The 66,269-nt window shown below is 43.9% G+C and overlaps 2 protein-coding genes, 1 long non-coding RNA gene and 1 pseudogene across 3 annotated transcripts; 2 read left to right on the top strand and 2 right to left on the bottom strand.

Moving 5' to 3' along the window:
- The first annotated feature begins 13,708 nt into the window (after positions 1 to 13,708).
- LOC111258124 lies at positions 13,709 to 15,691 on the top strand. Its single transcript, XR_002678689.1, has 3 exons — positions 13,709 to 13,880; positions 14,341 to 14,522; positions 14,996 to 15,691. It is a non-coding gene; the product is annotated as an uncharacterized LOC111258124 (long non-coding RNA).
- Positions 15,692 to 29,344: 13,653 nt separating this feature from the next.
- Positions 29,345 to 30,378, bottom strand: LOC101766193 (annotated as a pseudogene).
- Positions 30,379 to 47,024: 16,646 nt separating this feature from the next.
- LOC101765775 (BURP domain-containing protein 6) lies at positions 47,025 to 48,359 on the bottom strand. The gene is made up of 2 exons (XM_004979432.4): positions 48,205 to 48,359; positions 47,025 to 47,940 (listed from the first exon to the last, which is right to left on the bottom strand). Exons 1-2 carry the CDS (start codon positions 48,238 to 48,240, stop codon positions 47,236 to 47,238), a joined length of 741 nt encoding a protein of 246 aa, XP_004979489.1. The 5' UTR covers positions 48,241 to 48,359; the 3' UTR covers positions 47,025 to 47,235.
- An 11,153-nt stretch (positions 48,360 to 59,512) lies between these two features.
- Positions 59,513 to 64,461, top strand: LOC101765368 (E3 ubiquitin-protein ligase RNF25). The gene is made up of 7 exons (XM_012848010.2): positions 59,513 to 59,720; positions 60,700 to 60,738; positions 61,282 to 61,419; positions 61,979 to 62,118; positions 62,209 to 62,279; positions 63,422 to 63,558; positions 63,754 to 64,461. The coding sequence occupies exons 1-7, from the start codon at positions 59,568 to 59,570 to the stop codon at positions 64,168 to 64,170; spliced, it is 1,095 nt and encodes a 364-aa protein (XP_012703464.1). The 5' UTR covers positions 59,513 to 59,567; the 3' UTR covers positions 64,171 to 64,461.
- The last annotated feature ends 1,808 nt before the right edge of the window (positions 64,462 to 66,269 follow it).

Below are 66,269 nucleotides of genomic sequence, written 5' to 3'. Positions count from 1 at the left end.
GTTTTTTGGAAATGGATTTTATTTTATCTTTTCACTGCATTTCAGGATGAAAAACAAAACCTTCACAGATTTTGTACATGCAAAAATATATTTAATTAACGAGTAAATTGACAATAAGTATGAATTAATCATTAATTCTATACCAGTTCATTTAGCCTGTAAAATATTTATTTTACTGCATTGCTGTGATCAAGAAATTATTCAATTAAATTATTTCAATGCGCAGAAAAATCCATGTTAGTATGTGGTTAACAATGTTCATGTTTATCTAAAAAAATCTTCACCTAACAAATTTAATAACACATGAAATCATACATAGGGTAAATTACAAATTGTATCAATTAATACACAAAGGTCATGTACATTTAACGCATTACAATACAACGTTGTAAAATTTCTTCTTCACGAAAGTTCCTTGATCATGATCGCGGCGTAAGTACGAAGCCTCTTCTTTGGATAGCAGGATGCTTGGATCAACTTCAACGGCGAATGGAGGCATGCTATCAAACTGATCATAATCATCTGATTGGTCTGTTTTATCCTCGACTCCCACGATTTTTCTTTTACCTGGAAGAACTATGTGGCACTTTGGCTCCCATGGCTCTTCTGGATTCCTCTTGGGTTTGCTGCACATGTCCTTCACATAGAACACCTGATGCACATCATTGGCAAGTACGAATGGGTCATCACTGTATCCAGTCTTGCTCAGATCTACTATTGTCATTCCGTACTAATCTTTGGTGACGGCAGTTAGCTTCACCCAATTGCAAAGAAATAGAGGGATGTACAGCGGTCCGTATTCGAGTTCCCATATCTCCTGTATGAAACCATAATACGACTCCTTGCTATTATTTCTGTCCATGGCATCTATGCGGACACCACTATTCTGGTTCGTGCTTTTCTGGTCCTGGGCTCTCGTGTAAAATGTGTAACCATTTATCTCATAGCCTTGGAATTTGACGATTGTGGTAGCAGGTCCCCTGGCTAACCAGGCAAGCTGTGGGTGAATCTCAGAGTTACCCATAAGTTGTTGGCGCAACCAGGAGGGAAAAGTTTCCATGTGATGACGGGTAAGCCAAGCATCGGATTTGGTCGGGTTTTTTGAAGCTACCATCTGCCTGTGCTGCTCGATATACGGAGATACAAAGGATGACTGTTGTAGAACAGTGTAGTGTGCCTTGTCGAACAAATCAGTATCATTGCTCAAACTTGATTTCCTTCCAAGGATGCCCATTCCTCGGAGCCTCCCCTCGTGGCGTGAAGTTGGAACCCCAATCGAGTCAATTGAATCAATAAAATCAATACAAAACTCGATCACCTCCTCTGTTCCACATCCCTTGGCGATGCTTCCTTCTGGACGGGCACGATTAAGAACATAGTTTTTTAGGACTGCCATGAACCTCTCGAAAGGCCACATATTGTGCAGGTATACAGGTCCGAGAATACCAATCTCTTTTACTAGGTGAACCAGTAAGTGTGTCATAATATTGAAGAAGGATGGTGGAAATAACAACTCAAAACTGACAAGACATTGCACCACATCGTTCTGTAGCTTTGATAGCTTGGATGGATCGATTTCCTTCTGCGAAATCGCATTGAGAAACGCGCATAGCTTTACGAGCGGCAACCGGACATTTTCTGGTAGAACACCCCTCAATGCAACCGGAAGCAACTGGGTCATCAACATGTGGCAGTCATGAGCCTTGAGATTTGTTAACTTATTTTGTTTCATATTTATTATTCCATTTATATTCGAGGAGTACCCAGACGGGACCTTCATACTATTCAAGCATTCAAACATGCTATCCTTCTCTTCCTTGCTGAGAGTGTAACTGGCAGGACGTAAGTAGTGCTGTCCATTATCTCTCTTTTCCGGATTTAGGTCATCTTGTTGCCCCATGGCTTTCAGGTCCTGTCGTGCTTCCAATATATCTTTTGAGGTTACATAAACACCCATGAAGCCTAGCACGTTCACGCAAAGATTCTTCGTCAGGTGCATCACGTCTATTGCGTTGCGAACCTCTAGGATTTCCCAATAAGGTAGCTCCCAAAATATTGACTTTTTCTTCCACATGGGTGCATGTCCGTTATCGTCGTTCGGAACAGGTTGGCTACCAAGTCCCTTTCCGAAGACTACATATACATCCTTCATCATCTCGAACACACGCTTTCCATTACGGTGTGCAGGTTTTTTACGATGGTCTGGCGCCCCTTTGAAATGCATCCCGCTCTTTCTCAGCTGGTGGTGAGCAGGGAGAAATCGACGATGACCCATATAGACGACCTTCTTACAGTGCTTCAAGTACATGCTGTCTGTGTCGTCTAAACAGTGGGTGCATGCCCGATATCCCTTATTTGTCTGTCCTGAAAGGTTACTCAATGCAGGCCAATCGTTGATGGTTACGAACAACAGTGCTCGTAGATTAAAGATCTCTTGTCTATCCTCATCTCACACACGTACACCTTCTTCCTTCCAGAGCTGTAAAAGGTCATCAACCAACGGCCTTAGGTACACGTCAATGTCGTTGCCGGGTTGTTTTGGGCCTTGGATAAGCGCCGGCATCATAATGAACTTCCGCTTCATGCACAGCCAAGAAGGAAGGTTGAACATACAAAGGGTCACAGGCCAAGTACTATGGCCACTACTCAACTCACTGAATGGATTGAATCCATCAGTGCTTAAACCAAACCTTATGTTCCTTGCTTCACTTTCAAAGTCTGGGAATGTTCTATCAATTGATCTCCACTGTGCCCCATCTGAGGGGTGTCTCAGCATCTCATCTTCCTTACGGTCTTCTTTGTGCCATCGCATCAACTTAGCATTCGCCTTGTTCCTGAACAAGCGCTTCAAGCGTGGTATTATAGGGAAATACCACATCACCTTCGCGGGAACTCTCTTCTTGGGAGACTGCCCCTCGACATCACCAGGATCATCTCGCCTGATCTTATACCGCAGGGCTTCGCAGACGGGACAAGCATCCAATTTCTCGTATTCATCACCACGATAGAGGATACAGTCATTAGGGCATGCATCATTCTTCTGAACATCCAATCCGAGGGGGCAAATAATCTGTTTAGCTTCATATGTTGTGGACGGTAATTCATTATTCTCGGGGAGAATCTTCTTGACAATGTTCAACATCCCCTGAAATGCCTTATCGGACACACCAGTTTTTGCCTTCCATTGCACAAATTCTAGTGTCGTACCTAGTTTTTTATGGCCCTGCTGGCAACCTGGGTACAACAATTTTTGGTGATCATCTATCATGCGCTGCAACTTTGCTGCTTCCTTCTCAGTTTCGCAATCTCTGTATGCATCTCGTATCACCTGACCAAGGTCATCAGTAGGGTTATTTTCTGCAAACTCATCTTCATCAGCCTCGCCGATTGTAGTACCTGCAAAAGCTTGGCCTGCAACCCAGTCCGGAATGGTGTCATCTTCCTCCTCCTCCTCGCCATCTTCCATTACAACCCCTAGTTCACCGTGCTTGGTCCAAACCAAATAGTTAGGCATGAAACCGTATTTAAACAAGTGGTTGTCAATAGTCCCCCAGGAATCCTTTGAATACTCCTTCCTGTTATTGCATTGGAAGCATGGACAACATACGAACCCATTCTCTGGCTTGTTCGCTTTTGCCACTTCGAGAAAATAATGCAAGCCATCAATAAACGCCTTGCTCCGCCTGTCTGCATTATACATCCATTGCCGGTCCATCTGCATCGTATTACGCATGAAAATGGATTACACTTGACAATGGATTACGCGTGAAAATCGATTAAAGATCCAAACAACATGGTACAATACAACAACATGAAGATCCAAATACACATATTTAAATTAAAGTCCCAAACAACATGATACAATACAACAAGCCATCCACTGGTTATTATCAAGGAGGACTTTAAGCATCCTTGAACGGTGAAGACGAAGGTTCCGCTGACCCAACCTCATCCTTAGGTTTATTTGTGCCGCCTGAAACGGTAGTACTAAGTGGACGTGAAACACCGGGGACTGAGGGTGGAGCATAACGACCACCAAAAGGAGGTTCCTGACCCGCGGCAACAGCTTCTTCATGATGTTGCTGCAAATAACGAAGCATTGCTTTTTCCAGCGCGCTCTTTTTCTTCGGCTTATGCTGAGGGCCAACTATGATTGGAACCTTGCCATAATAGGAACCACGATCGCCCCCACCATCGCCACTTCCTCCAGTAGCAGAAGCCATCTATGTCCAAAAATTATTATCTTAACACTGCATAAGTTGTTCAACTTGAAGACCGTGATCATCTCGCGAGGATGTCCTCAACTGGGCGGCACCGCACTTCGTCATGAAAGAGGTTAGATGCTACGGAAAAGGGGACACGGTCACGATGTCCGTATCCACTCTTTCTCGTAGAATCGAACCTTCTTCTTGACATACGTTGCTGCTCGGCGGAAAACATCCTCGGAGAGATGAACACGGTATGCAAGTTCAACAAGTAGCAGAAGTCATCTATGTACAAAAATTCTTTCCTTACCACTACAGAAGTTGTTGAACTTGAAGACCGTGTTCATTTCGCGAGGATGTCCTCAGCTGGGCGGCACCGCACTTCGTCATGAAAGAGGTTAGATGCTACGGAAAAGGGGACACGGTCACGATGTCCGTATCCACTCTTTCTCGTAGAATCGAACCTCCTTCTTGACATACGTTGCTGCTCGGCGGAGAACATTCTCGCCGAAATGAACACGGTATGCAAGTTCAACAAGTATGGATTTAAAAAACCATATTGAATTTGATAAGATAAACCGTCTAGACAAGGTAGCATCATTTTTAAACCACTGCAATAATGCATACTATATATGACACATCAATCTCCCTTACATTCTAGCTCAAAATACCTCTCCATTTTTCTACTTCATCATCACATTGTAGCAAATAATCTTTCCATCTCCAAAGCATAAATCAAAGCATAACACGAGGATGAAGTAGCAAACCTTCGCAACACTTGTGTTGGCCGAGTGAAATTCCCATGAAAATGAGGGAAAAAACTTCGGGCAGCACCTTCCTTGCTTGCTTCGGCACCACTGGAGAGTAGGTGAAGCTCAGCTCTCTCTGTCAATGTGCTGGACTGGCTCGGGCTGGAGGAGGAAGAAAGTCCTCTGTCTTGGCCGTATATAATGGGGATGAGTTTTTATCCCGGTTAAAAACTCCAACCGAGACAAAAAGGAACACCTTTTGTCCTGGTTGGAAGTTTAGTCCCAGTTGGATGATCCAACCGGGATAAAAGGGTTCACCTTTTATCCCGGTTGGATCCTCCCACCGGGATAAAAGGGTCCCGCCACCGACGCCCCCCAGCTAGCCGTTGCAACCGGGACTAAAGGGGGGCCTATAGTCCCGGTTGCAATTACCAACTGGGAGTAAATCTCCCCTCCAATTTTGCCTACCGTGGCGCACCCCCTTTTGTCCCGGGCCAACTTTAAACCGGGACAAAAGGGGGCGGATCGAAAGCCAATTCTCTACTAGTGAGATCAAATTTTTGCAAAATTCGCGTAAAAACCTGCATAAATTTTAATCACTTGTGAGCGGGGGCAGGAGCACCTCGAGTAGCAGCAGGAACTGTAACACCCTAATGTTCAACTTTTGCAAATTAATAAAATTTGTTAGAATTTAGTAGAATTTAATTGCTTGTGTTTAAGGACATAAGGATTTCCTAAGGTTTTATTTAATTTCCTAGGCATTAAAGTTTCATTCTAAAATAATTAAGAATCATAGGAGTTCATTGTTGCATATGCTGGGAAATTGATTTTTGTTGTTTGAATTCAAATTTGCATTTGAATTTATGTGTATGAATCCCTTTTAAACAAAAGGAAAAACCTTTATTTTTTTCTTTCTTTTCTTCTCTCTTCTAACGGCCCGCTCCTTCTTTCGGCCCACCCAGCAGCAGCAGCAGCTAGCGCCACTCTTTAGCAATGGATCGTCAGCTCGGCTCGCTCGCCAGCCCAGCATGCCGGCCCAACAGCACCTCCTCCACTGGCCTGCTCCCGCGCCAGCCCCACATCGCGTTGGCCATGTTCGCCTCACTGGCCCACTCCCGCGTCATCTCCCTCCTGTTGCACGCCCGTTCCCGACTGGGACTCGAGCTCGATTTCGGCTCAGTCGCACCCTGCGTCCGCCTCCGACCTTGGGCCCACACACCAAGGACGGCACCCTGAGCCTATAAAAACCGCCACCGTCTCTGCAGCCCCACCAAACCCGAGCGCCCTCGCCACAAGCTGCAGCACCGCTACAGCCCGAGCTCTAGCACTAGTGCACACCCGCCGCATCGATCCCCATCGCCGCCGCCTTCCCGTCAACAGTATCACCGCCCGGAGCTTCGTGTCGTGGTAAGGAAGCCACCCGTGAAGATCACGTGCACTCCCGTGCCCTCTAACACGTCCCCGAGTTCACCAGAGTTGCCAGTCCGCCGTGAGCCGCCTCTCCGAGCTTCATCTCACCATCGCCACTCCAGCTGCCGCTCCGAAGACCTAGATCGGTTCGTCGTGCACCCACTTCATCCTAGGCCAAAATGAAGACCTAGATCAGTTCTCCGTCGCTCGCTCTCCACCCGTCCCCTTCCAACCGACTACAACCATCCGATCGCGAACCGATAGCCCAGATCGGAACTGACTAGGGTCAATACCGGTTAACACGAGGCACGTGTGACACTTTTGCAAGAAGGCCCCCATTTTTCTCACTCTATGCACCCGAGGTCCTGCGCAGTTCAAAAGTAATTAGATCTAGGTTCTTTTTCTCCTGTTTTAGCCCCAGTTTTTTTATAAAATCCTGCCTGCTATCCTGTTTGGTCTTTCGATGTGTTAGACTTCTGTTTATATATTTAAGTAAGTTTTAGCCCTCGACTTCTATAAGTTTAGCCCCTAAAAGTTTAGTTTTCTTGCAGTTAAGGACCTGAACCTTGTTTAGCTCATATCTTTAGCGTTTAAAATCCTTTTTAAGAGATTCTCATGCCTATAAGTTTGTGTTGACGCATAGATTAGTTTTATGCTCTTGTTTGCTCTGTTGCTACTGCTTGACGTAATGTTTTCTTATTTTAGTCCTTTGTTTGATTGTATGTACTTTTTTGTGGTGCGCTTAGAAGGATCGCAATCCGAAGGATTCGAAGAGCAAGGCTTTGAAGACATTGAGCAGCAAGAGCGAGTTCAGGAAGGCAAGTCATGCCCTTGATAACAAACTTTTTTTATTTATGCTATATCTTCCATTAATACAAGATCACCTTGCTTAATTGGAATATGGAGCGACCACCTACAAAAATAGTACACCATAAGAACTGCATGGCTCTAGTCTTGGCTAATTAATTAGAAACTCTAGTTCATGGTAGCTTTACATGAAAGGCGCAATAGGGTGAGATAGTAGGTGTATAGCTCACCCTCAGACTGATCTACTCTATGGTAGCTTCGCAGAGAGGCTTATGCATTGTGCTGATCATGAAACCTTAGCGAGCTATCCTAACTAGGCAATCTTTGTAAAGCCTCGTAGCATCCCTATGCAATCACACCTCGGAAGTGTGGTATTGGTCCTGGCCCGCACAACATGGTTGGGTCTAAAGTTCTTTTGAACTTTTACGTGACTTGTGGATAAAGATGTACAATCTCTACAATGTTTGAAACTGTTATAACAGCCGTGCTCATGGTTAAGAGTGGCCTGGACCGTCACATGATTATTTTATCAAAATTTGAATTAAATTGATGTTATTTATTGCTATTATCTTTATTTATGTTCATGCTTAATGTGGGTGGTATAAACTTATACTTAGTAATTGCTAATAAAATTTAACCAACCAATTAAAATTATGAAATGATATTAAACAATAGCCTATCCTTGCATAGGCTTACACTACACAGTCCTCACACTTGTTGAGTACCAACCATAAGTGCACACCCTTGCTAAAACTGCTGCTCAGACCAAGTCGACTTCGAGGAGTTCTAACCCAGTCAACTACATGTGGAGTCATTGTCATCGTTGGAGTTCTACTGCTAGAATAAAGACTCATTTTGCTATACGAATTAAAGATTTCCGGTCATGTAATAAATATAATACTCTCTTTAAGTTTTGGCACTATCTATGATATTTACTGAAGTTGTTGCATGTGTGAAACTTAATCCTGGTGCACATGTAATTCATTCATTCGGTTTTGCCTTTAAAAATGAGTGTGACATAAGTGGTACCATTATTCTATAATTCTAGTGCAATAGGGCCCCTTCTTAGAGCTTGGCACAGTGCCTATATTTTTCCGGCACGGCCCTGGCTGTGTTCGCTGCTTGTTGCACTGGGATAGAATGGAAGGCAATAATAGACTGGAGAGCTAGTAGAAGAGGTTACCATGGAACTATAACGATGGCCCTTTACACCTAACGAGGATATTGAATTCTGCGTAATCTCATTGCCCAGACACATGGTCAAGGTCCATGGTATGGCCATCGCTGTCGAATGTGGAAGGTGATTGACAAATAAATGCAATTTCTTAACTAATCCATTATATCAACCCCGTCCACTTATTCTTATGATCTTTTTATCGCTTGATGTTGTGTGTAACCATAGGCTATACATGTTTTTACTACGATAAAGTCTTGCCTGGCAATCAGTGAGAAAAGACCCAAAGTCATTGCTGGCTTTAGTAGGATCAAGATAGCGACATTTCTACTTTGACAATATGACTGCACCGTAATTTTTTCTCCATTTCTTTTCTCTCACTAGGTTTTTGGATGGAGCTTTCAGTGAGGCATGCGAGTAGATGGTCATGAGAGCGCTCCTCATGACCGAGGTTATAGGCTTGTCTAGTCCACTTCATATGTATTCAGCTACTTTGCTTCGTTGTACCAGCCAAACCACAATAGTGGAGGTGCTACTCTTGGGGGAATCCATGCCAATGTAGAAAATGGACCTTATGTAAAGGTTCAAGAAAGTATTGGTAGATGTTGTACCCACCAAGGGGTTTGGGAGCAAATTGCCACCCCCTTCCGCCTCTATACGAAGGACCCAAAGAGTCCTAAGCACAGGACTCACAAGAACACTTCTCACTTGTTCTCACACCATCCAAATTGCCCATTTGCCATTATTTAAAATAAAATAAAAATACCCCTATACATCCTTTGAAATTATCCACTTTTAATATTTCATAATTAAAATAAGCCAAAATTTATTATTTTATATGCACCACTACCATTAAATGTTTACCCAAAATTTTCTTATTCTTTCTTTGCATTTACACACAAACGAAGAGAACGAGATAAACATTCAATCCTGCATCATAAAAGTATGCGTTATATTTGTGAACAAAGTAGCGACAGTTTAAATGAAAAAACTGTTATAAATCAATCAATAACTGCCAATTTATGAATACATTAACAGGTAAATTAATCAAATATATTTGTAGCCCTCATAATCTGATAGGCCACTTCATGTAGTTGATCACATAAAAGTAAATGTGCAACTCGAATGACCAGTTGATCACATAAATTATGTAAATGTTCAGCCTGGTAAGGTTCTTTGTGGACCTGCCCACAACGATTCAAGTCTTCGGTTTAGCATTAGTGCTCGCACATTCCTAAATTTATTTTAGAATTTAACGGGTGCTATTTTTTCGGTGCTAGGTGACGTGCCTGTCGATAGTAAGGCGCTAGTGGTGACATCATCAATCTTGAGAATCTGCAAGCTCAACCTCTACGAGGTGCTCATAAGAATAGTGTTGAGTTTGCGTGCATTAATTTGAACGTCTATGTAGTGTTGTCTTGTGCTTTGTAAAAAAATAAAAGTAAATGTGCAACTTGGATAGCCTAATAGGTAGCCTAGCTTACATCTGTCATAATCAAGACAAGGCGCATGTTTTTTTGGGACGTACAGTTTTGTTGATTTTGTCCACGCAGCTAAATTTAAGAGGTATTACATAGATCATCACAATGAGAACGATAGCTGCCTTGGGACACGATGGAGAGCCCGAGGGGGGTGAAGGGGAAGGCAGTAATAGGTAGAAGAGGTCACCGTGGAACCCTGATTCATTCGTGGCCCTGTCCAGGACAGCCACAGCCATAACGGGAGCACAGCCTGGCAAACCAATTCAATTTATTTAGTCCCCGTCCACTTGGCTATTATTTTCTCTTTAGCTCACACCATATACAAGAGAATACTTGGGCTGGACCCGGGCTGCAACCCCCAGCCCGGGCCCTAGATCTGCCACTGAATCGAGTGTGATCTGTCCAAGACTCAGCGTAATGAGCCGAGGAAGAGAATTCTTTAGTTAAGGCAAGCATGCATCCTTTATAGCTTTTGGTCACTGATGTTATGTTGTGTGCCAACCGGCAACTAGAAGTGAAAAACCAGCTGCAGGGTAACTTATCAGACATGTTACTTCTTGCCGTTCCACTGAACCAGTACGGCGTTAAAGCAGCTTTGTGTAATTTCTCTGAATTGGTTACCAGACAGCACAGAGGTATTGTTCCTAGTATTTTTTTACTAGGAGCAATAAAAAATAGAATTCTTTAGTATTCCTAAGATTTGTACCTAGCTAATTGATCTTTCCCCCTAGAGGTTCCACGCGAGCTAATTGCTCTTTATCAGGTCAGTTCATACCAACTTTAGACTGTGTGAGGAAAAGGGCATGGTAATGGCGACAGCATGCCTGTCACACCCGATTTTAAGGACAAAACTGAGTGCATTGAATAAGGTGATCAAATATGATTTGGGAGCACGAGCTCCCGTCATCCCTACGGTGTACAATGGTGCTGGAGCGGGCGATATGGCTTGGGAGCATGAGCCCTGTCGTCTCTTCATGAGGAGATGGCGCGCCTGTCTCCTGGCTGAGTCCAGGAGTTTTTTACAAAAATAACGTCTCCCAGACGGTAAAAAGACGAGCTGCATGCCCTTATCTTATCTTGTAATTTAGGGATGGTGGCCAGGTTGTTGTACACTGTGTAAACCACGGCAGGGGTGATTTATTCCACCCTATATTATAACATGCAAAGCGCTGCTTCCCCAATTTCTACAGTCATATCTCTGCCTGTACAATTCAAAAGATGAGCAAGCCTTAGCATTTAAGCTAGCTACTAGCATAACTTTCGTCACATATAATTCCAAATGGGAGAGAACCCATGGTATCCTTCTTTTGTTATCAATATCAGCAGGAATCTTGGCCCCAAAAGAGAGGATGCCTTCATCATTATGTTTTTCTTTTGCCGCTTTCATTCTAGCATCCTATTCTTTAGCTAAAGCGAAGCAATATTTGAGATATATACATTGCTACAGTATAACAGTACCTATAATAATTGAAGTTCGATCCTTGATGTACACAATAATGTTAAATTCCTCTAACAACATTGATCGATGATATGCATAGGCAAGTATCTAAATTTTAGCTCCAAATAAGTTTTAACCAAAAGTTTATCTGAAGGGGTTCCACGACCCAAATCTATACTCCCCTAAAAATAAACTTCCAATGGTAGTCCGACGGACTAGGGCTACCTGATTAAACCTATATTTAACGACCAACATCTATCATTAACTCTCACTATTTCTCACGGACCTTGCTACGCTGCAGTGCACCACTAGATCCTTATTATGTAGTGTGTTGAGTTATGATCCAAATTCAGTTACACATACATAAAGGTTGACTTCGGACGGAGCGAAGCGAGGTCTGTCGCTGGAGGCTTGGGCCATCGTCGCCCATTAGGGTTTCACCTCATTATATATACTTCCTGTAAGTCGCCGTTCAGGATAAGTTGAAATAGTTGTAAATCCTCGGGGTTTGTAATCTCACCCGATATAGTGAAGATTTGTTGGCTGGCGCCCGTGGTTTTTTCTCTTCCTCCTTGGAAGAATTTTTCACGTTAAAATCTCATGTTCCCTGAGTTTTGATCTACTGTTCTTCGTCGATTATATTGCCTATCATCTCTAACATGGTGAACCACTTAGTGGAAACAATCTATAGAAGAAAAAAGTATTGGAAATTAATCTTGACATGTTTTTCATCCATTCATTAGTTGTGAACACGCATGAGAAAATTAATCAAGCTATATGCATGTGTGTGAAAGGGTTACATGCAAGAAGAGGGACATGGCAGTGCAGAGGAGGAGGCGGACACTACGGTTGCACTACTAGAGAACTGACCTTCCATCCTAATGCTTTTGTCCCGGTTAACTTTGGACTCGGGACTAAAGGCCTAGGTCAAAAATGAGGCACCAAAGTCTACCGACGGGAGCAGCTTTAGTCCTTGTTGTAAAGATCAAGTCCTAGTTGTAACGGCTAAAAAATCTAGCATCGACGCCCTCGCCCCCTGGTGCTATCTGAAAATTCCAACCGGGACTAAACCTTTTGTCCTAGTTGGAAATTCCAACTGGGATAAAATCTCATCGCCTCCCTCTCTCTCTCTGCTTATCTCCTCGCCTCCCTTTCTTATCTCTCACGTAGGGCCTCTCCACTTGTCTCTTCTTCCTCCTCCTCCTCTTCCTTTATTCCAGGCTCTGACGCGGGCACGGGCGGGCAGCGTGAGGCTAGCGCGGCTGTGGGAGGCGGGTGGCGCGGGCGAGCAGCGGGCAACTAGTGTGGGTGGCATTTTTTTTATTTTATTGGAAATATTTTAGTCCTGGTTGGTAGCAACAACTGAGACTAAAGGATCCCCTTTGCCTCGAATACGTAGTCCCAGTTATATTTTTAGGATCTATACCCCTTACCAACCGGGACTAAAGGTCAATTTTCTAGTAGTGTCGAGAATTGTGCTCACATCAGAGAAGCGGCTGAAGAGGTTGTGGTTGGCCTCATTTTTCTGGTCGGTGTAGGAGGAAGTCAGGTTTTAAACATAGGGGTAGACTTTGTTGTTGCAGAATGAGTCTAGGCCTTTCATTTCCAGTAGTTCAGCCACGCTATGATACTCCCTCGAATGGACTGCATTGGCACAACATATATAGAGGCACACATTGTGATCGCGAGGTGCTACCACAGAATGACATATCTAATCATATCAATTTTATAGACACAGTTAAAGCATCGACTGAGATCAAGCATGTGTGTGCCATATCTACGTTTCTTTCCATTCTTTTTAAGCCAGCACCCCACCCCCCGGCCCCAGCACATCTCTTAGGCCCCGTTTGGGTCCAAGGAATTGGAATCTATTTAATGGAGTAGGCTAATTTATGTTGGAATGTGGCATTCCACAACTTTCCAAAGTTTAGATATAAGCCTATCTTAAATTCATGGGGTGGGAGATGGAAATTGATTCTATAGATTATGGTTATTAGATGGAATTCAATTCTTATAGCACGCTCTTAGACTCGCTTCTCTATAGTAGAAGTGCAGCATACAAGTATCTCTCCCATATCACCAACTATAATATACAACTATATTCCACATACAATTATATTAGCTTAATTAATTTGTGTCTAAATTATGATTATTAGGATGGAATTCAATTCCAATGATCCAAACGGGGCCTTAAGGAATTACTGGCATCAACCCGTGCATTCACGAGGGATGGCTATATATCTATTTTTAATATTCCTTTCATCCACTCCATTAATACGGGTCACATGTTGATCTGGTACTAATATTAGCACCAGTACCGAATCTAAATTTGGAGCCTCACAGAGGCCTAGTACCGGAATGAAACACGTCAGACGAACCATCCCAAGCAAGCTGTCCTTGAAAAATCGGCACACACGGGAAGCCAATGCTCTATGGTTCAAACGCACGACGTGCTGCCTCCCACGGTGCGAGGGCCGGCCTAGTCATGCCAGTGTGCGTACACAACACCCAGAACACGGTGATGAACTCACCGCCGCGCGCCAGCGCCTCCTTATGGGCCTTCACGTGGAGGTCGCCGGCCGATGGCGCCACATACACCATGACCTCCATTCAAAGGTCAGTCAGCAGCTCCCACGCGCGCTCACGCGCCTCATTGTTCTCCTCTGCCTTCTCAATCAGTGCTGTCCCTATCACGTGAACACATAGCAGTTGGACAATTGTGAGCTCCGTGTTTAGTTTCTCTTTTAAATTGTGTTTGATTCAGTAGTTTGCTGTTTTCGGTCTCTGATGGCATATTTGATCTAAACAAAGATGAAAGACCACTATTTTACTAATCTATTATTTTGCCTTACATAAATTTGTTCCTATCAACCAAATTGCTGCTACATAAGTTTGTTTTATTTAATCATGACATATACTTGATAGTAAAATCATAGTGATGAAAAAAGAAGTGTGTTATCTCTTATTTCTTTGTCCCCTTGATGTTAGCATTGAGTTTCTTTTCAGCATCCCTAAATTAGAGCTCTTAGTGGATTGGAGTTCGTGGTGTACTGATCTATCTAATGCGCTCCCACAGGGAAGGCAGGTTATGGCGGGTGATGGAAGGAACGAACCAGATTCGTTACTGAACACGAGGGATGGGCCAAGAAGCCATGCTGAGATGGGGCCTTCGGACGGAAGCGCACGTGGCGGGGCTTTCTCCTGCATCGCCAGTACCGCTCACGAAACGTCTTGCTTTGTCGACATGGATGCCAACAGGTACAGCCACGAGCATCTCCGCTCGCTTAGTGTGCAATACATTATGCTTAGTGTGCAATATATACAACTGACTATGCTATGTCTCATTAATAATGCAATTTGTCATTTCTTCAAAAGAATTACAATCTGTTAATGCTTGTTCCTTCTTTCGGCCCCCCAAATTGTGGTGACCTAGCGTGGTCTGATGGAGATGCTAATAAATTTGATTTGTGGGTAAATAATATATGGAAGAAAATAAAATGAAATTTGTGTAATCAGTCTCTTTTTTGTACCTACCATGTGGAGCCTTGTTATGCATGACAGCAGGAGGCAGCTTGCTGTCACATAGTAACTTTCCATTTGTTCTTGTACTGCCATAACTCTCCTTTGCTGTCCTGCTTTGCCTGTTCTATTCTTTCCCAACGATGAATTGCGTGAGCTGCTAGTAATTTTAATTAATGTGGAAACCACTAATATTTTTTACATTCTTGCAGGATGCTAAACCAGATTCATGGGAGGAGAAATATTTCAAACCACATCCAACACCCGATTGCATCAATGTGTGGTACTAAGATACCGTACCATGACTGCTCCATCTTTTCTTGGTCGGCGACGCTGCCAAGGTCGAGGCGCAGTAGAACACGGTGGCGATGTTGGTGTACCTCTCCTGACGACCGACCCTGAGCCTGTGGTAGCCACCTGCTGCTGTTCTCCACTCTCGAAGTGTCGCGCTGCTCGGTGAGCCTCGTGGAGGAGGCGGTGATCGTGGCCAGCTTGGAGCCAAAGGGTCTAGCGTGTGCGGGCGGCCACTTCAGAAGCAGCAGGAGGTTTGGCAGCTCTATGCCAACAGTCACGGTGAGCAAGGTATGGTTAACAAGGTTTGCGGCAAGAAGATATACATTGCACATCGCTTGCTGCAGGTATCGCTTTTACTTGTCATCTTGTTTTTTTGTGTTGCTTTTGGACTAGTGTTCAGATTAATACTCTAATAAAAAATAAAGTTTGGAGCTAGGGGTTATTTTTAAAAATATCTTAAAAAGTTTAAAAATAAAAAAATCAAACGTATTACACGTTACAGTGAGGGGCGTGGAGTATCACCGGTCACTTGTATTTGTGAAGGGGTGTTTGGCAGCACTCCTGTGATGACCGACCCCTAATCTCCCAAGTTAATCTTAATCCTAGCCCTTGATCGTAGTCATCTGTCTTGCTTTACCGCGCCTGAGTGCTCAGCCTTCAGCCCGATCCCGACCCCTGAGACCCGACCCCTCCCCGCTTCGCTCCGATCCCGACCCCGGCGAGCTCAGCCCACCGTCGGATCCTTCTAAGCCTTCCTCAAACGTCCGTTCTATCCGCCCGGTGGACCGCGAGATCTTTTCCCCCAGATCCTCCGCGACAGGCGCACTCGAGTTGCATGCCCGCTTCAGAGTCTCCCTGCCGCGTGGCTCGTCTTCTCCGACGCCGCCGCTCAATTTTGTCTCTGTCTAGCGACCGAGTGGATTCTCGCGCCCCCTTCCCCAATGGCAGCGGAAGCCCCTCTGCAACCTTTCTGCAGAGCCTCGCCTCCCGCGCCCATCATCACGCCGCCAGATCCCGGCCCCAGAGCCCGATATCGCCCGTCTTTTCCGTCACTTCGACCACAGTCGCGCCGCCTGGTCTCCGCTACACGACGATTCTTCCATCGCCAACCCCGACCACGGCAGCGACAGCTCCTTTTCCCCGCCCTGTCAGAAGCCGCCCGACAATCTGTTGCTCCGCGCTCGCCCGCGCGCCCGCGGCTGCCTGTCTTCTCACCTGTGCGCCCTCGATTCTAGCGCCGTTAAACCGGTCGCTTCTATCAAATCTTCCGCACAGCGACGCCCGCCTTCCGCCAAATCTCAACCACCGGTATAACCGCTCCTGCGCCGCCTTGACGGCAGAGCCCAATGACCGCTGGCGTCACCCCCGGAGTCCTGCACCACCGCCCTCTTCGCTCAATTGCCGCCCCGGCAGAGCACTCCATTGCTTCTCCCCGGCCTTCGCGCCGCTCCCCTTCTCTCTCTCCCGCGCCGCTTCCTTTCTCCATTCCAGCTGCTATAAAAGGAATGCACCAGCCGCCGGAGTTCCCTCCGCCATTGTTGCCTTCAGCCTTTCTCTCGCTCCCTGCTCAAGCTCCTAGCGCCACACACCCAGTTCTGGAGGAGCTCTTCTCTCAGCTTCTCCCTCAGTTTTCTCCAAGTCACCCAGCCGCTTGCTCCTCCGTGCTGCGTAAAAGCTCTCTTGTGATCTGCAAGAAGCACCGCCGCCGCCGTAGCATTTCCAGTCTTAGCCGTTGTTCAAAGCTTTAGTCCCTTCGCCCAAGTCTGCCTCTTTCTGACCCCAAGCTTTCCTTTCAGGAAGAAGGTGAGTTGCCGACCCCAGTCCGCTTCGCCCGACCCCTCCTATCCGCCCGACCCCGGTTCCGTCTCGCCCGACCCTATCTGTTCCGCCGACCCTTATCCGCCTCGCCCGAGGGTTTGGCTGTGATCTTTTTCTTCAATCCGAGGGTGTAGGTGTAAAATCTAGGAACCCTTCAGCGCTTGCGTTTGAGGATTCCTAGTATACCACATCCTCTAGTTCAAGGATCAGATCCTAAGTTCCTTTCCGACCCTTGCCTCTTGATCATCACCAGCTCTCTTGAACCTCCCTACCCTCCTGCTCCTCATCGCGAGTTTCTGGGCTTAGGCGAGCCAGTGTTGCTGTTGAAATAACCGTCTATGCTAACTTTTGCATTGCATTCGTGTAGAGCTGCACCTCGCCGACGGCTTCTACGAGCTACACCCAGCGCCAGAAGACGAAGCTGTAGCTGAGCTCCTGCCCGCTGAAGCCGAAGTCGCCCCCGAAGTCGAGCAGTTTCCTTCCTCCTTGCTCGAAGGCAAGCCCCGGTTGCATAAAAACCCTGCGTGTTTTACCAAACTTGCGCATGCCTTCTGTAACATGCTTGTGCATTTACGTATAGGAGTTGTTTGAAGCCCTAGATGCATGAGTTAGTTATCCCCATGATCTGAGCACTAGCTGTTGGACCGAGTAGCTGCCTTGCTTAACTAGAAGACGGTAAAAGCCGAGTGATTTCCTGTCACTCGCGAGTTGTAGGAGTTGCATGTCTACCCTTTCTGTTATAACCATAAGGATGATGGACGGGGCAGGGTGTTGGTAACTCTTTGGTGGACGGATGGTTGCCCCGTCTGTCTATGAAAACTTGCTAAGGCCCGACAGTGGTGGTGTTCGTGATCAAGTGTTTGAAAGTACTAGCTTCATACTTAGTATGGCATGAGGAAGCCTAGTACCTGATTGAACCTAGACGTGAGCGGTCACCCCATTGTTCTTGGAACGGAGTTTCCCCTGCTGGATGTCGCACGTGGTGGCAAGCGTGGTCACAGAATGGCAGAGGTCGGGTCTGTGGAACCTTGCACCAAAGGAAATGGGCCCGACACAGGTTAGGGGATTGATGGGGAAGGCCGACACAGGAAGCGACCTCCGGGTGCGCGGATGTCGTGAGGTTAGGTTCACCATGCATGGTTAAAAGAACTCGAATCGATTCATCTGCCTCTCACAGTTTGAGATTGCTTGATCGCTATGTCACCCTGAGTAAATGAGGAATCTGATGATGACATGTTTGTTGCTATGCTTACACATCTTGTTTGGCTCTGTGATTGCTTCAAATAGGTTGCAAACCTAGACTGGTAAATGAACCTAGAACCGGAGCTAAAACTTGAAAATAGGGTTTTACTTAGTGCTTTTGGCAAACAAACCCCTCAGCCAAAAAGCCCTGCATGTCTAGAAGGAGGAGTAGTTTTACTCCTATCGGTTAAGTCTTGTTGAGCTTAGTAGCTCAGCCTTGTTGTGGCTCCTGTTTTTCAGGTGAAGTTGCTACTCCCGACTCTTCTCTGGCTGGCGCTTGGCCGCCCCAGCTCCCGCCGGGCTGGACGGTTGAGTGGGATCCCTCCTCGAATGGCGAGGAGAGGAATCAGTGATGTTCCGGCTGGCCTCACCTGGACATCCGACCCGACGATTGCTTCCGCTAGTGTTTACCTCTGTTGTTTCTTTGAACCCTGTAAAACTTCGATGTTGGTTTTTATGGCCGAACTAAATGGGTAAATTTGCCTAACTCAGTGGACTCGTTGTATTCTTTGGAACCACTCACCTTCGTGTGAGGTTGCTAACTCGATCCTGTTCAAGTGGTTAATCGGAGGAAATCCGACGGCACTTCGTGTTAACTTGGTTTAGGCAGGAGTGTCGCATGTTAGGCGGCTTAACCCTGTTTAATCAAGCTAATCCGAAGTGGATCCGCCACAACTCCACTCTAGAAAAAATAGATCCACTTCACCAACTCCACAAAATTGCCTACCAAATATGCCCAGCTCCACAAACTCCAGCTCCAGAAAAAACGTGGAGCTAGGGGTCAGATCCACGTTTTTCCTAAGTACCTCAGGGGTGCTTCATAAACATCAGTTTCAGACTTCCTCGTGGAGTTAGGGGTTATTTACCCACCTTTGCCACTCGTTACACAACGTACCGGTTTGTTTCTAATTTTTGTACTCCGCCCACACCTGCCATCGTCGTGCTGCCCGCACCGCCCTCGCCTGTCGGGCCTCGCCGCCCCCTGCCCGGCGGACCGCCCCTGCTCGCCGGAACGCGCCACCCCCACCCGGCCCCTGCCCAGCGTACCGCCCCTCCCTCAGCTCGTCATCCCACTCATCGGCATTTGGGCCACCACCCAGCTCGTCATCCCACTCATCAGCATTTGGGCCACCACCCAGCTGCTCCTCCCGACCGTCTACCGCTTCGAGGTCACCTCCCCGCGCCTCGCCTGCATCTCCATCCTCCTCCTCACCCTCTTCTGGTATGAGATCTTCCTCCCGCGCCTCTCCCTCTGGCGCGCTCACTGCTCCGCGCGCCTCCACGAGGAGCGCCGCGCGCCTCCACGAGGAGCGCCGCGCCCACGCCCTCGAGCTCCACAAGATCCGCAAGACCGCCAACCGCCGCTGCCGCAACTGCGGCAAGTTCATGTGTTCCTACTACGGCCATTCATGTCTCCAAGTGCCCCGTGCTCGATCTTAATTCAGCTGGGATGGCGCCCACCGGATGGCCATGCGCTCAGCATGTGGATACTGGCTAGACATGCGCTGCTCCTCTGGCAATAACAACTTTTTCTTGGCATTCTCATGGCGCTTGCTGTCGTCCTTTTGCTCGACAACAGCCAGCTGGTTCTTGAGGAAGATATTCAGATTTACATCGTCAGGGGATGATGAGGGCTTGGGCCCAGATGGTAAAAGGTTGTCAAAGAGAGGGGAGAACGGAGGAAAAGCAGAGGAGAGCAGGGTCGAGAAGGCGAGGAGGAAGGTAGAGGAGAAGAGACTGGCAAGACTGGAGAGGGAAATGCTGGAGGAGGAGGAACAGAAGCAGCGTGAGGAGAGCAGCGTCTACCCAGTTGGAAAGAGAAAGAGAAGAGACAGACATGTGGGCCCGTTCACAAAGGATAAAATAGACTATTCACAATAAGTACTCATGTTTTTTAGGCCAAAGCACTATCACCAGCCAAACACGTGTAGCAGCTTCATGTTTTTCTGGAGTTGGTAGAGTAGAGCTGGGAAAGTTTGGAGCTGATAGAGTAGAGCCGATTTTTGTGAGGTGGAGTGCTACCAAACACCTTCTAAGCATTTGCTAGTTACTTTTATGGTGCTAGTGGATGGGCTCCGCTATGGCATAGTTCGCTAAGTCTTCGTTGGCCTCAAGTGGATAACATTAACTTGGTTGATTTTGAAACTAAGGTGCTTCCCTACTAAGATAGGGAACAAGACAAATGTTACATGCTACAAACAAAGCATGTCACCGTTGTAGTGAGTCAAAAGTGATGGGTATTGTTCCCGCTCGTCACTTGTAGTAAAAGTGACAGATTTTAACAAAGCCCGTCACCATTAAAGGTTACAAATCTTGGTCTGGTTTAAGTTCTATGCCATATCAGCAATTTTGCTAACTTGGCACAATCATTATGAGGAGAGAGGAGGGTGAGTTTCATCAGATGAGAGAGGAGTTTCATTCCCATAAAACCCATCTGGCTCAGTTACCAAGTACCCAATCTGATAACAGTGCAATGAAACTGTGCACTGAGACTGGCCTTAATGGAGCACTACTTTTTTTATTAATCTCGCTGCATAACTCATGTATGTAAGCATAATGCATACTATTACCTCCATCCCAAAATATAGCTACTTTTAGTATTCAAATTTTGTCCTATAATATAGCCATCTTTGAGTTTGCAAGTGGGTTATTTGGTATGACAGGTCTAAAATGCCCTCCATGCGTGCGAAACAATTATGGCATGCATATCTGCATGCAAGCCTGCCTCCAATTAAATAGGAAAGGTATAATTATTCTCTTAATTAGCGTTTGAAAACTAATGAAGAGCATTATAGACTTTTAATCTATGTCCTTACTCTGTCTGAAAAACTCTAAAACTAGTTATATTCTGGAACGGAGGGAGTATTATTTTCAAAAGAACGATTCGATGTACTCTCATTTACTCATTGCCACACTTGGAATCATTGACGATCAAAATTGGAAAATTTGAAATTAACACTTATTAATCTCCAAGTTTTGCACGTTATAAGCATTATATTTAGACATTTTCGGCATGATTTCATTGATGACATAAATTGGCACATGGAACGACACCAAAATCAGGTAAAATCGTGTATTCAAATGTACCAAGAAAAAATACATAGCTGAAAAGATTATATGGTCATTTGGATGACCAATTTTGGAGTCCAGATAAAACAGTTATGGCAATTCCACTACAAGATTATGAGTATATGGTGAGAGTACGTATTGTTATAAAACAACCGGACTCTAAAATCCTAGAAGGAAAGGAAGACTAGAAGTCCTAGTCATGATCCGGTTGCTTGTTGGCTCTTACCAAAACTCATCGACATTCAAAAAATAATGAATAGTCCCTCTTGCACCTTATCTACTTTCTACTATTCGTGTGCTTGTTGTGAGAAGCGTGAGAAGGAGAAGATCCAACCGCTGACGATGTGTTTTACAACACGTTATCAGCACGTGTTTTAGATCTATGGAACCAAACTTCGTGTTGGGTGGTTTAATCCGCTAAAACGAACCTACCAAGTAGTAGATGAAAGCTAGGTTGATCTTGCACGATCAACGCCCTGGGTCACCGGCCTGCACGTCGAGTGATTGACAACCTTGAGCTTGGACTAAAAAAATAGAAACGGGGAGGTTTGTGCTTTTTTGTATGTGTTTCAATGGCTACGGATCGATCTGAATATCGATCCGACTTGCAGGTCGGTAGTCCTGCTCCTGCACAAATCAATCTGAATATTCGTTACCCAAACACGGACACATGGTGCCTGGAGCCCTGCAGCCGTGAGCCGCCACCTGAAGCTGTGCGCTCCCCAACATCCGAGCTGAACCTGTCGCCAGAACAGTCCGTCCACAAGCGCAAATCGACACCGCTGCATAACACACCGCCGCCCGCCTGCAGTCGAGCGCCACAGGAACCCCACCCGCAAATGAGGATGAATCCGTGTGACGTGTCCCGCCCGTAGCCGAGGATGAGTTCAAGTCCCACCCGCAGCCGAGACCGGATCCAAGCATCGCCCGTAGCAGAGGCCGCGCCGAACTCGTGGCCAGCATCGAGCGCCCCGCCGTCTTCGCGCCACCGCCCATAGCGGTGACCGCTGGCCCGCTGCAGCCAGCAGCTGTGAACCCGCATCGCCGCCTGCACGCGACTTATAGCGCAGCCGTATTCGCTACGATGCAGGCCAGGAGTGCCGGCCCTGAAGGGTGCCGGAGGTGCGATGCTAGGGGCCACGGGAGGGAGGGGTCCAGCTCAGGACCCGAGGTATACAGGCATACAGCAGTAGCGCATCCGCGTACAGCGTACAGGTACAGAAAGATCCCCGGCCGGCCCTTTAGATGTGCGACAGAGTCACAGAGAATATAGAATCAACACCCGGCCGGTCCTTTAAGCCTTTACTTTAGGCCCTTCACACCGTGAGTCAGAGACCCTTTAGGCTTTAGACCTACCTTCGGGGCGTCGGGACTTTGACGCGTGCGCCGCCGGCCGAATGGAATCACCACTTGTACGCAATCCGGACTCACCGCCTGCACGCGATCTGAACTAGTCATCCGCACATGGGCTCCGCCAGAAGACGAGCGCCGCGCCGCTACCCACGGTTGCGGAGCAACGCAGCCAGCACAGCCACCACGGCATCGCCTGAAGCCGAGCCGAGCCCCACCGCCTCCCGCAGCAGCACTACTGCCCTGATGCGGCATGAAGCCGTGCCGTCGCCTCGACGTGGCCCGCAGCCGCTCCGCTCCCACCCGCTGCCGCCCACAGCCGCCTGTCGCAAGCCGCCGTCGCACGCTCCACCTGAAGCTGTCGCGCCACCTTCACGCTGTGCCTAGTACAGTGGCGGAGCCAGGATTCGAAGGCTGGGTATTCCCAAGGTGGAAAGAGGTCTACTTTAGTACGACTTAGGCTAGTTCCAGTGCAAGGTTTCATTGCACTGTTTCCAAGGATGCCACATCATCCCATGAGGTATATTCTTATGAATGAAACAGGGAGTCCCAGTGCACAGTTTCATTTCACGATTTCATAGGATACCAATGACATTTAATTGTGAGGCATGTGATTGGATATGGTTAGATGAAATGAAACTCTATAGCCCCCAATGCAAGTTTCAATAGGTTTCATAGTCTTGGAAACAGTGTATACACAGTTTCATCCTGATGAAACTCCTTCCCTCTCTCACTTCATAACTACCATGCCATGTCATCACATATGCTGATGTGTCACCGTATTTAATGTGCATGAAACCTCTATGAAACTCCCACTGGGATTAGCCTTAAAGTACGTACGGTTGATACGGATATGTAAAAATTAAAGCCATCTGAGGTTCATTTATTGCTTGCTAACAAGCTGCAGGTGAATCTATGTTTCGTGTCTTCTTTCAGCTCTCTGACATACGGAGTACTACTTTTTGAATCAATCGACTGGCGCTTCTTCATTGGGCAAAGCTACGATCTACATAAAAATTGAACACACATACATGTATGCACCATGTATAGATTAACATTATACTAAATAACCACAAATTAATCGCAATTTTGTGCAATATGATGTGCGCAAAGTTTCTCAACGGGCAACACATTTCTGGCCTCCCGCTTGCTGGTCGCTGCTACCTGCTCCTAGGGTGCTAGACTGCTAGGTGCAGTCTTGGAGCTTGCTACAGTGCTACTCATGTGACGTGCTCTGCTCTCCGAGCTCCACCTTTAGTCGGATCCTCCGGCGTGCTGCTTACGGGCTCAAGTCTCTCCTGCTTGCCCGAGCCATTTCCTTGCTGACTTGGAAAGAGAGAACACGTAGGAGGCCAGACGGACCGTGCGCTACGGCCGGCGACTTGGAGTTGACAAACTGGAGATCAGTCGAGCATGTTGGGCATCAAGTGTGGACTGATTTGGCTGAAGCCTTGTAGGCCTAACGTTTTTGCAGCTGCTTGGTTGGCTGATAGATAAGCTTGTTACTCACTAAGAAGCAAAATAATTGGTCCAGCTAGAAGTATACACAGGTATGCATGACATATACTCCGTTTGTTTGCGCAAGTGTTGGGTATTCCTAGGAATACCAAGGCATCATGCTGGCTCCACCCCTGGGCTAGTAGCCACAGACCCCGCCGCCGGTGCCGCACGCCGAGCAGAGCGATACCGGCCGTGCCGGAGAGGAGAACAGGGGTGGAGAGAGAGGCGGAGGTATGGGCCCAAAAGCCGGCCTGGCGAGCACATGAAGGCCCCACGCGGATACAAATAAAAAAAGGATGTGAACGGTTGAATTTTGCAGAAAACCTCTGGACTTATTCAATATCTGAGAATTCGTTTTCTGCGCTAGATAAAGAAAGTTAATGTTATTTACAGATTGCACCTTCTGTAAATTGGTATTTATGAAATATATTTATTGTTTTATGGTATATTGTTATAATTGCGCATAAATGCAGTAAATAATACCTTTAATCATAGAAACATGGTTTTAGGTATATGAGTTCTCTAAATTTTGAAAACCCCCTTTTGAGGCTCATTTGAACTTTTTCTAGCATGTTTAATGTATATATAATTTTGAAAGATCAACCATTAATTCCTAAAGTGGCTAGAAAATTACCTTTAATCATAGAAAATGGTTTTAGGCTTATGACCTCTCTCAATCTTGAAGAACCTTAGACAAAATACCCTGAGAGTGTCATATTTATATATTTTTCCTAGCAATTGTGTGAATGGGGTAAATATTTTTGCTAGGAAAATTCTGGGAAATAATATAAATTGTCAATTGAATAGATTAACCAACATTAATTAATTTTGCAATTGTTTCATGCATTTAAACACATGAAGTGTGCCTATAGCAATTGCATGAATAATGTAGGATGTGACATGAAGTCCATTGTTTCTTGAAGAAACTTAATATTGGTTTCAAGCCTAGCACCATGAAATTTTTAGAAGAAATGCTATATATGTCTGCAAGTTATTTAGTTGATTGAAATCAACGCATTTACTTCCCAACATGGCATTATGATTTTACCACAGCAGTAAATTCTTAAGAAGCATGCCAACTATTTGAGTTTATACATGACATGAAGTTATGAAGAATCATATTGTGTTGCCACATTGGCATTTTTGCAATTCAAGAAGAATATGCATAAACTCAATATAGAAAATATTATGCAACCAGAAGTTGTATAAAACACATAAGTGGAAGGGAAATAATGTACATTCCCAAAGTAATGTTAGGCTCAGGGGGAGATGCATTGAAATAAATAAGTTTCATACTCACCCTATAACTTATAACTAGAATTTCCTACATAAGTTGCATTATTAAGTTATATTCCTGAAGAGTTTGTTTATACTCATGAAGTTTAAGCACTTACCTTTCGCTATAAGACCGGAAGTTTAGCATTAGTTTAAGAATCTTTCCCAGAATAGAAGGGCAAATTAAACAAATTGGTGTTTCTTACCTCTGTATAGGTTTTTCTCACCTTATCTTATGCCCACTTGCTTGTAGCAACTTTTACCTGTAGTAATCACTTTAATCTCATTGAATCTATAGAAGAATTACATACTGAATATTGTAAATAATTGCTTTCAATTACCTATTTGATAAATCATTTGAAATGATTTTTCCATTAAAGTCTCAAGTAACCATTTAGGTTGCAGTTACTGTGCATTGCTACCATGTAGGTAGAATGGAAATGGAATTTCCATGAAGCACACTAACCAGTAATATATATACCTTTTAATTGAATTTAGAAGATTCAATTTAGCCATGAAAATATATATTACTCAACTATGTACTGAATACAGAAGTCCCATAACTATATTGTACACTAAATAGTACAACTATATGGATTCCATACCATATCATGGATATACTAGCAGTATAATTTAATTATGTGGAATATTTAAAATAATTCATAGATCATGCTGGAAGCATAGCACCACCTGAAGTGCAATTATGGTATGAAAAAGGGGAGAAATTTGGGATATAGAGACATGTGTATATGAAGAATGTGGATAAATTTGAAAATAAAATATTTTAATAGGCATGTCCCTAATCCTGTTAGATTATTGGTTTAGAGCCTCATCAACACGCAAGTTGGCCCGTAGCCATAGTCATTGTAATGACTAAGCATGTAGCTCTTTGTAGCTTTGTAATCCTGATATCTCTATGTCACTTAGAATGACAAAGTTAGTAGTTATTCCACACTAATGTGAGGACCTAAATATCACCACATTAATCAGAAGTCTTTACATATGGACATCACATCAAAGTTCAATTCATGTTGGCTTGTAGCTATCATGCTATTCCTATCATTGACCTAGCTTACATGCTGTGCTCATTCAAAACTTCTCTTGTTGAGAAGTAGCTCCCACTCTGACAAGATGGCTAGCAAGCTATCATAACACTCTATCAACTAGCTAGCATGCTGACAAATCAATATATTATATATGTGTGCAAAATGACTAGTAGTTATTAATTAATCTTTAGTTAAGAAGGCTAAGATAAGGGGGAGCAAACTGGTCTAGAATTGACCTGATAGGAAATTTATCCAATTAGAAATTGGTTAGCCCAATTAGAATGGGTTTGTGGAAAAAAGAAAAAGAAAATGGACATTTTAGTCTGTTGTGTGGAAAACTATTTTATATTATGGATTCGAAAGCAACTGGGGAATTCTTGAATGAAAAGGCAATTAAATTTTCCAGAAGAAATTCCATGTAGATTATATTTTGCATAAATTTTAAACTTGAAGTTTAATTATCAAAATTACTTGAAGTATATGGTATGAGTATTCGGATGAATATTTTGGGCTAAATATGTAAAGAAGCTAGACAATAGAATAGTTCTGTAGACTCAAGATGTACAGATATTTGTATGCAGAACATACTAAACTGCCAAATATATTAATGAAGTCTAGCTCACTGCATAACAAAAACCCCTAAAGTTTATAATAAAGTGCATGAAATTTTATTTCACCATTTTAGCATACAAATGGGAATCAACTTGAAGTTGAAGAAATATGGATATGAATTTCCATTACATTAAGCTCATGGGGATATCATTGGAAGTATGCTATTTATGAAGATCTAATACCAGCATTAGAGGGAGAGAAAGCCCATATGAATGCCTTGTATTGAATGAAAGAATGATCTTCATAATATTCTTGGAAGCTTGAAGCGGGAATAGAAACACGCACTAAGTCATACTCGCATGAAGTGAAGTATAATGCTATAAAAAACAAAATGTGAAGATGCCCATGAAGGGCACCACTTAATGTGGAAACACACAGTGAAACTCCCTGAAGGACTTATCCCAGTGAGAATGTGCACATAATGAATACTCACAAATGGAAAATTAGAAATTAGAATTAGGAGAAACAACCTGAAGTTATTAATCAGAAGTTAAGTTTACTTGTAGTAAACATAATGCTATGAGTGGTATATCTTGGGTATTTAATAATATATTCACCCTGGCAATGACTTGATCATTTATTTAAAATCTACAGGGACGCCTGTTGGTTTTGGATTGAATGAACTTGTTGAACAATTTATTGAAATCTCCATTGAATTCTGGAAAGAAGACTGTTATGATCAAATACCTCGAGGTATGAATGCCTGACACTATACAGCCTGCCACCTCACAAACTAAGAAATAATCATCATGAAGATGATTGCCTGACACTATAAAGCCTGCCACCTTAAAGTCATCTGGATTTGAAGTGCAAGTCTACAACTATATTCAAGTTAAGGCAACAATTGTTAGCTAGTGTAGGAATTTTTTTTGGAAACATACTAAGGACTTATTGTTGTTGCGTTATTGCAAAGTTATGATCTCATTGTTTTCTTATCTATGAGCAAATTAAGAGATTATAGAGTTAGCTATTGTACAAGATAACTTTGTAGATATATAGGCTGTATATTAAGTCGTCTAAACATTAACATGTCAAAATGCATAAAATTAATTAATATACATAATCTAAACCTATATATGTGTTATCTTAGTGTATCCTCTGTTGAAGAACCCATCAACACTACCATTTGGAGTGGATTATAGAAGGGAGGTGGATGAAGTGAGAAGAAGAGGAGAACGCACTCCTACTCATGGCGGCCAGAGGCGCTGTGGTCCAGCGCTCGAAGCGGGAATGAGGCTAGGCACGGGGAGGACGAGCGCTTGCCTGGGCGATGGCGAGGACAGCAAGATGCGCAGCACCTAGGCGACGGCGAGGATGGTGTAAGATGCGGGTGGCGCTGATGGACGAAGAGGCAGCGACTGGCTGGATGACGATGAGTACGCGGGAAATCGAATGAATGGATAGAGCGGAGGTTAAGCGGTAAATTTTTTTATCTCCATGTGTGGGTCACACGTAATAAATATCAAACCACCCACAAATGTCTTCTACTACTGTACTTGCAAAGAGAGGACTACTAGGGACGAAACACCAATATATTGTGAAGCAAAGCTAACATATTAGAAACAAACGAATAATAATGTGAGAGTAAGTAAGAACCCGTAGCAACGCACGGATATTTCTGCTAGTTTTTTCTCATTCTCTGTCAAAGAAATTATCGCTACCCGCCGGCGTCGTTCCACGCTTGTGCCACTAGGGAGGTGCCCCCCTCCCCCCGCGGGCTCCAGAGTGAACGGCGCCTATCCTTTTTGTTTCAAAATTTGTGTGTCATAATTTTTTCTGTTCTCAAATTTGATTCCATTTTTGTCTTCTGTTCTCAAATTTGATTCCATTTTTGTCTCCAAATTTTTACCCAAGTTTTTCACTAAATTGTTGTTTCTTGAATTTTTTTTGTTTCCAAATTTTGTCTCAAAATTTTGTTCCATTTTCATCCTAATTTTGTTTTCGAATTTCTTGTGTTCCCAAATTTTTTTCCCGATGAGTTTGGGGAAATAGATGAGTTTAACTGAATTTTTAGTGTTCAGTTTGTATTTGATATACCGTTCCAGTTTACCAAATTCTAGCTGACACGTCCTGCTCGATTGTCCGCTGTTCGATTGGATGGACCAGTTGCTCATCGGTTAGATTTGCACTTTCATCACTAATTTTGAGCTTCAACTAACTCATCAGTTAACGAAGAAACAATTAAATGGTTTTCGCATGTTAGTTGCGATGAGAGGTACAGCTTGAGGTAGAAGAAAAGAAATTGACCATCAGATTGTGATCCTAATATGGCTCGTATTAGACGTACTCTTTTACGAGACATCCTAATATGAGCATACAAATAAACATACCTACTACACTAATTGCACACGTATAGACAGGCGATGAAATAAGTGACCAGCCACTTAATTTTCCATACAGTGCTTTGTGGCGAGCATGTAGATACTAGATACAACACGCATACAAAATATACGTATACAAATTACACACGTACACACACGCAGACGATACAGTACACTGAATATTGAATAAGTATCAGCGATCAAGTAGCCTGTTCACAGGCGATGAAATACGTGACCAGCCACACTTATTTTTCCATGCACTGCTTTCTTGATGCTGGCGCCACGCACGTACGTTCGAAGCCTTTCATTTGCGCATCCAGAGCTTGCCGTCCTGGGGCAGGAAGTGGCACACCGCCACGGTCCCCGGCGTGACCCCGAGCTTCTTGTACGTCGGCCAGAAGATGCCGGGCGTGGCGTCCTTGTGGCACGCCGTCAGAGGGCCACCGTGAACACGGCGGCGGTGGTGGTGTGGCACCCGAAGACGGCGTAGGGGTATGGCATGCAGTGGCAGGCCACCATGTCCCTGCCAATCACCGGCAGCGGCACGACGGACTCCACCACGTACGCCTGCCTCGGAGTCGCGCCTTCCCTGCTGAGCTTGGTCATCCCCGCGCGGATGCCTCGGGTGCCGAGGCTGGAAGCGGCGAAGTCGACCATGGACTCGAAGGAGGTGGCGCAGCGCTGCGCCGCCACGCCCGGGAACCGCGGGGCCTCGCACTCGGCCAGGGTGGAGCGCACCGCGGCGGCGGCGGGGGACCCGGCCGGGATGGAGAAGAGGGAGAGGATCTCCGGGATCTTGGCGGAGGTGAAGGGGATGGCGTCGGCGCGGGCGCGCGGGAGCGACGGGGCTCCCGGGGCGGCGCGGGTGAAGTGGAGCGTCATATTGGAGCCCGGGTACAGGTCGTGCTGGAGGAAGAACGTCCGCCCTACCGAGCCCTCCTCGTACTGGTATCCTGAAGCGACAGTGCCCACTAAGAGGAGCAGGAGGAGAGCTGCGAGGGACCTAGCCATTTTTGGGAGTTTGGAAGCTCTGCCGTGCTCTGCGGTATGAAGCTAGAAGACGACGACGGCCCGGTGTTTATAGAGGGCCGGGAAGGAATCGATCGAGTGGGACGCAAACGATACCCGCACTGGAGAAAAATTAAAGGAGAGGTTTGCGAGATAGAACTTGTGCAGGAATGTAACAGTCTCACTCCTCTGCATGGAGATGGATCAGATAATGTCGTGTGTGATCTCACATCGCAACCTGAACAATGATCGGGGGGCTGGAAGGTCCACCACCGCTGGTAGTGGCATGCATTTTCGATAACTGATAGGACAGATCGAAGAAGGATGGCCTAATGTCTGAGGAGGATATTTCTGCGGCCCGGCCCTAGTAATGTGTCATGGTGGAAGGTTTAGCCGTTACCATCGTGTGTTTCATGAAATCGCCACTAAGAAAACACATCCCGCACCATGTAAGTATACGAAACTAGCAATGTGGCATATTAGCGCGGGAAGTTAGATTTTTATTTGTATTTTTTCAAATAAATGTATGTAAATATTTTTATTTAGCCACGTAGTTTTTTTTTGTCTTAATGACATTATCCAAAGTATTGTGAATGCCTTTTTGATATCATATTCTGTTAAATATTTTTCTTATCATTAATTCTAGAAAAAAGAAATACCTTATATAGAAATATATTTTTGTTTTTCTTAAAAGTAATATATATATATATATATAATAGGTATATTATTTTTAATTTTTTGTTGGCGATGTACATTTTTGTTTAAGAGTTTTAGTTAGTGATACATCATCCTTACATTTTGAAATGGAGATCTACGTAAATGGTTCAATGTTTACCGTGAGTTTGAGTTTGAACCAAAACCTTAATGAGCATTGGCACTGGTGGATGCATCCTCTTTAGTTTTAATCATATCTAAATCTCCATTCTTTTCTTTGTTATGCAATCCTCGCTTGCTAGAGCCATGAATGCATGATCTCCTTGACTTACAGACGTTGCACATTTCCTCCGAAACGAACCGTTCGCAGAATCAACAAATTCAATGTTGCGCACCCCTTCTCTCCTACTTCTACTCCCAACAAGTTGTCTCCGCTACAATGCAGTCATCAAGGACACGTCCGAGATGGTGCTTGTGGTTCCATCTCTTCGAACACTACATGCAGGTTGATATTGACGTGCGAGCATGTCAAAACATCGTCTTCGAGTTGCTTTGTTTAGATCAGATCATCACTCCTTGACCACATCATCGTTCTTCTCTCCTAATTTTTTTTAGCTCTCAGGCATCCACTGATCAAAATGTTAAACAGCAAGACATCACCATCTCGCTGCTTGCCATCATCATCGGTGGTGATCGCCATGCCTTGACGCCAGCTATGCCTTGACGCCAGCTATGATATTAGGTCATTACCTGGCGATGAAGATGGGATCACATTGCAGCATTGGCATGGTTGTATAACCGAGTTGTCATTATCATGCCCCGAAACCCCATATGCTGGTTATCATTGCACTCTCCAAGTTGGCCATCCACCCATCGCTTTTCAAATTGAAATCCTAAGAAGTTCTTAGCACTACTGGCTACTACTCTTCTCTTTTACCTTCTGATTGTGCTGTTATTCTCCGTATTCTGCTATTGAGCTATGATTCTATATGGCCAGCTCACGGTTATTTACCATGGTTGTCAACTCGTCATCACCCTCTTAGAATCTAACCCCTTTTCTCCCCTGGCCATGCTAGGGATGTTTTTCTCTCATTCCTTTTGCTGTAATTGTTCCCGTTTTCTTATATTAAGTTTGCGCCTCTCCATGGCTGCCCCAACAAATCTTACCCCCACACACCGCATCAGGCTAAACTTTCCAAGAGTTGGCCCTTTCTATCCTGCTAATATGCTAATTTTTTTAGCATTACTTGTTTTTTCTGCATGTCGGTGTCCTTCCGTGGATTGATTAAAATGTTCTCTCTCCATCCTAATTACTATTGTTTTGACTTTTTAGGTACATAACTTTTAATATGCAGCTAGATATATACTATGTCTAGATACATAGTAAAATAAATAGTATTTTAGGATGGAGGCTGGAGGGAGTATTATATATTTTTAGATTGTGCTTCTTGCTTTGAAATGGCCTACCAGTGACCAGGAAGGCCTAAGCTTTTGTCGCTGCATTCTGCCTGGCAAAAAAAATTCTTGATTATTTATCGGAATTTCGTCACATTGGGTGGCCTCACCGCTTCGAACTTGTGTAGCTAGTCTTCCGTGTGCAGGACATGCATTGCACGATGTAATGATTGAATTTATTTATTTATTAATTAATCTAAAGATGCACAATTCTTTTATAAAAAAAAAATCTAAGTTGACATGTGATCTGACTTCGGACAAATCATCCTCGAGAAACATGCAAGCTAAGCTTGCGGTCTTAATTAATTAGAGCGTTGTATCCTCGCCGAGTGAGGAAACCAGGTGAGGGAGCGAGGCTTGATGTCCCTGTCCACCTGGATATTCTTGACGATGCTCTTCGTGAGGTGGCGACATGCAAGCCGTCCAGCCAAGAAGTTCAGAGTAGCTTCCACCCAATGTTTTTTTTTTGGCTCCGTGACAATAATGCGCATGAACTCAATCGATCACCACGGGCCGCTTGCATGTCTTTGGCTAAATGTTCATATCTGCAGATGCTTTTCTACGGAGCTCTTGCCGCACTCTATGCGGATGGCTGTTTTCATTGCCCACAAACCGCACAGATATTCATCATCCTATTCCTCTCCCATCTCTTCCTTCATTTTTCTGGTTCAATTTCCATCTTTGCACCATTTAATAGAGGCTCATCCAGCTCGTCCGCATCCTGTGCTCCTTGAAGTACAATCCCGTATACCATGTGCTCTCTGAACTCTTCGTTAGTACGTGTTAGCACTTTGTAATCGAGATTCATGGTCGATGAAACAGTCTGTTTATAGGACTCACTCACTAATTTGTTAGGCCCGTATTTTTAGGGCTGAGCGCGTGGCCTTACCCTTAGCGTGCAGGTTGACGTCAATGCAGTCCGGATACCCAGAAGAAGGTGCTGATTCAGCCGATCGAGGAGCTCCTGATGAAAATCGCTTAACCGAACAGTCCACCCAATCACGTCTTGCGCATACTCACAATGCTGAATTCCCCATCATGAACCTGGCCCTATGGATGATGGTGGGGCGGCTGTCATGATACATGACTGAAGGAGGTCTTTGCCGTGGAGCACCTTGAAGATATAGCCGATGGTAGGCTTGTCGTCTAAATAAGGCAACAACTGGCCATGTCTGTTGCTTGTAATACTACTTAAGAGGGTGTTTGGATCCTAGAGCTAAAGTTTAGTCCGTGTCACGTTAGATATTCGGATGCTAATTAGAAGGACTAAACATGAACTAATTACAAAACTAATTTCAGAACCCCTAGGCTAAATCGCGAGACGAATTTATTAAGCCTAATTAACCCATCATTAGTGAATGTTTACTGTAGCACCATATTGTCAAATCATAGACTAATTAGGCTTAATAGATTTGTCTCGCGATTTAGCCTAGGGGTTGTGAAATTGGTTTTGTAATTAGCATATGTTTAATACTCCTAATTAGTGTCCAAATATTCGATGTGACAGGGGCTAAAGTTTAGCTCGGGGATCCAAACACCCCCTTAAACTCTTGCTCTTTCAAAGCTGTTAGAGTTGTAGTCATGAATCTTGCAAGCACTGCTAGAGAACAGAGCAGAGGTGCAGAGGGTGATGAGTAGTGGGTGAATGGTTAACCCACCCCCTCTCCGTAGTAGCCGTCCATGGCGCAGCTGGTGATGGCGATGTTCTCGTCAGGGTAGATGGCCTGGTCCCACTCGGCCCCGTTGGTGAAGGAGAAGATCAGGCTCCTGGCTGCAGCAAACATATACAAACAACAACAGCAACATGTCTGCTCGTGCTTCCTAGGATAAGATGAAGGTGAGTTGAAACTTGAAAGAAAGAGAGGCCAACGGGCGCCGGCGACGCACCGTGCTGCGGGACGTGTATCCTGATGGAGTAGATGGGCGGGTCGACGCTGCCCCTGACCTGCAGCGTCATCTGCTTAGGCTCTTTGGGCTGGTTGAAACCGCCGTTGAACGCCACGCCGAACACGTCGTTCGGGGACAGCTTCGTCGCCGCCGGGTTGTAGAACAGGGTCGTCATTCGTCAAAGACTATTTTTTTAATTTAAATTTATCTATTTTTTAATCGTATTATTCAGGGACTCTATGGGCTAGTTTAGACCATTAGATCATCATAAAATCCAACTATTTAAATTCTTCTCTTTTTTCAGTTAACGTGGGAATTTCTAAATCCTCTTGACGAACCTGGTGGATTCTTTTAATACTATTATATTAAGATAATAGATAGCAGAGATGAAATCATAATTTATCTAAATGAAACCATGTGTATGCGGTTTCTAACTCTTTGATGAATCTTAGAATTAAATGCCATGTAAGTCTATGATTCATCCATGATTTTGTTTCTATTTTATTGATTGGTCCAACTCTTGAAAACAACAAAACGAAATTTTTTATTAGGGTTGGCCTAAGAAAACATATCCCGCGCCCCCCGCGTATCACTACCATTTTCTTAAAGCTAGTTATGGTAAGGCATTACTAATTGTTGGTTTATAATTAACATAAGCTGGTGGCAATCTCTACTCCTAAAAAAAGTAAAAGTAAGACTTTTATTCGTACGTCTTTTCCTCCGCCTCCCTCGTCGTCCCGCGGTAAATTGATTCTCCACCGTCCGCATCAGAAGCGCCAATCTAGGCCCTTCATCCTTGCTGGTCCTCTCCGCGTCCCCGGAGGCCTCCTGCCGCCTCCCATCCGCCGCCACCCCCGAGGCCCGAGTGCCATTCGGCCCCGCGTCGCCCTAGGTCTCCTGCCGCACTGCCGCCGCCGCACGCGCCTCCTTCGCCGCCCCTTCCGCGTCGCCCGAGGCCTCCTGCCGCACTGCCACCGCCGCCCGCGCCTCCTATGCCGCCCCTCTGGTCCACGCCTCCTCGCCCTGCGCCGCCTCCATCTGCCACGCGGCGCCGCGTCCTGCGCACCGCCGCCTCACCACCGCTTGCTCCGCCGGCCGCGCCACCGCCTGCCCGCGGTGGAGGACCACCTCCGGATCCACTGGGCGCCGTCAGCGGGGAAGGACCACCTCGAGATCCACCGGGCGCCGTCCGCAGGTGAGACACTGCCACCCGCCTACCAGGCACACCGCGCTGCCGCCGCGTCTTGCTGAGTCTCCTCTTCTCACCGCCGCCGCCGCCGACTGCCAGGTAATCCCTCCACGCAGCCGGCAACAAGAACCTCCGTGCGTGAGCCGCCGGGGATGGGATCCTCCGCGCAGGAGGACCCAGGGAAGGGGACATACTCGCGCACGGCGTCCCGGCGGAGTTGGGGTTGTGCACCCGGAGTTGCTGGAGCGAGGGGGCCTCCTATTGATGCTGCTCCTCGCGACCTCCTCCAGCGATGGTCAGGAATCTCTCTCCCTCCCTCTCTTCCTCTCTCCCTCTCTGATTTCCCAAAATGATTTCAGTTCTGATCAAGGGTTTGGGCCATGGAGGCTGCTGCTGGTCCGTGGGGGAGGACTCCCTCGATCTGCTCCCGTCGCCACCTACGCATCGGCTAAAGTTTTAACCAAACTTGTGAAAGAATTTGCTCGTGATATTTCTGGTAATGGTGGTGTGCTTGTAGCTCCTACTACTCACAAATCAGAGGAGACAGAAGGTGCTATCTGAACAATACTGAATATTTCTCTTTCCTTGATGCTAATCATTGCTGCAGTAGATTAGTAGTATTTGATTTGCGGATGAAGACATCACTAGACCTGGTTATTTTAGCTGTTAGATTTTTTTTTTTGTGCAGGAGTCCTCACCCACATGCTTTTTTTTTTGAAATTCAGACAGGATAGTTACCATGGATGAGGAGCATGCAGGGGAGCCTTTGCAGTCATCAGAGCACTGAATGTTAGTGGAGAGGCATGTGAGAATGTTTTCATGTTTCGGTGTCTTGCATACTGCAGTGCCCTATGTTTTTGAAATGGACGAAAGTACAAGTTAAGAAATATTGGTTGTCTTGGCAAACCTGAGCATTGGCGAATGCCAAGTCATACCCTTTTTGTGCGTGTGTGATCTCTTTGCACATTTTTAGCTGATCATGATAGATTGAGTGAGCATGTGGCTTCCCTCCAATTTTATGTTCATGGTCATAGGAGTTGCGGGATTTTATATTTACATATGTCTCTGGCTACCAAATGTTTGGTGGTGTTTTGCTATTGATGATTGGGGTAGTTCTCTCTTCATGATCCTTTGATCTATCTTTATGCCTCAGGAGATTTTATTTTTTATTTTTTGCAGTAATCATCACATGAACGAAGTCTGAAAGAAGGATGGTTACTTTGGTTTCTTGTGGCCTGCAGAATTTAGTTCTTGTTATGTGCGTTATTGTCATAATGATCTAAACCATATGCTTTCTTTGTCAAGGTAATGCTCTAGATTCTGCTGGTGGTGGCACTGGGTCCATGATAAGGTAGATGAAACTTTTCATTACTACATTGGTGTCAAAAGTCTGAAATACACCACCAGGTCCTCATACTGACTATTTATGTGAACAAACTGTCTAAGATCTTGGAGTGAGTCAATGATTACACTGCATTGATCATTGAACAATTCTTAAAATACATCTACAATAGAGGCAATACTTTCAACAGGTTGGAGAGCATACCAGTGTATGTTGGTGCCGAGAATGGAATCAAATTTGCTGGTGATTTAGGAAGATGTTGTCGTCTGTTGTCAGAGGAAGCACGTTGTAGCGGAGCTGATCCTATTAGCACAACGAAACTATGGTGGAATTATGGGGAGCAAACTTTAGTTTTACTCAATCAGAACTATGGAGATTGGAGAATAGGATAAGTGTGATACATTTGTCTCATGTGCAAGCTAACTTTCCTAATGATGCAACCGAAAGTGATGCTGGAGCTTAAGCCATTTGCTCCAGCCAGAGATGTTTTTTTATTACTTATTTACCTTTCTATTTTACAATTATTGGTGTAGGGAATCAAAAGGTTTCAAATATATATGCTTGACCTTTCTATTTTGGCGCACATTTTTTTCCTGTAGCTAGGCACAATGACATCATTTGATCTCTTATAGATCAGCACGATGTTCATCACTGAACAGCAAGGGTAAAAAATTATATGTTTTCTTGTGCATAGGGATGAATATGAGATGTCATATATGCTTCATCTATAAAATAAGATGTGTTGGTGTGTGATGTATGTTTTGGACCGCCATACGTCAGTAACATAATGAAGTGTAATTAAAATTATATACTGAATTTGTTTCTTCCAGTAAGATAGAATATAAATTGCCCATAGCAACGCACGGGCACGATCCTAGTAGATTAACTAATTAAATGGGAGGGCAATATGTTATCCCTACTACCAGTTAGTAGTATGAACCGGTGAGAGGATACGTTAATTCACGCCGGATGACAATAAAGAACAAACGCCGAAATGTTAAATCAGTTTATTCTAAATGTTGACTTAGGTCTCACAAATTGTTAAACCAAGTTTATAAGAATGTTGAAGCATGTATAAATGTAAAAAGTTAGAATCTAATAAACATGATTACTTAAACATATTAGAATAAAGAAACACATAAAAACAAACATAAAAATAATTAGTTGCACTTATTTTTTCAAGAACGGGTTGGATTAAGATAAAGTGCTTTTACATCCAACCCCTACAAGGCCACCCCTAAAGAATAAATGTATAGATCCTTTGAGGTGCTTCTTGTGGCCTCTGCTGTCATCCCATTCCCACCGCAGCCTCGAAGTTCACCTCCCATAGTAAAAAACATACCAAGGATGTACATCGCCTGCCTCCTCGAGAAGGATCCTGAGAAACGCATCGGCGCGCATGGCGTCAAGGCGCACCCGTTCTTCCGAGGCGTCGACTGGGATCGCATCCTCCAAATCACGCGCCCGCCGTTCATCCCGACCCTGCCGCAGGACGACGACGGTGACGAGGCGCTCGACGTCGAGAAGGTTGTGCGCGAGCCTGATTGGTTGGTGACCAAAATTTGCCATACTAAATTTGGGCAGGTCAAAATATGGGCATACCATACCAAAACTTGGATTTGGTTAAGAATTCTAGAATAGGATTTGGTTGGGTGCCAATCAAATAAGTGCAAAAGTTTAACTAATTAGTTTTGACAGGGCAGAACTAATCATGCTCGAAGTTCGTGGCCCAGATCGACAAAGACCCTTCAATTTTTAGAAAATCCAAAGACCCTTCAATTTTTAAAAAATCCATATGTGGCACGTCGAATGTTTGCTATTGATCCATTGAACGCATTGGCAAACAGCAAACTACACTATCCATTGAATGCCTCCTCCTCGTCATCATCGGGATCTATCACCGGTCACCTCACCGGCAAACCTCAATCGATGAACATCAGACCCACAAAGGGGATCGTTGAACACCAAGCCGCACACATGAGAAGGTGGAAAACAAACCTCGCAAGGAGATCGCTGACACCCACAACTCTGTGGAGGGACCAAATTAAACACCGATCAAAATCTTGTTAGTTTGATCTCCACCAGTTGGCCCAACGACCAATTGGAACCTTGGTCCGCGCCCCGATCGGACGCGCTCAGCCGATTCTTCTGGTTGACGGGCCCCTATCATGCAGCACCATAAAAGGATGGTGGGGGCTGGGGCACAAGACACGAGGTTGATCTGAGCCGCCAACCCACCACCGAAGTTCCTAACCCTAGACCGATCGAGAGGGGCACTGTGAGCGACGGGAAGCGCCATCACCTTCACCGCCGCACCGGACATTGCCGCCCCGCACTGCGTACTCGCTGCCATGGTAGCTTCTTCCTCGTCTACCTCCTCTGCCTACTTAGAAGGTATGGACCTCTCCCTCTATCTCTACTCTCTCTCTCTCTCTGCCTACTTCTCCTAAGTCCGCTGTTACTTGATTTGAACAAAACTGAGTAAGCAATTCACCCACTGATCTACCCTAGATGATCCTAAACTTCTAACAATGGTATCAGAGCTAGTACTATGGTGTAGATCTACTCAGGGAAGATTAGTAACCGAAAGAATTTAGAAGGATAGGAGTTTTGATTTCGAGTTAATAAATTTTCAGAAACATTTTTAGATGAGCGGCGGCCGCTGATTTCATCGACGACCACCGGCGGCACCACGCCGCAAGAACGAGACGTTGGCCGCTGGATCTTGAACCGACGACCGCCGGTAGACCAAGAGGAAACAAGAAGGGTTAAGGAGGCGGCTTTCCTCGCCGGCCTCTACTCACCGGAGTACTCCGGGAAGGGCCTCCGCACTGGACAGAGACGACCGCCTAAGGCGCCGCCGCTAAGCCACTCGACGGCGGTGTGCTCACCTGAAGGCGAGCGCGCGCGCCGACGAAGGGGTCGACGATGGCGGCAACGACGACGCTCCGGGGCCGCGCTCTGCTGTGCCACCGGACTTTCCTCTCACTTGCCGGCGCTCGACCTCCCGCTCGGGTCCGCCACGGGCCAGCATCGGTCGGCTCTCATGCGGCGGCGCTGGAGAAAGGAGGAAGGAAAGAAGAAATGGTGCTAGGGTTTACCAGGAGGCGTCTGCCGGGGGGTTTTGATCCTCCGAGAATAGCGTACAGCCGACTGATCAAATCCAATGGCTCAGAGATAATGGACCGGATGCAGCCCAGGCGGGTGAGAGCTTTCCCGGACCAGGCCCAGGTTGTGGCCTGCTAAGCCGTGGAGGCGAGATTGACTGCCAGGCTGAGCCGTATTCTTACGCGGGCTGCCGGCATAGTAGGTTTTAGCCGGAGCGCGTCCAAGTGAAAGAAAAGGGCTAGCTAGGCAGCTTTTGCTGGGCCATTTTCGTGGCTGAGACGAGCGCTCCTACGCGAGCTGGGCTGGGCCGTTTCTGCGGTTAGGTTGAAAGAAAGGAAAAGTTTGAGCCTTTTTTTTTTCTTTTTCTTTTTCCAGCAATTTTTATTATTTTTGTAAATTGATTAGTGGCTCAAATATAATAAGTTTTGAGGAGAATTTTCTTTTGGGTAAAATTCACAAATTATGTTTAAGTTTCCACTGCAAAGATTATGTTTATCCTTTGATTAATTTTGGTGAATTTTAATTGGAGGAGTAGCCATATTTTTTTAAGTGAAATTATCCTATTATTATTTTCTGACCAACGTTGATGATAACAATATTATAACTTTGTTCATAAGATTATTCATAAGTTTTAATGAGTTTTATGCATTAATTCTATTTCTACCCAACGCTGTATAGAATTAATGTGGAAGAATGTCAGTGATATAGAATTAATGAAGAAGAATTAATAAGTTTTATGCATTAATTTTATTTCTGCCCAACGGTGATGTAGAATTAATGTAAAAGAATCAATGAATTTTATGCATTGGTTCCATTTCTGCCCAACGGTGATATGGAATTAATGTGGAAGAATGTTTGTATGTTTCAGTTTTGACCAAAGAGGAAAAAACTAACAACCGTTGATTTTAATCAACGCTTGAGGTTACTCGGCTGCATGCCAATGGAATGCAATGCTAGGCTATGTGAACGAAAAGGCATGAGTTAAGCCTGTTTTGGGCTAAATTGAATTAAATTTTTCTCTCACCAAGAGCTTCTGTTATTGTTAGTTCATCAATTTTCTGATTAAATTGGAACCAACAGGAAGATTTATTTGGAAAATAAAGTATAAGTGAATGTTCTTGGTCACCATGTCTAAGTTTTCGTTATTGAAAATAGAATATGGATTTTCTATCATTATGATGAGAGTTGCAATAAGTAAGATGCATGTCTAATTTGACCAACGTCGAATTAAACATGTGTGTTACAGAGTATTCGGATTTATTTCTGAATTTGATGTATTGAATGTTCAAAGCACTTCCCATGTTCTGAGAGCTAACTCTGGTTCTTATGTCCCTTATAGGGAATTATCCCGCATGGCGGGAGAAGTTTTGGCATAGTTCTTATGCTATTCAAATCCTGCATAGCGGAAGAAGTTTGTGATGACTCATGTGGTTTTAGTGTATCCCACACAGCGTGAGAGGTTTGGGGTAGCTCTTATGCTATCCTAGTATTGACCGTGCATTTCTACTATGTCATGGTCATTAAACACTCGATGAGTCAAAGGCCATAAGGGGTGCAATCCCAAAATCACACCAATGCTAAAAGAAGGTGGAGAGTCAGGTAACTGACTCTCTACAAACCTATGTGGGCACTCTAATTGAGTAACTCATTGCGGAGTAATCTAGTAATGGTGGAATGTACATTTTGAATGTATAATATGGCCATTAAGATGGAGTCATTAGACGTAGATCGAAAGGAAAGGGAGAAGTTTAAGCCTTTCTTGTAGTATCATTTTGTCATGAAATGAGTTTAAGGATAAAAGGAAGTTGAAAACGAACCAAAGATAAGAAAGATATACAAGCATGACTTGCAGAAGTACTGCTAATAAAGGACTTTGTTGAGTTCTTGAAGTGGAATGAGAAAAGTGTACTCCTCATACGAATTAAGAAATAACTTTGTCTGCATGACATAATCATGTGAATGAAGTACCTCATTAATGCCTTCTCATTCACAATAGTTCTAAATAGTTTTTGAAATTATGGCAGTAAAGTTCATGCCATATTTTGAGGGGGAGAATGAATTGTAAGATCAACTAAGAAAGATACTCTCCCCATAATGCGATGCATAGTATGCATTGAGAGCAAAAGTTATCTATAAAAGATGAATGTGACCGTCAGCAGAGTACAACGATCATAATACTGATACCCCGTAGCTAAATTCCTGGACTTTTCATAATTCTGATAGAAGATAGCGTAGTCAGCCAGTATTCATACTGGACGAGCCTCAAAGATATTAAGGCGTTTCTTAAAGCGCCATATGAGGCTCTAATAGATTAAACCTAAATAAGGAATTTGAAGATACACCATCTTTTCAGAAGATGGGATGATCTGGGGGAGCATGGTATGTAGAGACCTAAGACTTGAAGAGAAATGGGACTGCTGTCCACTTTGATGATTCAAGAGCAACAAGTTTTCTCAATACCTGTTGATGCTGTATAACTTATACAACACCTGTTGTTAGCCATTCAAGGAAGATAAATAATATAAACAAGGATCTTGTTATATAGGAGACTGTAGAGTCAATTGTCTCCTGACAATGAAGAACAACACCAGTCCCATATGAAAGACATGCGAGTAGCTAAGACTCCAGACTATGAAGTCTATGTTAGTGAAGAAATTTAAATGGAGGGTAATCCCACCTCATTTGAAGAAGTCATGAGAAGCACTCACTCATCTGAATGGCAAGAGGCTACAAAATATGAGATGAAATCGATGAGTACCAATGAGGTTTGGGACTTAAAAGAAATTCCTAATGGAGTCAAAATAGTAGGCTGTAAAAGGGTCTACAATACAATATGTGACTCCAAAGGGAATAGAGAAAGATATAAGGTGCCACTTGTGGCGAAAGGCTTTACGCAAAGAGAAGGAATAAGTTATAATGAGAGTTCTTCTCCAGTCTCATGCAAGGATTCCTTTAGAATCATAATGGCGTTCATGGCACATTACGATTTAGAGTTACATCAGATGAATGTAAAGATAGCATTCCCCGATAGGGATTTGTATGAAAAATGTTAACATGACACAACCCGAAGGTTTTGTTGTGGAAGGAAAAGAACGTATGGGATGCCGCCTGAAGAAATCCATTTATGGATTAAAGAAAGCCTCTAGGCTATAGCAATTAAAGTTAATAAAGCAATAAGAATGTTTGGGTTTAAAAGAGAATGTAGAGGACAATTGCATTTATGCAAAGTTGAAGAATGGAAAATTCATTTTCCGCATCCTATGTATAGATGACATCCTAGTCATTGGTAGTGATGTTAATCTGCTATGGAAGAAGAAGAAGTTGTTGTCCTCAAGTTACAATATGAATGATCTCGGTGAAGCGTCGTTCGTTCTAGGAATTGAAATTCACCGAGATAGAAGAAAAGGGGTATTAGTTCTATCGCAAAGGCATACTTGGAAAAGATCCTAAAGAAATAAAGTATGCATGCGAGTAAGCCTATGCCTGCTCCTATAGTCAAGGGTAATATGTATGGCAACTTTCAGTGTTTCATGAACCAATATGAGATCGATCAAATGTACATGGTTCCATATGTTTCAGCTGTTGGAAGCTTAATAAGTGCATAAGGAAGAACTTACCCTGACATAGCTCACGTATCCGGGATATTTTGGCAGAAGCCCAGTCCAGATATATATCACTGGAATGGAGTTAAGAATGTCTTGCAATTTTGCAAAGTATCATAGGCCTCATGATGAGTAAGAAAGAACAAGTACTCTCAAATAGTTGTGGGTACAAATGTTAAGTTTTGGCGAGATGTGTAGTGAAATCCACAGTAGTTGCTAACACTCGCAGTTGGAGTTTTATTGTGGAAAAGCTCCAAAGAAACAGGTGTGGTACCATCAATGATGCATACCTATAGTATAACTTGTTATGAGGCTTAAGGGACAGGCAAAAGTGGTTAAGAAAACTTGTACCTGGAATGAACAATGGTTGTCAGCAACAATAACCATTTAAAGTAATTCACTCCTATGACAACAGATCAAGTGTGCTGCCAAACACATTGAAATTAAGTTATATGTTGTAAAGGAGAAAATCCAGAATCATTCAGAAAGCATTAAGCGTATAACTACCAAGCAAGTACTTGCGAATCCGCTTACCAAAGGCTTACCACCCAGTGTGTTCAGAGAACACACAGTCGACATGGGTTTACAGGAAAGCCTATGATTTCTAGATACTAAGGGCCTAGTTGAGTATCTGTTTTGAAACAGAGAGGTGCATTGTAGCTGTTAAATCTAATGGCAACTGACCATGATGATGAGGCATGCTCTATGCACTGATCTGTGATGGAATGGGAACAAGATAAAGTAAGTTAAGTTTAAGTCATAAGGTGAGATCAAGGGGGAGAAGTTTAATTTGATCTCCACCAGTTGGCCCAACGGCCAATTGGGCCCTTGGTCCACGCCCTGATCAGAGGCGCTCAGCTAGTTCTTCTAGCTGATGGGCCCCCATCGTGCAGCGCCATAAAAGGATGGTGGGGGCTGGGGCACAAGACACGAGGTTGATCTGAGCTGCCAGCCCACCATCAAAGTTCCTAACCCTAGACCGATCGAGAGGGGCGCTGTGAGCAACGGGAAGCACCATCGCCTTCACCGCCGCACCGGACTTCGCCGCCCCACACCGCGTACCCGTTGCCATGGCAGCTTCTTCGTCCTGTACCTCCTCTGCCTACCCAGAAGGTATGGACCTCTCCCTCTATCTCTACTCTCTTTCTGCCTACTTCTCCTAAATCCGCTGTTACTTGATTTGAACCAAACTGAGTAAGCAATTCACCCACTGATCTACCCTAGATGATCCTAAACTTCTAACAAATCTAACCATCATTGCCGGTATATGCCTGTTGAGACTCCTCTGAACACCGACCGCCATGTCATTTGTAATGAAGTCGACGCCATCGTTGACGTCGCAAAGAAGGTTAGGACACCAATGCAAAGGATGCAGTGAGCATAGGAAATATTGTCGATGCCAAAACCCCCCACAGATAACACCCTCACTATGCACCACGCATACACCAGCCACCAGGAGGACCAAGCCACTGGCCCACCGCCAAAAAAAATGACAACAAAGGAGGTGTAGAGTAAGCAAAAGGTCTCACCATGAACACCACTCCGGGAAGCAATTTGCCTCTGAGTCACCTTTTTCAACTGTATTGAAGGGTAGAGAAGGTGAAAGAGATTAGTTGCACACCATGCACCTATGTGCTGAGCCCACAGGAGCCCATGCGTGAGCCGTAAGCAGGTATACACAACACGACAGGTATACATACATTTACGGAATACTCCCACCGTTTCAAATGGTACATCATTTTACCTTTTCTATGTACATAGTTTTCCTATGTGAGGATCAATAGTGGTCACCCTTGGATGATGAGTGATTGACAATGTTGTGTGGAATGATGTTGCTCTGGGCTTGTGATGTGCAGGTAGGATGTGACATGGTGGCTGATGGCATGCGGCGAAGGTCAAGAGAAAGGTTCATGCCAATGGACCAAGGGCGGTGAAGGGTGAACACGAGTAGGCTTGGACCGAGGGACCCGAGGAGTCCGGGTGGAGTCATGAGCGACCCACATGGTGCATGGAAGGGCGAGAGAACATGACAGGATGGAAATGGCGTCGATCGAGTCAAGTGGGAGGCTTGGTGGAGGCTGGACACACGTCAATATCGAGGAGGTTGCATGGTGGCCAAGCGGAGATGGACGGTTTGGGTGGTTTGGGCCTCAAAACCACCGTGTAGAAAGGTTTCCCGGTTTGGGCCTCAAAACCGGGGGCGAGCTTGGTGCGGCTAGAGCTTCGAGAAGGAGGGCACGTGGCATCATCGCGAAGCTTATGTCGAGGTGAAGTAAAGTTGTGAAGGTGGCGTGTCCGTCCGACGCGTCTACAAAAAACTAGACCAAAATGCCCCTGCATGTGCAGTTATCTTAGTTGTAGCTATATGGGTATTTTCATCATCAGCCATGGACTATATATATTAGAGTTGGCTGGTTTGGGGGTGTGCTTGGAACCCTAATTTCATTTGCTTAGAGGCTAGCCAAGTGCTTAGAGAGAGGAGAGGAGAGAGATCAGAGGGTGAGAGCTTCTTTTCTCTTGATTTCTCCATCCTACGGGGAGGATGAAGGGTGGAGGCTAGTCCTCATCTTTTAAATATGTTGTCTTTGTGATTTAGTTGAATTTGTGTCTCAAATCCGTGGCTAAATCTTGTTGTTTCTCCCTTTTTCTATTTTGGGATTTTCGGGGAATTTTCGTGCGAATTTTCATTTTTCAAGTTTGAGCCCAAATCTCGCGAGGTTTGTTAGGGTAAATTGTTGCTATGACCCTTGTGAGCATCATTGATGTGATCCTTCCTCAAACCCCCACAGATTCGGTTTGAATTTGAAGTTTCCCAAAACTCTCTCTTTTGTGTTATTGACCATATTCTGTGAAATCCATAGTGAAATATTGATATTTTTGAGGAGACCTTTTGGGCAAAGACTCATTAGGCTATTGCGGAGCTATGGTTAAAATTTCGTGAATTTTGAAGGTTATTTGATTGAATTTTGAAGCGTTGACTTAAACTTTCCGGGCTGTTTTTCTGAGCTGTAGAAAGTTCTAACACCGAACCGGAAGTTCTGATGATTTATTTTTGAAAGCCTAAGAGCCCTTTGTCGGCAGTTTCTCAATACATGCGATAGGTGCTAGAAGTATCTTCTGATACAGGGTTGGAAGTTCCGACAAAACCACGGAGGACCTCTTGTCGGAGTTTTCTAGACAGTTCCAATCGCACTTTCGGAAGTTCCGATAAGAGGTCGGAAGTTCCAGTACGTGGAAGGTGTTTTGAGCTTGGTTTGGCCTCAATCTTTTGTGTTTACTTCTGTGTTGTTTCCGAGCCTTTCTAGCATCGTTCCTAAGGTCAGTAGATCCGCTGTGACTACGTGATCTTGATAATAGCCAGAAGAGAGGGTTGAAGCTTACTTTGGGACTTAGGCCGAGTTTCTTAGAGAGTTTTTTAAATTGGCTCCCATTCACCCCCTCTGGTCGCCCTTTTCTATCCTTCACTATGTATTTAGGAACAACCTACAATTTAGAACAGAGGGAGTACATAGATAGGATTAAGTATAGAGATTATTACACACCCACACGATATACTGTATTACATTTCAGTGATCCGGTAGCCGATAGAACAGGCGATCAAGTACGTGATCAGCCACTTTTTTTTTTATACACACGTAGCACTTGCTCGTGCCGCGCAACTTTGAAGCCAAGCTTTATTTTCAGTTGCGCATCCAGAGCATGCTGTCCTGGGGCAGGAAGTGGCACACGGGCACGCTCCCCGGCTCCACGCCGAGCTTCTCGTACGCCGACTGCGAGATACCCGGGAACGCGTCCGCGTGGCACGCCGCCAGGGCCTCCCCCTTGGCCGTCGTCCCGTCGGCGCCGGCGAGGCTCACCGCGTACACGGCGGCGGTGGTTGCGTGGCACGCGAACACGGCGTACGGATAGGGCATACGGTGGCAGGCAACCATGTCGCCGCCGGCCACCGGCAGGGGCCTGACGGACACCATCGTGTACTCCTGCCTCGTCGTCGCGCCTTCCGTGCTGGTGAGCTTGGTCGCCGCCGCGCGGATGTTCCGGGTGCCGAGGATGGAGGCGGCGAGGTCGGCCATGGAGTCTGGGGAGGTGACGCAGCGCAGGGCCTCCACACCGGGGACCGGCGCGGCCTCGCATGCGGCGAGGGTGGAGCGCACGGCCGCGGCGGCGGGGGAGCCGGCCGGGACGGGGAGGCGGGAGAGGATCTCCTGGATCCTGGCGGAGGCGAACGGGATGGCGTCGGCGAGGGCGCGTGGGAGGGCGGCGCCGGCGGCGGCGAGGGTGAAGTGGAGCGTCATCTTGGAGCCCGGGTACAGGTCCTTGTCGAGGAAGAACGCCGTGCCCACCGAGTCGTCCTGGTACTGAGCTGAAGCTGCCACGGCGGCGACCTGTTAGTTCCCACATGCAGGCAGAAGCAAAGCAATCCTTGTTAATCTTGACATAATGGACAAGTAACAGATATCATCAAGTCTGCTACCGAACAGATGTATTATTGTTGAGAAATGAGAATCAAATTAAACGCATATACGACTTGAACAAGTGAATTTATCGTGATAATCTGTTGTACCCTTTCTAGCTAGGTTTTATACACGATCGAATTAGGTTTTGGGCCGGGGTTAATGATTCACTGGTTGCGCATAAGCTAAGCTCACCAGGAGGAGGAGGAGAGCTGAGAGGGACCTAGCCATTGCAATGCAAGCTGGAAATGGAATGGAACCAAGCAGTTGTGCTTTCTCTAAGGTAAAAAGGTAGTAGAGGACTGCATGTATATATTGGGCCGGATCGAATCGATCGAGTTGGGTATCACTATCACTGTATCAGTCTTATCTCGATTTTATGTTGGGAAACGAAAGGAGCGACCTGGATTGTATCCGTCTTCTGTGGAGCGACTAGATTCATTGACTCAAAACTGTCAGTTTCCTTTGTTACAAGACTCCATTTAATCAAGTTAGCAAATAGTTATGTGCCAGCAATCTTATTAAATTATAGTCCACTCGTTGCTAGAGATCACTACTCACTACTGGAAAATTGAGCATTTTTCCAACGCATTAGTACCGGTCGTCACGCACAGTACCACCGGAGCTCCTGTAGTACTGGTTTGGAGCCTCAGCCGGTACTAAATGGTGGCATGGGGACCGGATGGCCAATGGCTAGATTCCCCTGGAAGCCATTTAGTACTAGCTGGTAGCTTCACCCGGTACTAAATGGTGTTCACGCACGTGTGTACCGACTGTTAGTTTCAGCCGGTACTAAATATCACAATTTAGTACTGGCTAGAACTACCAACCAGTACTAATGTACAAACTATAGAATAAGATGCTTCTTTCTTCCCGAGCCTGAGCTCAACAGTTTGACCAAGAGCTCAAGCTTCTTCACTCCCATGGCAACCTAGGGGAGGTGCTGCCAATATTTCCCATGATTTGGGGGGATTTTTATTCTTCCAACTGTTCTAAAGGTTAGGAACTCCTCCCTCCTCTCATGATTAGTATTCTATGTTTTCTACTTAGTAGCTAGAGAAATTTGTACTTTTTTAGAGTGAGGATGAATGGAGAGTTTTTCAATTTATACATGCACGTAGAATGTAGAATTTTTATATGTTCGATACTGAGAAATTCGTATTGGATATTGACAAATATGTATTGTGTTAATTACTTTGGTTGCTTTACATAAATAACATAAGTACAATGTTGAAACAAAAATAATCAACTAATTTTGTTGCTTTACATAAATAACATAGTTGAACTCAAGCTAATGACGATTTGGGACAAAGGGAGTTGCTGCCGAAATTCCTCACAAAATTTGTAGGGATTTAATTTGCTCATCGAAAGTGGTCCATATATAAAAGGTCAGCAATATTTTTCAGAAAGTTTTTTTTAACATTTGTTGCTTTACAAATGGAGAAGTAAATTAAAAACCTTTTGCAGATGGACCGGCAATGGATGTACGGTGACCGATGCTCCATGCTGTTCATTAATGGCCTAAAGACTTTTCTCGAAGTGGTAGAGGCCAACAAGTCGTCGAAGGGTTTCATGTGCTGTCCATGCAGAATGTGAAAAAAAATAAGGATTACTCTAATAGAAAAACTCTACATGGCCACATATTTTGTTGGGGTTTCATGGATAACTATACTCTTTGGACCAAGTATGGTGAAAGAGAAGTTGTAATGGAAGACGGTGAAGATGATGATGATGATAACAACATTCTAGCTAACTGGGCTGAAGGTGGTGCCTTTGCAGATTTTGAAATGGGCGAGGCTGAAGAAGATTTTGTAGAAGATGAACCAGCTGACGAACTAGGTCAGGTGTTGCTAGATGCAAGGAAAGACTTTGAAAATATGAAGGAGACAAAGATGTTTGAGAAGATGTTGGAGGATCATAAAAAGTTGTTGTACCCCAATTGCAAACAGGGCCACAAAAAGTTAGGTAGCAGACTGGAATTGATGTAGTGGAAGTCAGCAAATGGTCTGACCGATAAGGGATTTGGAGAGCTATTGAGAATTGTAAAGACCATGCTTCCCGAGGGTAACAAATTTCCCTCAACCACATATGAAGCAAAAAGGTTGTTTGCCCTCTAGGATTGGATATACAGAAGATACACGCATGTCCTAATGATTGTATCCTTTATCGCGACGAGGAATATAAGAAATTGGATGATTGTCCTGTTTACGAGGCATTGCGGTATAAGATTAGGCAAGATGACCCTGGTGATGTTGAGGGGCAGCCTATCAAGAAGAGAGTTCTAGCAAAGGTGATGTGGTATTTCCCTGTAATACCATGTTTGAAGCACTTGTTTAGGAAAAAGGTGCACGCTAAGTTGATGCGATGGCACAAAGAAGAACGTAAGCAAGACAGGAAGCTGAGACACTCTGCAGATGGTTCCCAGTGGAGAAATGTTGATAGAGAATTTCCAGACTTTGAGATGGACGCAAGGAACATAAGGTTTGGTTTAAGTGCTAATGGAATGAATCCATTTGGTGAGTTCGATAGTGCTCATAGTACATGGCCCTGTGACCCTATGTATCTTCAACCTTCCTTCTTGGTTGTGCATTAAGTAGAAGTTCATCATGATGCCAGGCCTTATCCAAGGCCCAAAACAACCTAGCAACGACATTGACGTGTACCTAAGATCGTTAGTTGATGAACTTTTACTGCTATGGAAGGAAAAAGGTGTACCTATGTGGGATGAGGACAAATATAAAACTTTAATTCTCAGAGCATTGCGTTGTAACCATCAATGATTGGCCTGCAGTTAGTAACCTATCCGGATAGACGAACAAGGGATATCGGGCATGCAACCATTGTCTAGATGAAACCGATAGCATGTATTTGAAACACTGTCGGAAGGTGGTGTATATGGGCCACCGTCAAATTCTTTTTGCGAATCACCCTTTAAGAAAGAAAGGAAAACATTTTAAAGGGGAGCCCGACAGTCATGCTAAGCCTTTGCACCGTAACGGAAAACGTGTATTTCTATGATAAAGGATGTAAAGGTAGTCTTTGGTAAGGTTTCTGGTAGCCGACCTGTTCCAAACGATGATAACAGACGTGCAGCCATGTGGAAGAAGAAGTCTATATTCTGGGAGCTACCTTATTGGGAAGTTGTAGAGGTTCGTAACACAATTGACATGATGCACATGACGAAGAATCTTTGCATAAACTTGCTAGGCTTCCTCAGTGTTTATGGGGTGCCAAAGGATACATTGGAAGTAAGGCAGGAGTTCAAAGGTACAGAACAACGAGAGGACCTACATCTGGAAAAGAGAGAGAACGGACAACACTACTTATGTCCTGCCAGCTACACTCTCACTGAAGAGGAGAAAGAAAGCATGCTTGTTTGCTTGAATAGTATGAATGTCCCATCCGCTTACTCCTCTAATATATAGGGAATAATAAATGTGAAAGAGAAGAAATTCACAAATCTAAAGTCACATGACTGCCACGTCCTGATGACATAGTTGCTTCCGATTGCACTGAGGGGTATTCTACTAGAGATTGTGAGATTGGCAATCCTAAAGCTATGTGCGTTCCTCAATGAAATTTCGCAGAAGGCAATCAATCCAAACAATTTAATAAAGCTATAGAATGATGTGTCCAATGTCTTATGAATTTTGACATGGTCTTTCCACCTTCCTTCTTTAATATTATGACTCATCTCTTGGTTCACCTTGTTAAAGAGATAACCAATTTGGGTCCAGTATACCTGCACAATATGTGACCTTTTGAGAGGTTCATGTCAGTCCTAAAGAAGTACATTCGCAATCGTGCCCATCCAGAAGGAAGCATCACCAAGGGATATGGAACAGAGGAGGTCATTTTGTTGTTGAAAATTTTTCATTTAAAGTCATTTCGATGACCAAAATAAAACTTTAGCATGTGTTTTGTGTCCCTTATCATTTGAATTTAATGTTTATTCAAAAATTCGTAACTTTGTAATATGGATTGGTTCGAAGATGAACTTTATATGAAAGTTCTATTTTTTGACCTAATCTACAACTTTGAAAGTTGTTCATATGTCAAATGATGTATATAATTTCAGCTCTATTTCCGCTCTTTATTCCCGCCCTTGTAATTTGAACTTTATATTGTATTCAGAAGTTCGTAACTTTTGCATCCAGCCTCGGATGGTGACAAATTGTACACTTGTAACACGTTCTTGACTTCCTCCGCACTCTCCCAATTCACTCTAAGAACAGTAGGTTATCATCCGCAAAGAGTAAGTGACTCACCACCGGAGCCGATGGAGCCACCTTGATGCCATTAAGTTGCGCTGACTGAACTTGTGATATTAACAGGCACGAAAGGCCCTCTGTTGCCAATAAAAAGAGGTACGGCGAGATTGGATCCCCTTGACAAATACCCCTTGAGGGTTTAAAACCTTCCATCCGTTCACCATTGAAAAGCACCGAGAATGAAACCGTGGTCACCATTCTCATAATCGACTCCACCTAGATTTAGCGAAAACCAAGCCTTATCATGACTGACCGTAGATAACCCCACTCTACTCGGTCATAATCTTTCCTCATGTCTAGCTTTAGGGCACAACACCTACTATCTTGAGCTCGCTTCTTCTTCATAAAATGCATGCACTCATAAGTTGTAATAATGTTATCTGTGATCAGTCGCCCAGGGATGAAAGCAGATTGCTCTTCAGCTATAATTTCCAGCAATATTCTCCTCAATCTGTTTGCCAGCACCTTGGAACCGATCTTGTATATCACATTGCAGAGGCTGATTGGTCGAAACTGACCAAGCTCTTCTGGCTAACCCACCTTGGGAATTAATACAATGCAAGTATTATTTATGCTTGATGGGTCATCTTCTCCCCGCAGCACCCTTAAAACAAACTGATGTTATTTTCTCACCATATAGATCCCAATGACGCTGGAAAAAATGTGCTGGAAAACCATTCAGGCTCTGGTGCTTCGATTGGACACATTTGGAACAGAGCAACCTTAACTTCTTCCTCGCTGAAAGGTAGGAGTAACTGACTGTTCATCTCTACTGTGACCTTAACCGGACCGTGTCTGAAACACGTTCCATATCCTCCGTCCCTTCCGAAGTATACAGATCCTTTATTGAATTTTTTTTTGTCTTCCATATTGTGCTATTCATTATTGTATTTTGTGTGGACACTTTATTTAGGTATTTTCCTCCAATTTGTATCCAAACCAAACTTCTATTTTTTGTTTTTTAATTGTGAATTTAGCTAGTTATTGATTGTATTTGAGAATCACTGCTTTTTTCAATTTACTCCATGAGATGATTACAATAACAAACTGTATAAACCTTTTTTTTCCTGATTAGGTTGGTAATTCTAAATTTTGAGAGTGAATATGGTGGTTTCTTTCTTCTTTTTATCTCAAATATTAGGTAATAGACTTATGGTGAGGATTTATATAATATTTTTATTTACTATGTTGGTTCTTGTGCAGTTAACAAATAATTAGGCTGGCAATAAAGATATGATAAGATCCTGGTATCAACTTTGTGAAAGCAGCCAATCATTATTGGCAGCATCGACGGAGTCACATTGTGAAAGTAACCAAACAACCCTGACTGCATCAACAGGGACAGCGTGTGAAAGCAACTAATCAACCTTGGCTGCAATAGCGGGAAATTATTGCCCTATCGCCTTCTTAGCATTATCATCTTGTGCTATATACACAACAACAAATCGATCGCTTGTGTGTTTCTAAAGTCTTTAAAACTATAATTTAGGTTCATTATCTTCTTGTTAGCCTACTGTTCTGATGATGATATGTACGACCATTAAGTCCTCAATAGCTATACATACACGGCTTTGTCCATGTGTATGCACACACAATTGGAGATTTTTTTGCGAATCACACGGTTCAGATGCAGTCGCTATACTCGCACGCACACTCACCCCTACGAACACACGCACGCAACCCTACCTATATGAGCACCTCCGAAAGACCTCGAAATTGACAAAGTCACTACTAGCGTCTCACTGTCGACGGGCACGTCGCCTACCATTGAAAGATTAGCGCCGATTAAATCCTGAAATAAATCCAGAAAAATGCGAGCACCAATGCTGGGTTGAGGACTCGAACCCTATTGGGCAGAACCTTACTGCGCTTAGTTCGCACACTATTGGTGATCTAATTGTCTCCATCATTTGGTTTTTGATTTTGACCCTGCTTGGCCTGTCACATGCTTCACAGCTTACTGATACACCCCTATATCTAGCCTACTAATCCATAGATTTTTATTTAATATTTCACTTTTCATCCATTCAAAAACAAAAAAAATATGAGTTTAGTATTTCAAATTTTTTAGATATTAATAACTAATGTATTTTACGTAGTCCTTATTTGACATTTTGCTCACAATCAGAATGAAAACAAAATAGTTTTTTTACTACTTTATGACAAATTTTGCTTTTTATTGATTATAATTCACATAGATTATTGTGAGCTACATTTTGCATGTCCTTTTATTTATTACTCCCTCCCTCCGTTTGAAACTATATGGTACGCTTTTGTTTGATTTTTTCAGAAACAAGGTGAAGTTATACTTAGCTTTTAGCTGCCTTTTTCAAACTTCATATAGCTCTTGCGTAATTCTTTTTGAGCCTCTCCACCTTTATTTATTCAAAGTTATGGGAGTATGAATTACAAACACCATCCGTGGTGTTAGAAACCATAAATGTGTACTGACCTAACTATAAATCGAGCTCCTGGCCAGCACAAGTGCGTCAATGTTGGATCTTCTGCTTTCGTGCACAACCTCAACAGCTTCGAATCTTCCTCTCCCTGCATTGATCTCCCGGATGATCTGTCCATAGGTGCCCATGCCAGCCCCTTGGAGATTCTTGACGACACTAGCACAATCACTCGCCAGCCTGAATTCCTGAATGAGTAGGTCGCTTGCTAGTGCTAGGGCTTCCTTGCATGCCAGCGCTTCTTTTGTCTTGGCGTCTGTGACCCCCTTCAATACCACAGCTAATGCTCCAACAAAAGCGCCAATAGCACTTCGCGCCACTGCTGCCACCGCTACCCCCTTCAATACCACAGCTAATGCTCCAACAAAAGCGCCAATAGCACTTTGCGCCACTGCTGCCACCGCTACCGTGTCGAGTTTTCGGATATGGCCGCATCAACATTGATTTTAGCAAAACCATGCGGAGGGGGTATCCACTTCGGAATCTGAATCTGTCCCAGTTGTTGTTGTGACTTTGGGCTTGATTTCAACATCTCCAATTCTATTGTAAACCGTTCCACAAAACAATGTATCAATAGCGGACTTTGGAACATATTCTCATGAATGGCCTTGCGCCGTGCATGCCACACTGCCCACAATCTCATGACCACCCGTATAAGTTTATCATGTGGCAGTACCTCCATCACCTCCTTCAGCCAACCTCGGGCATCTTGATTCTGAGCCTGACCCAAAACTTCTATAATGGCATTGTGTTCCAATGCCCAGACACACCAAAACATGTTGCACTCTAGCAATGAATATCTCTATGAGTCCAAGGCTCCACGAAACCACAGCAGCTGTTCGGAGCCATGTTCCTGTGGTGGCGCATGTCACTTGTTGGGATAGAATGGTGAGCAAGCCTCCATAAGAACATATGAATCTTTGATGGCACCTTGACCTTCCACAGGTCAGTCCATTCCTTCTTTACTGTGTGTGTATCCGACATCCCATCTGTGCTATCCAACCAAGCTCTTGTAGCTCCTTTGTTGCGTACCAACATTCTATAGGAAGATCTGACAGAGAAAATGCCAGTCCGCTCGTAATGTCATGCCCATAAATCATCCCTTCCATCTAAGCTAAGAGGGATATTTGTGATAACTTTTATGTCCAACGGAGTGAAGAAAAGATTTAGCTTGTGGCAGTTCCAAGTCCCTGATGTCTGATCAATGAGATCACTGACTAGCTGCAGAGGATTGTTTCCAATGCAACACACAGGACGTAACATGCAGTCCCTTGGCAGCCAATTCATGCTCCAGATATATGTTTCCTCTCCATTGCAAATCCTACGAATGATCCCTTGCTTGAGTACCTCTTTGACATCAATAATTGCTCGCCGCACCCTTGATGGTGACTCACGTACTTCAACATCCAAGAAATCTCCATTAGGAAAGTAGACTGCTTTAAGGATTCGTGCACTAAGTGAATTTGGCTCTTGCATAATTTTCCAAGCTTGCCTCGCTAGCAACGCTAGATTAAACATTTCAATGTCCCTAAACCCTAGGCCACCTGCGCATTTAGGTTTAGTGATGTCATCTCATGCTACCCAGCATGTCCTATGTTTTCCTTCCTTACTCCCCCACCAAAAGCTTCGAAGCAGCCCATCAAAATGTTTGCACAGTCCTCTTGGGAGCTTGAAGCAAGACATGGAGTAGGTTGGTATATCTTGGGCTACTGCTTTGATCAACACTTCTTTCCCTCTTGATGATAACGTCTTCTCAATCCAACCCTACCCTCGCTTCCACACTCGATCCTTCAAGTACTTAAATGCACCATTTGTTGAACTGCCTACATCGGTAGGCATCCCTAGATATTTCTCACTTAGAGCTTCATTATTAACCTCCAGAATATTCTTTATTTACACTCTTAAGCTTCCTAAGCACCCTCTAGCAAAGTGTATAGACGACTCATCCATATTCACTTGTTGCCCTGACGCCTTGCAGTACAATTGTAACATGTTCTTAACTTCCTTCGCACTCTCCCTATTCACTTTGAAGAACAGCAGGTTGTTAGCCACAAATAGTAAGTGACTCACCACCGGAGCCGATGGAGCCACCTTGATGCCATTAAGTTGCGCTGACTGAACTCGTGATTTTAATAGGCACGAAAGGCCCTCTGCTGCAAACAAAAAAGAGGTAGTGAGAGATTGGATCCCCTTGACAAAAACCCCTTGAGGGTTTAAAACCTTCCATCCGTTTACCATTGAAAAGCACCGAGAATGAAACCGTGGTCACCATTCTCATAATCGACTCCACCTAGATTCGGTGAAAACCAAGCCTTATCATGACTGACCGTAGATAACCCCACTCTACTCAGCCATAATCTTTCCTCATGTCTAGCTTTAGGGCACAACACCTACTATCTTGAGCTCGCTTCTTCTTCATAAAATGCATGCACTCATAAGTTGTAATGATGTTATCTGTGGTCAGTCGCCTAGGGACGAAAGCAGATTGCTCTTCAGCTATAATTTCCAGCAATATTCTCCTCAATCTGTTTGCCAGCACCTTGGAACCGATCTTGTATATCACATTGCAGAGGCTGATTGGTCGAAACTGACCAAGCTCTTCTGGCTAACCCACCTTGGGAATTAATACAATGCAAGTATTGTTTATGCTTGATGGGTCATCTTCTCCCCGCAACACCCTTAAAACAAACTGACGTTACTTTCTCACCACATAGATCCCAATGACGCTGGAAAAAATGTGCTGGAAAACCATTCAGGCTCTGGTGCTTCGATTGGAAACATTTGGAACAGAGCAACCTTAACTTCTTCCTCGCTGAAAGGTAGGAGTAACTGACTGTTCATCTCTACTGTGACCTTAACCGGGACCGTGTCTGAAACACATTCCATATCCTCCGTCCCTTCCGACATATACAGATCCTTTATTGAATTTTTTTTTGTTCTTCCATATTGCGCTATTCATTATTGTATTTTGTGTGGACACTTTATTTAGGTATTTTCCTCCAATTTGTATCCAAACCAAACTTCTATTTTTTGTTTTTTAATTGTGAATTTAGCTAGTTATTGATTGTATTTGAGAATCACTGCTTTTTTCAATTTAGGCCATGAGATGATTACAATAACAAACTGTATAAACCTTTTTTTTTCCTGATTAGGTTGGTAATTTCTAAATTTTGAGAGTGAATATGGTGGTTTCTTTCTTCTTTTTATCTCAAATATTAGGTAATAGACTTATGGTGAGGATTTATATAATATTTTTATTTACTATGTTGGTTCTTGTGCAGTTAACAAATAATTAGGCTGGCAATAAAGATATGATAAGATCCTGGTATCAACTTTGTGAAAGCAGCCAATCATTATTGGCAGCATCGACGGAGTCACATTGTGAAAGTAACCAAACAACCCTGACTGCATCAACAGGGACAGCGTGTGAAAGCAACTAATCAACCTTGGCTGCAATAGCGGGAAATTATTGCCCTATCGCCTTCTTAGCATTATCATCTTGTGCTATATACACAACAACAAATCGATCGCTTGTGTGTTTCTAAAGTCTTTAAAACTATAATTTGGGTTCATTATCTTCTTGTTAGCCTACTGTTCTGATGATGATATGTACGACCATTAAGCCCTCGGTAGCTATACATACACGGCTTTGTCCATGTGTATGCACACACAATAGGAGATTTGTGATTTTTTTGCGAATCACACGGTTCAGATGCTGTCACTCACATACATGCACGTACACTCGTCCCTACGAACACATACGCAACTCTACCCATATAAGCACCTCCAAAAGATTGAGACGGCAGATCCTCGAAATTGACGAAGTCACTACTGGTGTCTCAATGTCGACTGGCACGTCACCTACCATTGAAAGAATAGCACTGATTAAATCTTGAAATAAATCTAGAAAAATGTGAGCACCAATACCGAGTTGAGGACTCAAACCCAAACCTTACTACGCTCAGTTCGCACACTATTGGCGATCTAATTGTCTCCATCATTTGGTTTTTTATTTTGACCCTGCTTGGCCTGTCACATGCTTCACAGCTTACTGATACACCCCAATATCTAGCCTACTAATCCATAGATTTTTATTTAATATTTCACTTTTCATCCATTCAAAAACAAAAAAAATATGTGTTCAGTATTTTAAATTTTTTAGATATTAATAAGTAATGTATTTTACGTGGTCCTTATTTGACATTTTGCTCACAATCAGAATGAAAACAAAATAATTTTTACTACTTTATTGCAAATTTTTCTTTTTATTGATTATAATTCACATAGATTATTATGAGCTAAATTTTGCATGTACTTTTATTTATTACTCCCTCCCTCCGTTTGAAACTATATGGTACCCTTTTGTTTGATTTTTTCAGAAACAAGGTGAAGTTATACTTAGCTTTTGGCTGCCTGCTTCAAACTTCATATAGCTCTGGCGTAATGGCATGTGCTGTTGTTTTACTTGCATGGGCCACGAGGTCATCAACGTCCAATAACAAACAGGGTCACCATTCAATGGCCCATTATAAACGTGGTCCAACCCGACCAAGTCCGAATAGAAAAATTTGTTAGCATTCAAAAGCCCGAAGAGCTGCGCGGCACAGCCTATGCTCTCTCTCATAGGGGCCAAGGCCCAATCGAGCCCACTCCTCCTCGACACAACCCAATCCATCCCGTTCCTCCGCAGCCTGGGCCCAATTCTCCCTCTCCTCTCCAACGCGGCCACGCCAAACTATCTCAACTAACGTTTTCTCGTTCACCTCTCTCAAAAAAAAAAAAGTCTTTTCAGACAGGGAGGGGAAAAAAAATTCGGCGGCGACTGGAGGCGATGGCAGCGCAGGCGGAGGCGGAGGAGGAGGTGCGGCTGGAGCTGGAGGCTGTGGCGGCGGTGTACGGCGACGACGTCCGCGTGCTCCGCGACCTCCCGCCCCACCTCGTCGTCCACGTGCGGCCCCGCACCGCCGACGACTCCTCGCAGCAGGTCCGCCTCGCCCCTCCCCTCCCCTCCCCTCGACACTAGCCCTCTTCCTCTCAGGCCCCCATTGTTTTCCCCGTCCCTCGCGATTACCGAGTGTGGTGGGTCGCGGATGGATGATTCGATCCACCGGCTGGCCAGCCATCTGGTGTGGTGTGCTGTGCTGTGACAGGTAGTGGGCGGTGCTAGAGTTGCCGCCTGTTCTGAGGTGAACCCTAGCTCTCGGAGAAGAGAAGGGGGATTAGTGAGTGGTTCAAGTTTAATCCTTTGGGGGTGACTAGTTGAGCTGTTGGAATATTGAAGATTTGTATGGTTAGCGCTTGTGGGCTTACAGGTTGATTAATTTTAGGGTGTATCTGTGGTGCCATGATCCTGATGCTTTGTTAGTTAACAGTTTAATTTGATCAATTGCTGTGGCAATGATTGCTATTATTGGCCTGATGCTGCAGTCTTGGCAGGCAAACAGGGGTATATACTTAGGAGCCGAGTAGTATGCACTTGTGCAAGCAGTCAAGTGCAATTTTAGTTTGATTACACTCAGATAGTTTCAATTAAGATTTATGGGCCCTCATGTAGGAAATTCATCCTGGAGGACTAGTCTAAACACAAGAGCCACAATCTTTAGGCGGATGTAGTCTTTACCTTTCTCCCCAAGGATTTGTTGTTTGCTCTCTTATCCTGCTATAATCATAATGGAAGTGGCAGTAAAGCTGCCAGCACCAAGCAATAACTTCTTGGTTTTTTGATAAAATCCCTTGGTTGCACTTTCCATGAGCTTTGAAGTCTATATAGTCGTGGCATTACTTTTGTTGCTTGAGATGAAGGCATAGAGATTTATCTACTGTTTTGTTTCTTAGACTTTGACATTGCTAGTGGCGTCTGATGCACGCTGGTAGTTCGATCAATATTGCCCTAAATTCCACTATTTTTATTAGGAGTTATACATTATGATCTGTGTGTTAATGCTGAATTGCTCTGCTTTCAGTTTGTGGAACTCTTTCTTGGAATTAAAGCATCCTCACAGGTATGAACCTCTACTACCATTCGAGATTTTCTGCTCATCTATCCCAACCTACGGATTATATGGTTAGGAATAATTTTTCCACTACTCGTTAATTGATCAACATAGCAATAGTCAAGACTCAACAATATGCATGTTAACATCAAGCATTAAAGTTTTCATGTACATGTAAACAGGTATGTTTCAATGATGCATTGAGATAAATTACTGTTTGAAAACCTTTGTTGTGGAATCATGCCAAGATCTAAAATCATTTCTTCTCCAAAATTTTTATGCCTTGGAATGAAATTTTACAGTGCTTATGGTATCATAGGTTTAGAACAAAACATGTCATATCAAGCAATCATTTCAAATTACAAAACTCATATTATAGCTTGATATTGATATCTAGCATGCTTGTGACATTTTACTACAGTATCATGATATGCTGCTGCCCTTCTGACAGAAACAACTTTGTTCATAATACTTCAGACATGGTTAAACTTTTGCTCAGTCTTGATTGTTAATGCACTTTGGATTTATGGCATTGCCATATTGTACTTGCAGTATCCAAATGAACCACCTCACATTTATGCTGTGGAAAGTAAGGGCCTTGATGAGGATCGACAGTCATATCTTATTAGAAGCATCCAGAACAAGGCAAAAGAGCTTTCCAACTATCCAATGCTTGTGACATTATGTGAGGTATTCAGTCTGTTTTGCTTTCTGTACAGCACAGACCATGATTTTTTTAATATCACAAGGTTCAAAAGATTTTTCACAATCGCAATGTGTTAGTTGAAACAATTCTTGCCTTAGGTACCGTGGGTGCTAGCATTAGACTCAATTCCTTTACCTTCACTTCTTACTCACTATTTGTATACAAACAGAGTTAATAAGATTTACTGCCTTGATGCTTTCAAATTGTATACTATGCCAGGCTCCTTAAACTATGGTATCTTTAGGCAACTATCAGATGGCATTTTTACATGTTATTGTTAGTAAATGATCTATATGTTAGGTTTAATAGTAATATGTGATGAATGAGCGAGAAATGGCGCCAAGCTTGTGCTTGTAGCAGAGTTTGTTGTTATAATTCACCAAAACACACCATCTGAATGTTTCACATGGCCCCATATCCGCATGTCAGTGAATATCAAAGGAATCCTGTAGCAGGAATCTGTTAATATCCATCGTAACAAGTGTTGTCTAAGAGGGTGGATGGTTCCATTTCTTTCACATGACTTAATAACTTTACATGCAGGAAGCTGGAGAGATCCTCTCGAATATGAATCATCCAGCAGGGGATTGTCCACTGTGTCTATATCCTTTAATGAGAGAGGATAAGGATGGCTCTGAGTTGCCTTTCATGAAGTTGATGTCATGCTACCACTGCTTCCACAGGTTGATGTCTTAACTCATGCATTGACATAACTGTACTGTAGTGCAAATAATTTATTCTCACTAGTGGTAGCCTATATTCTTGCATTGCAGTGACTGCATTATGAGATGGTGGGAATGGCTCCAACATGGTGATGCTAACCTTAAGGAGCGTAATACTAGAGGTGCGGATATTATTTCTTGTTTGTCCACTTTCCCTTCTATTTGAATTTTTTAGCATAATTCGTAGAAATGTTTCATGCACTCCTGAATCAAAGCTGCTTACAAACATTAGTAAGTTGATGACTGATACTTGAACCAAAGTTGCTTACAAGGATTAGTGGGTTGATGCTGATATCTGAACCAAAGCTTCTTAGAAAGAGTTGTTAGGTTGATAGTTGATACTGAAACAAAAGCTGCTCGCAGAGATTATTGTTCCCATGGAAATTTTTTGTTAAAAGTTTGCATGTCATGAAGTCCATAGTATGCTGCCTCTTGTGAACTGCACTTGAATTCTAGGCTTTTAGTCCATTCTGAAACAATGACGACTCTGTGTGAGGTGCAATGTTCGTCGGGGGCAGCCAGCGTAGATTGTAGCCGAATGAGGTGCGAGGGTGAGGGGAGAAGAGCCGCCGTTGACCTGTGGTCGCCGGCAACTTAGCTGCTGGCCAATCTGCAGGGAGGAGTTGGGGGTGTGCGGGTTACTGTTCACGTGAACAGTACTCGAGGGGGAGGGGGTGGAGGCGCAGGGAGAGGTGGAGAGGCAGGGGGCAGGGTAGGGTTTAAGCTTTTCCTTGCTGATCCAAAATAGATTGCACCCTTTTAGTTTTATAGTGACTCCTAACTTAACTCCCAAGCAATCTAAGGATGGAATCCTTCCATCTTACAACTCAATCTCTAATTATTACCTAACTTAAACAAAAGGACTTCCTAATACTTGAATAGACTAAAGATAGAAGGGAGGGGGCTGCTGGGCGCCTGGACCCCCTAGGGTGGTGCGGCGAGGGCTGTAGGTGCCCCTGCACGCCTGCCTGCTGCTGTTGGGCCTGCCTGGCCCATGGCGCCAGGGCCCTGGCTGCCCATGCACGTGACACTCTGGTGTCAGCAGTTTACTGAATTACTATCGTAAAGAAGCACATTAAATTGTCAACATATGGGATTATTTATTTCTCGCTTACAATGTCATTTGGTATTCTATCAAGGGCGCAGGGCTTTAGATACATCCGTAAATTCTTGCATACATGTAACTGACATTTTTGTTCATTGATTCGATATGCTAAATGTCATTAATCTTGACTTGTCCTGCTAATTATTAATGCTTCTAAAGGATTCGATTTGTCCAGCTCAGGCAAGCATTATAATGTGAATCAGAACAAAGGATTTTGTCCAGTTTGCCGCAAAGTGTTCGATGAGAAGGATATTGAGCATGTTCGTGATCTGTTGGGTGAAAGTACTTCCCGGCTGGTATGTCTCAGATATGGTTTACATACAAGTGAAAACCCTTTCTACATTTTGAGGCTTTGCCAGTTTAAGTTTACTGCATTGAAGCCTTGATCATATTACTCCATATCACTATTGCCCACTATATCATATAATCCTTATCTTGAATAAATGAGACCCGCCATAACTCTTTTCCTGTTTTTACTTGTTCACCTCTAGGAATCATTGACACTTGACCTGGGTGAAGATGAGAAGGAATTGTTCCATTCTGAGGCAGAGCAAATCAGGAGAAAAAGAATCGAATCACTTGTTAATCTGCAGCAAGAATGCAACGGGCTGATTGAACCGAAGAAAGACCTTGCCATACAACCGGGAATGTATGTTACTCTTCCTCCCAGCACACCAGACACAGCTGCAGAAGAGAACGCTGATCCCAGCGAGGACACCCCTACTTCAACCTCAGGAACAGAGCAACGCAGCCAGGTAAACAACACCAGCAGCAATAAGCCGAAGAATTCTGGATATCGAAGGCGAAACCGAGCTAACACTTCAAGAAGACAGCCTCACGGCCAACCTCATAGGCAGCCTGGTATGCAACAGTGGCAGAGGAAAGAAGCAGACACTTCACAGCAATAACATTGAAGCAATGAGGGTGTGAGGTGTTCTATCGGTTATGTATATTGTTGGTGCGCCCTGTGTTTTTTTTTCCATGGCACACATCATAATTTTTGCACTGTTGACCAAGAGAGTTAAAGAGTATATTGTCACACCTGGTTTTAAAACGAAATCAAGTGCTATCTATATGTATGCCAGGATCAAGTGCTATCTATATGTATGCTAGGATCAAGTTTCATACATATAGTGACATCATCAGTGAATAATAATAACAGTATCATGTAAATGAATATAAATAATGAGTTACAAGTCTATCAGATATATACAGCTTAATTTTAGAAATGGAGGCTTCAAACTTCACAGCTAATTGATTGGGGTTGCATACGTATAGAACTTAGCATCATCTTCAGAAAACTTCACACACCTTCCTTGTATGAGCAGTAGTAAGCAAGCATGAGTATACTTAGGGTTAGTATTCAGCAGAGCTACAAGAAATAACCTGAATAATGATTTAAATCCATCTTCAAGTTTATTAATCATGTGAGGGTTCAGGGCGCTCTTCACCGTGAGCACGGCTGATATATCAGTTTTAGATACTATGCAGAGGTTGTACACTTTCACCACAAGTTGCGTAAAAAGTTTAGAATAACTTTAGACCCAACCATGTTGTGCAAAAATAGGCACTTATCATACTACCGAGGTGTGATTGCATAGGGACGCTACGAGGCATTTACAAAGATTTCCTAATAAGAAGTAACCCGCTAAGGTTTCTGGATCAGTAGCAGAGCATAAACCTCTCTCAAGACTGCGAAGCTACCGTAGTGCAGAGTAGTCTGAGGGCCAGGTTATACCCCATCTGCCACCATCCCTCTTACCCATTCGATAAGACCGCTTCAAACTAGAGTCTCTAATTAATTAGCTAAGACAAGAGCTATGTAGTTCTTGTTGTTGCACTGTTTTCCTAGGTGGTTGCTCAACGTTCCAATTAATTTATGGTATTCTTGTAAAATAAGCATAGATAGAAAGATGCTTAGGGACACTTGCATTCCTCCGAAGATACAGCTGCTCAGATTATCTTCAGCTCTTGTTCTTCGAAGCTCTCGAACGACGTTCCTTCGGCTCGCAACAATCATCGGGCACAAGCATACGAACAAAGAAGCACAACTAAAAACAATACACCAATCAAAATAAAAGCTTTGAAGGAGTATACTAAATGATTCTTTAGGGCTCGATTCTAAGATCACAAAGGCGCGTGAAACACTAAGAATGATAATATCATTAAAAAATATACATCTATGGGAAACTTTGATTGCAAAGGAAAAGATAAGAGCTATATGCTGCATTTATTTTAATTAGAAAATATATGTAAAGGATACTTTTAGAAAATATCCTAAGTGAGAGTTCATTCAAATTATATTTGTATCCGAAAAGACGATGTAAAACCTATTCAACTTTTATTTATAAATATTCATGTACAAATTATGCCATTTAAACATTTAACTTTGGAAAATAAACTATATGTAATAACATCTAATCGTCGCATTGAACTAAAACAAGTTATAATTTGAAACTCATTCATGTTGATACTAATCATATTAACACTTACTTAAAGAAAACCGATGTATAGATCTAATTAGCTTTTAATTAAAAAAATATTTGAGAGTAAGCATTAATCAAATTAACACTTATTATGTAAAGCGGTGTATAACATTAAATAGCTTTTAATTAAAGAAGACATGTTTAACAGGCATTAATCAAATTAACCTTCAGTTATGAAAGCGAGGTACAACTCTAATTTGATTTTATTTAGAAAACTCAGTTAAATCGGATTAGTCAAATTAAGATTAACTATGAAAACCGATATGTATACCCTAATTAAACTTTATTAAGAAAAGGTATTCAAATAGGCATTAATCAAATTAATTTTAGAATAAATTCTTAAAACACATATTAGGGTAAATATCATGGCTAGCGTGTAGTTTATGTTGAGACGAAACTAACTCAACAAGAACGAGCTTAAACGGATATGAAACATGCGAGGTATGGTCATTTAAAGATTCTAGGGATTTATTCGCGATTAACCCTAGACAATAGGGGCTAGCAAGGAAGATTTCCGAGAC

Source organism: Setaria italica, chromosome VIII (assembly GCF_000263155.2).
Source record: "Setaria italica strain Yugu1 chromosome VIII, Setaria_italica_v2.0, whole genome shotgun sequence".
Lineage (NCBI taxonomy): Eukaryota > Viridiplantae > Streptophyta > Magnoliopsida > Poales > Poaceae > Setaria > Setaria italica.
The sequence above is the reverse complement of the archived record's forward strand: the minus strand, read 5'-3'. Positions and strand labels throughout refer to the sequence as shown.

Excerpts from the sequence above, each read along its gene's own strand:
- LOC101765775 (XM_004979432.4), bottom strand. The coding sequence starts at position 48,240 with ATGGCTAGGTCCCTCTCAGCTCTCCTCCTCCTCCTG. Across the intron at positions 47,941-48,204 it reads CAGCTCTCCTCCTCCTCCTG|GTCGCCGCCGTGGCAGCTTC; the intron begins GTGAGCTTAGCT and ends GGGAACTAACAG.
- LOC101765368 (XM_012848010.2), top strand. The coding sequence starts at position 59,568 with ATGGCAGCGCAGGCGGAGGCGGAGGAGGAGGTGCGGCTGGAGCTGGAG. Across the intron at positions 61,420-61,978 it reads TGCTTGTGACATTATGTGAG|GAAGCTGGAGAGATCCTCTC; the intron begins GTATTCAGTCTG and ends CTTTACATGCAG. Across the intron at positions 63,559-63,753 it reads GTGAAAGTACTTCCCGGCTG|GAATCATTGACACTTGACCT; the intron begins GTATGTCTCAGA and ends GTTCACCTCTAG.